Source organism: Pollicipes pollicipes, unplaced genomic scaffold, assembly GCF_011947565.3.
Source record: "Pollicipes pollicipes isolate AB1234 unplaced genomic scaffold, Ppol_2.1 Scaffold_4002;HRSCAF=4701_pilon_pilon_pilon, whole genome shotgun sequence".
In the NCBI taxonomy this organism is placed as follows: domain Eukaryota; kingdom Metazoa; phylum Arthropoda; class Thecostraca; order Pollicipedomorpha; family Pollicipedidae; genus Pollicipes; species Pollicipes pollicipes.
In genome coordinates, this window is record NW_023596420.1 from 43,820,203 (window position 1) to 43,875,565 (window position 55,363).

General features: G+C 53.6%; 3 protein-coding genes across 3 annotated transcripts in view; 2 read left to right on the top strand and 1 right to left on the bottom strand.

Annotated features, from left to right (window-relative positions):
- Positions 1-6,177: 6,177 nt before the first annotated feature.
- On the top strand, positions 6,178-29,775 carry LOC119093128 (protein stum homolog; the record flags this gene model as incomplete). The annotated part of the gene is given in 4 exon segments (XM_037216030.1): positions 6,178-6,326; positions 10,945-11,095; positions 23,765-23,938; positions 28,353-29,775. Coding segments are annotated over 4 exon segments (524 nt in total), but the record flags the coding sequence as incomplete, so codon positions are not given.
- A 4,121-nt stretch (positions 29,776-33,896) lies between these two features.
- On the bottom strand, positions 33,897-41,738 carry LOC119093129 (cytoplasmic dynein 2 light intermediate chain 1). The gene is made up of 10 exons (XM_037216031.1): positions 41,652-41,738; positions 41,179-41,271; positions 40,818-40,935; positions 40,413-40,514; positions 39,585-39,749; positions 38,768-38,878; positions 37,571-37,797; positions 36,222-36,357; positions 35,373-35,468; positions 33,897-34,037 (listed from the first exon to the last, which is right to left on the bottom strand). Exons 3-10 carry the CDS (start codon positions 40,905-40,907, stop codon positions 33,978-33,980), a joined length of 987 nt encoding a protein of 328 aa, XP_037071926.1. The 5' UTR covers positions 40,908-40,935; positions 41,179-41,271; positions 41,652-41,738; the 3' UTR covers positions 33,897-33,977.
- An 11,701-nt stretch (positions 41,739-53,439) lies between these two features.
- The window catches only part of LOC119094540 (cytoplasmic dynein 2 light intermediate chain 1), a 5,095-nt gene continuing 3,171 nt past the window's right edge, over positions 53,440-55,363 (top strand). Inside the window, exon 1 of the mRNA XM_037217600.1 lies at positions 53,440-53,473. Coding sequence (XP_037073495.1) covers positions 53,440-53,473 — 34 coding nt within the window. The remainder of the gene's footprint in view (positions 53,474-55,363) is intronic.

Genomic DNA, 55,363 nt, shown 5'->3' on the forward strand with positions numbered 1-55,363 from the left:
CACACACACACACACACACACACACACACCACACACCACACACCACGCACGCACGCACGCACCACGCACGCACGCAACACCACGCACGCACGCACCACGCACGCACGCACACGCACGCACGCACGCACGCACGCACGCACCCACACACACACACACACACCTATATATATATTATATATATATATATATATATATATAATCGAACAGAACCGATCCCGCGCACTCTAAAGCCGCCAGGCACCGCTCGACAAGCTCGGCTTCAGTGCATCGGATAGCTTTGTCTCCAAGTTTTATTGGCCAGCCAGGGCTAAGGAGGTGTTGTGCTCGCGCCGTGGGGTGCTGCGACTCAGCCGGGCCTGGTGACGCGTCAACCCCTGGCCTGGAGCCAAACGGTTTGGCACGCCGGTCGAGCCAAACAATGCGCGCGTTCTGCGACTCGATGCACGCACCCAGTTCCACTGGACGCCCATCTGAAGCATCGCCGCCTAGACCACACCGGCAGACGCCGATGATATAGTTGTTTTCAGAAGCAACTGGCTGGACGAATTCGTTGGCATTCCAATTTATCAATCTGTCTGACGCTGATTGGTGCGGCTGGATTGGCTAGGTGGTCCCGGGACGCAGGCGCATCGACCGCGCGCCTGCCCTGTGCTCCGTTCTGGACGAGGTCCGGTCACGCCTGCCGCGTGGGCTCGCCAGGTGAGAGGCCGGCGGGCCCCGCGGCGTCGCCGGTATGCGACTTGCAGTGGAGCGGCAGCGGACGGTGCGACAGCTTCGGGCTGACGGCCGAGTCACGGACTGTCACCGACTGTCGACCCGGCCTGGCCGACAGGAGACTGCTACGGAGCCCTCTTCGGCGGCCTGGCTCAACGGCGGGACCTCAGAGCCGCCGGGTCGCCGCTGAAGCAGCGTCGAAGCTTCCCTCTGTCCGGCACGGTGCTGCAGTCAGCAGGTGTCCGGCGTAACCCCTCAGTGCTCGCCCCGCCCAGCAGGGGCACCGGTCCGACACCGCCACCCCCTTCCTCCAACAGGCCGGCAGTAATCGCCGTGCCGACAGCGTCGTTAAACGTCGGTTCTGAGCGACGACGGCGTCACTTGCACAGACCCGGCACCTGCAGCCCTGCCCGGGCGCGGCTGTAGAGCGGCCCGGAGCGGCGCCGCGGCGTCATCCCCGCAGGCGAGCCCGGCCCTCCGCAGCTGCCGCCGCGCCCGCACTCCTCCCCCGGGCCAACCGGGCGCGACGGCCCGACTAACTGGTCGCTGTCACGGATTTGCCGAGGTCGATTGCGCCGCGGCTCGGCCATCCTGCCAGGCTCGTCAGATCTCGGTCCGCACGCGCAGCTGGGTCATCCAGCGCGGTCGGGTCCAGTCTGGTCTGGTCTGGTACGGCCCGGTCTGGTCTGCTCCAGGCAGGTCCGGTCCGGTCCGGTCCGGGTCGGGTCCGGTCTGCTCCGGTTCGGTCCGGTCCTGTCTGGTCTGCTCCGGTCCGGTCCGGTCCGGTCCGGTCCAGGTCCGGTCTTCTACGCACCAGTTCAGCGCAGAGCGGTTTCCAGTCCGCCCCCGGCCGGCCTAGCCGGCGCTCAATCCGATCTAATCTTATCCAGTCTGGCTCAGGATGACTCAGCCCCCGACTCCCCGATATAACATGACAACCACGCGTCCCCGATGACTCAGTCCCCGGCTCCACGATATAACATGACGACCACGCGTCCCTGATGACTCAGTCCCCGACTCCACGATATAACATGACGGCCACGCGTCCCCGACTCCACGAAATAACATGACGACCACGCGTCCCTGATGACTCAGTCCCAAAGCAAAAACACCACAGGGAATATGACCGGACGGTGCACTGAACGTGAATATGCCGCTCCAGCCCAAGTGGCTCGCGCTGCTCAGTTCAAACTTCTGTAAGGTCAATCGTTACGGCCGAGGGGCTGCATTATGAATGGTCGAGGCTACCGCACGCGGCGAATCGGTCAGCGATGGAAATCGATGGCGGTCAGATTGCGGGTCCAGTAGCTCACCGCTCACGGTTCCCACACCGGTTCCCTCATGGATCCCTGGTGGCGGGCGCCGTACGTCCCGAACACGGCATGCTCTCGTGATGTCCTGGGGTGGAATGGTCACTGGTCACCGCCTTCTGGCCACCGGTGCACTCTCTCGATGTCCTCGGGCGGAAAAGTCAGCACCTTCTAGTCACCATTGTCTGGCCATTGGCCTGCGCCATGGACGTGGCGTGCTCTTCGGATGTCCTGGGGCGTACCACCCTCTGTACGTGAGCCACGCGCGTGGCGCGCTATTCGGACGTCCTAATGGAAAGATCACTAGTCACCACCCTTAAGACTCCGGTGTGCCCGCCGCAGGCCACTAGTCACCACCCTCTTGACTCCTCCGGTGTGCCTGCCGTAGGCCACTAGTCACCCCCCTTTGGACTCTGGTGTGCCTGCCGTAGGCCACTAGTTACCACCCGCTGGACTCCTCCGGCGTGCCTGCCGTAGGCCACTAATCACCACCCTTTGGACTCCTCCGGTGTGTCTGCTGTAGGTCACCATTCACCCCTCTCTGGACTTTGGGGTGCCTACCGCTCAGCCATCCACCCGGTGGATCTCGCACTCCGAATTGTTCGGAGTTCCCCACGGGGCTGATGCAGCGCAGAACAATGTGTTTGCCTTCCCTTTTCGTCTGCGGAAGGGTCGCAAACACGCACTGATATTTCTACAAGGACATCGACTCAATGACAAAGTGTTGAGCCCAGGCGCTTGTCATGCAATTTTCATCCGTAATAAAAGTACACAAATCGGATCTGAAGTAAAATGATAAAAAATCGGGCCTCATGCAACATGATAAAGAAATCAGACCTCATGCAAAATAGTTGTGTCGTGAGTCGAACAAAACCAGACATTTCATTATTCATGTCCGGACTGGCTGGCACCCTTTGCTTTATTCTTATTCTCTTTTCTATGCCTGCCTGCCTGCCTCTTTTATTTTCTATTTTCTATCACATGCTTCTTTATTTTTTACCTCAGAGGCCATTCACCTGAGATCTCAGGTGAGGCGAGCTAGAGCAACGAGAAACGGCGCAGGATATCTTTCGTCAGCCTGTATCAGACATGTGAAATAGAGCAGTGATGAATCCGATCTTTAACATATCGAATAAAATTGTGTCACAACGGCCAGCTAAACTTTTTTAGATGCTTCCCGTTTTCCCAAGAACTTAGCAGGATATGACAATGCAACAACAGAGTGGAATGACTTTTGGAAAAAGTTATCAGATTCGTATTAATGGACAACGAGGGTGTACTTCACTGCACTGTATTTCATACCGGCACATCTGCCCACACTGGTGGCTGTAAACGCACCACCGCCTTGATCAAAATGAGACGATGATTTAGAAGGGCGGGGGAAGGTATTTGTAGGATGCAAGAGTGAACAGGCCAGGCACTTGGGAAGAAATTGGTATGGGAGAGAATGGATCTAGGGCTCGTCAATCATAAAAGGCGTCAGCACCACAGGCCGCAATATAGTGAGGGTCTAAATGAGTGAAAACAAATGAAGCATGACCATTGATAAATGACGGCGAATCGATCCTCGTTTCTAACTTTCGCTCTCGAATTTGCTCTAAAGGTTTCTTCACGCATTTAAACGGCATATAACGTAAGCTCGCTTCAACACCCACAGACCGTTATTCGGAGTCTGTTGGTTTTGTGTGGTAGAGAATTACGCTTCACCACGTTCACACTTAATTCTTTTTCAGGGATATTTACAACAAACAGTTTATAGTTCTGACGCACACAGTTCAAGACACCATTTTTATCACGTATCAACGTTCTGATGAGATGTTCAGCGGAATGGTGCAATTGGAAAACGTGCAATGGTGCAATTGGTCACGTATTTAGATCCAAACTTTGTGATGAATTTCTTTAATCTCTTCTTCCGACATGTTCACTGAATATCAGAATCGCCGCTTAAAAAATACTCCGAGCTGTCTTATTTCTCGAAATCACCTTGTGACGACGCAATCATTAAAGCAAAGACACTTCGCCACTCTCACTGTGTATTAGTCGAAATGCAGTGTTCTGAAAAACTTCACGCCAACGGCACAAAAGCCGCGCCGTCGGGCCAGCTCCAGCCGGCCGAGCTGTCGCCAACGACTGCACGGACGGAGTAGATGTGACGCTTCATGTGAAGCCGGACAAGTCAGGGATCATAACGCAAAGGCCAGTCCGTTTATATTAAGAACTAAGCAAGCCAGGCAATGGGGAAAGCAACGTCAGAAGGGCCTTTCAAAGCTGCAAGGTACATGTCACTAAGTCCTAAATCCCATCACCTTCGAAGGTCAACTCTGGTCACGAAGGCGAAGTTGGACCACGGTTTATCTGGGATGATCTGGTCTTGATAAGCTACCAAATCTCTCGTAATGCACTTTAGAGCAGTTTAGCTGAGACAAAATAATATAAGAAGCTTCTATATAGTGTTTTTCTTGTGAGAAATAAAAACTTGAAAATATCCCTCTGAGCAAATTGGCATCGAAATGACCTAAAAAGGTGATAAGTAATGGACTGTGCGGGGCAGAAACCTACAATTTGTGTGCAAAACGATGAAAATTAGGCAAATTTCAGCACCATGTTGCAAGCTTTCAGAAGCTGTCCCGGACCATCTGGTGCTTCTTTAGCACCGCACTCGTAGGACGAGGGTTGAGGGCAAGGAAGAGAGATCTGATGCGCCCATGGCCGTTCCAGGCCACAAATTGCATGCTGTAGCGAAAACCCTATGCAGTGTCGCAGTTTTTCATTGTTAAGCTGACCCGACACTGTTGTTGGGTCGGACGGGGATCACGGTCTTGAGCACGCTGTACAGCTGCACAGTCGCGACTTCTGTGAGAGTAATTAAACTGGTTAGACAGGTATAATGTTAAAAGGGATGCTTTACATTTAAAGATATTGAAGCAAGCATCAGATATGATGGGACAGGCTCACTTATAACCATGAGTGTACTTTTTAAGTGGAAAAACTGTTCTAGACAGCACGATTCCCTCATTAGCAAATTTGCTCCTCAATGCGTCATGGTTTGATTACGTCATCGTATCCTCCACAACATTGATTGAGAGCCAATTGACGGCAATTATATCTCGAAATTGCTCCCACAAACACCAGATCGGAACGCTTTGATAATTATGGTTTTATTGGCCTTGATGGCCGCATACCTTATAGAATGCCAGAATTTCAATGGCTCTATGACGTAATGAATGCCAAGGTGACTTTTAAATACTCTTCCCGATATACTTTCCCCATTTTCACGGCCGTGTAGCTCAGAAGGAAAAAAGCTACAGGGGATTAGGTCTCAAGGGGGGCAGAATTGTATGCAGCACCGAAAGGTCTCCCGGATGATTATTTTAGCTCAAAACTACACAGTAAATGTGGAACGCTCCCTGTAACGCTGTTGTGAGCTTTAATTGTGTTTGTACATTTGCATACGTCATTCAATCCAACAGGATCAATGTGTGTCGTGCTCGACCAACCGCAGCACGACAGTTAGCACCTCCGCCCAGACTATCTGTGCTCCGATCTGGGGCTTCAATTCCGGTCCCACCTGGGTCAGATCCGATCAGACGTAGATAGTGGTGGAATTCCGTTTCTCCCAGCCGCCGGTCTGGTCCTGACCCCGCCTCGCGTGAGGCTGGCACCTGTTCGCGGCCGGCTGCTGTTGTTGGCCGGCCGGTGCGTGTCCCAGTCGGGCCTCGGCGCCGCCCTGCTCAGCCAGTCGCTCATGTCGGCGGGTGACAGGACACGCCTGAACGGGAGGGGAGGGCGGTAGGCTGCGTTCGGCGGAGCCAGGCCAGGCGGCGCGTCATTCGTTCCCTCGGCACCGTCCAGTGAGCGCGCCCGTCTGTCCGGTGTACCTCGGCGCGCGCGCGGTCCCTCGGCGCCGTCCAGTGAGCGCGTCCGTCTGTCCGGCGGGCCCCGGCGGACCGGCCGTTTGTCAGCCACGCCCCGCCGCCGGCTCCGGCGGTATCGACGCCGGCGGCCGCCAGGTGTCGGCGCCGGCCGCCGACAGTCGGCCGACCGCGACCGAGGCAGGCCCGCCGGCGGCGCCCGCTCCGTCGCCCGCCAGACCGCCTGCGGCAGCACCGCTGCGCCATGGAGACCGTGCCCTCGCTGACGTTCACGCCGCCAGACGAGACCGAGTCCGGGCCGTCGCCCAAGACGCAGCGCAAGACGTCACACGACCGGCGCGGGTCGCAGAACCTGCTGCAGTCGGCCGGCATCGGCATCGAGAAGCGACGCCGCTCCAGCACCGGCCAGTACCGTATCGAGAACAACCAGGTGAGGACGGTGCTCATGTGTCATTGCCGCATCGGGAACAGCCGGGTGAGAATGTCGCTCATATGTCGTTACCGCATCGAGAATAACCAGGTGAAAATAGTTTTCGCATATCAACTACATCGAGAACAGCCAGGTGAGAAGGCGACGTTGTTCAGGCACCGTCCAGAACTACAATGAGAACTACCATGTGCGAGACTCATTTCACAAGAGTGGCAAACAATGCATTAGTGCAAGTGTCTCACAACGCATGGACGCGTGTTTTGCAGCACTTACACGTGCGCAATAAAAATTGGGGTAATTAGAATAAGAGCCTCGGCAGGGCTGCACTTAGGGTGATTCCCTCGCGTATTAATCGAAGGAAATGTGGGCGAAAGTCCCATGCTTTCCCATAAGGGAGTCGCGTATGGCAGAGCTCGCGTTCTCCAGTTACGCCGGAATCTGCGCATAGCTACATTTGTGCATTTGCGGCGCTATTTTACTTTGCTATGGTCTGTTTTAGTAGACCAGCATTGCTGTTGACTTGACACCGAGCCTTCTAAATCAATTTACGGAACTATGGCCACTCAGTACGATCTGTTACGTTGTTTACTATTCACATGCTTGTGGCGTGTTGTAATGCACAAGACGGAAACAAGAAGGGCGCAATGATTGTGCGGCGTGGCAGGAAATCTGGAAATTGAATGCGTTGAAGTTGAATGAAATTGCGAGTGAAGTTGAAGTTGAAGCAGCGGATTTTAAGGCATACCGACGCAAGCCGAGCTATGGTGCATCTGGGGATGATGTGATGTGGTGCAGACCACCATCACCACTGCACCGATTCCTCCCCGCTGCCTGCTGCATGCACCAGCCTGTGGCCATGGCTGGTTTGAGATGCTCCATATGGCAGTGAGTGGCTGTTTATAATATGCCGACGAATTCAAACGCAATGCGCCATGGACTGCACGCTCAAGAGGCAGCGCCTTACCATGGGTAGCTCAACATTCGTGAGCCCTGTCTCAACTGGCCAGCAGAGCGTGACCTTTGTCGCGTTCCGATGCTGCAGATATCCTTGGTGACGCGGAGCTGTTACCCCATAACCAAGGCTGAGAGGACAGCAGAGTGCGTGGGGATAACTGTCGGGCCCTGACTGACGCAGGGACATCAAGCTGCTGGGGCCTGGCTGACGCAGGGACATTAAACTGCTGGGCCCTGACTGACGCAGGGACATCAAGCTGCTGGGGCCTGGCTGACGCAGGGACATAAAACTGCTGGGGCCTGGCTGACGCAGGGACATCAAACTGCCGGGGCCTGGCTGACACAGGGACATCAAACTGCTGGGGCCTGGCTGACGCAGGGACATCAAACTCGCCGCGCCACTGTCGAGCAACTGCAAAACGCTGCCCGTGAAAGAATGGACACGTATGACCACTATGTCCCACTTAACACGGTAAATATGGGGCCGCTGGAGCCCGCCGACGCCCGAAACACGCGGCCGTCGGAGAAAGCTGCCACGACAAACATCAAGCTGTTCGTGCCGCCAGCTGACACGGCGAAAGCCAGGCTGTTGCAGCCAGGTGATACATCGGACGTAAGGTTATGCTTGGGACCGTCTGACACAGTGGACGTCATGGACGTGGACACAGTGAACACAGTGGACACACGGACCGGCTAACGCAGTGGACATGGGACCGGTTGTGAAGCGGGCTGGCACCGTGAACGCAAAAGGTCTCTCTGAGTTGCGTGACTGGCCACGGACACGAGATCATCTAGCGATGCGTCCGCACTTTAAGCTTGCTGTGTGGGACGCGGCCACGCCTCCCCGGTAAATGGTAAGGGCCGATGCCGGTTCGATGTCAGCCTTGATGTGGTTTAAATGTGCTGCGAAGCTGTTTTGTGTGGGCAGAACGCAAACTGACCCGAGCGAGACAGAAGTCACTGGAGCCTGGACTCCGTCAACCTCAGTAGTGTTGACGTCAATGGGTTCAGTGGTGTTGACGTCAATGGGTTCAGGGCCATTGATGGCAAGCCCTGTCCACGCCAGCTCGCAGCATTTGCGCCGTACCCATATCCGTTGGCTGACAGTGATGCTTTGCAGGCTGGTAACGTTAGTCTTGAGTGGGCTGGTCTCGCCTTTAGAGCAAGCTGTGCAGCCACGCGAGAGCATGTGTTTTTTCGCGTGTTAAGAAGGGTAAATTTGGATGAGTGCTGTTGGCTTATTGTTTTTGAATGGAATGCTTTACATGTGAAGATAGTGAAGCAGGCATCCGATATGGTAAAACAAACTCACTTATGCTATTGGCATACCTGTTAGAGAGAAAATACTTATCGACTGGCAGTATTTGAGTGACGTTATTGTGACGTCATGAATGTCAAGGTGACTGAAATACTCTTGCCGACATGCCTTTCACCATTTCCGCAGGCGTCTAGCGCAGAAACGGAGGGGGGAGGGAGTGGAGGCTAAGACATTAAGAAGAGCAGGATTGTGAATCACACGAACATGTCTTCAATATGCCTATTTCAGTTCAAAACCCCATGTTAATATGGGACACTCCCTTCGGTATGGTAACATTCACTGTCCGTAGCTGGAAAAAAAAAACGCGGCATAACGCGAATCCGGCCTGCAGCGAACCGACGCTGTTGAAGGCGTGTCTCCTAGCCATGACCATTGCTCTGAGTCGAGCCAGACCAGCCCCAGCGCCGTCGTTGCCTGAACGTCCGTGGATCGCCGAGAACGGTCGCGCTGGCCGATCCTCGATCGCGCTCGACAAGAGGAACGCCACGACGACACGATGTGCACCCGTTGTAGGGCTGGACATCGACCGATGCCTCTTTGCCGGGGCTGGTGGGTGTTCGTGGATAGGGGGGAGGGCAGCTGTCGATCGCAGTCAGCGTCTGGTACCTCGCTGCCTGTCAGTCCCAGGCCGCGGCCGTCGTGCTGCCGCCGCCGCTGGACGGATCGGGGACATTAGCTCAGCTCGCCCGGCCGGGGAGCCGGTGGCGCGTGCATATCCGAGTTGGCCGGGCTCGGCTCGAGCCTCAGGAGTGCGGAGAACATGGCAGTAGGTCAGAGCTGAACGATACCGCCGCTCCTGCTGGGACATGGCGAGCAGGCGGCTGCCAGAGATAGCCCGTCACAGGCACACAGTGCGAATCGATCCTCTCCGGCTTCAACGATGGACTGCTCATAGCACGTACCGAGTGGGCCAAAAAAGGTGTGAGCCGGTTGTTGAGAAAATCGTTTGGGTCCATTGACTGGTTCAGAAGCAATCGTTACAACACAGACTGAAACGGGAAGGACGGTGAGATCACTCGCAGAGCGAGATTCGTTATAGTTTGGGCCTCGCCGTGCCATATCTGCGAACGGGCCTAGAACGACCCCTTTGATGCGGCAGGCAACTCCTTGTTAAGGGTATGGGACTGTGCCAGCTCAGCGAGAAGAAATGTGCGCTGTTCTGGGGAGAGACGTGGGTGGACGAAGACTTCTCATTCTGTTACAAGGCAACATCAAGGCCGCCACATCCTGCTTTTGTTGCCTTCTTTATCTCCAAATTGTTTATGCCGGAGAGCGTGTTTATTGCTCGTCGTAGGACACCCGATGAAGCTAGCTCAACATTCGCTCTCCGCGTGCAACATTTTCGTGTTGGGTAAACACATCGCGCCCACCGGACTACTGCTGGGATCTCCAACAGCAACACGGCCGAGGGTGCGGTTTTGGCCGCTGCCCCTGGCCGCGGCGCCGCTCCAGGCCGCGCGCGGCGACTGCGTCCACGGGCGTTGCCAGCCGGACGCTCCTGCTGGAAGGCACGCTGGACGACTGCCAGCGGGGGTACGACGAGCGCGCGCCGGAGTCGGCCGCGGAGATCGAGGCGAGCGCGCCTGGCGATCTTGCAGCGGCGCGCCCCGCCTGCCGGAACGGAGCGATAAATATATACGCAGTGAGATCATACCGATACGTGCTGAACTGGATGGCGTCCGTGGGGCGCCGAGAGGTGGCGCTGCCCAGCCTGCGTGACAGCGATGTACTGTTCGAGCCCAAGGGCGAGCTACGTCCGAGGCACACGCCCGCCACTCGCCGCCTGCGTATTCCGGGCGTTGCCGCCCGGATGGGGGGGGGGGGGGACGCACATGCCGCAGGCCCAGCCTGTATTGTCTTCGGTAGCCTCGCTGCCAACCCCATTGTCCTCGGTAGCCTCGCTGCGCAGCCTATATTGTCCTCGGTAGTCTCGCTGCAGGCCTAGCCTGTATTGTCTTCGGTAGCCTTGCTACAGACGCAGCCTGTATTGTCCTCGGAAGCCTCACTGTGTGCAGCCTGTACTGTCTCCGGCAGCCTCGCTGTGCACAGTCTATACTGTCTTCGGTAGCATTGCTGCAGGCTCAGTCCGTATTGTCTTCCGTAGCCTCGCTGCAGGCTCAGTCTGTATTGTCTTTGACAGCCCCGCTGTGCACAGTCTGTATTGTCTTAGGTATCCTCGTTGCGGGCCCAGCCTGCATCATCTTCAGTAGCCTCGCTGTGCACAGTCTGTATTGTCTTCGGCAGCGTCGCTGTGCGCGGTCTGTGTTGTCTCCGGCAGCCTCGCTGTGTGCAGCTTTTGATGACGCGCGTCCGGCTCTTCTGTACCACGTCCGGCACTTTTTGCAGGTTGTTTACGAGACCGACAATGGAGAGACGGAGCGAATGGAGATCGTCAAAATACACGAGAAGCACGGCAGCTTTCGCAAGGCCATCCCCTATATGCCTATGCCGGTGGCCATAACGCTTTGCGTGTTGAACGTGATAGCACCCAGCATCGGTAAGTACCGAATTCTCCCCCCCCCCCCCACCCCCCACCCTCACAGCCTGTGAGCGAGCGTATCATGGAGGGAGGGAGAGAGCTAAGGAGGAGTGAGGGGCAATAAACATGATGTGTTTGGCCTGACAGCGAGCTGAGTGAGGTGAACGAGGCACGTGTGCCGTTTGGCAGGGACGTTCTTTCGCCGCAGTGCAGTACAAGTGCACGCACTTACACAGGTGTTTCGTGCAGAGCACGTAGACAGATGTTTGCAGACAATTTCACCACATCTCGTGACATGCGTGAGCAACGAAGGGCGAGCGTCTTTGACACGTCAACGGATGAACCAAAGTATCGCCTCAGCTTAATATAACATTTGATACGATATACGAGGCTATGCTTTATGAAAAACTCGAATGATTTCATTCTGTCGAGTAGCCAGTTGTAAGTGGTCGTTCTGAGAACTCAACTATAGTTCGTCACATTCATTATTCATGGGACGCTTTGTGCGTCGTACGACGAGCGGGGCCATAGCCGTTGCGAGAGCGGTCTGGCGCTTCCACGTACATGATGCGGAAAACTGGGCTGATGAAGCGAGACACCTTTAGCATCCGATACCAATAGGCTCGGCCATTGCCATGGGAAGTTTACCTTTCATGGCATTCAATAAGACAGTTCTAATAACCTCATTCCTGGTAGGATAACCAGGAGAATGTAGAGATAGACGCATGTAGTAATATTGATTAATGACAAATGTATTCAAAAGTACATCTATCTCTCCATTATCCTGGTTATTCCACAACGAACAAGGCAAGCAGTGCTGTCTTATCTATATGCATAACGTTGCTCGCAGATGCACTTAACTTGCGTAATTTCATGATATTCAATATGTAGAGGTCCCATGAGGCACAAATTGCTACGTTGCGAAGAATATTGCTTGAACATCAGCCGACTGTGAATATTGTGGAGCATGTCAATTTAGGCCGACGAAATCGATGAATTGGCTCTGGTCTGGGGATTGGTAGCATAAGAAAAGTACAACAAATATATAAATAGTTTTTTTACGGAATGTTGATCACGTACCCAATTCCGTATTACACGTACTACGTATCTTTGCAATTTGCATGACCCGTTCCCTCTCAATTAAGCCACAGCGTCTTGAATGGGCAGTTGGTTCTGGAGAAGGTGGCATTGGTCTGATGCTGCTTTGAACAGCAGGGGGCCACTTCATTAGTGTTACGGCAAGAATTCCTACTGGCAGGAGTTCTACATCAGTTATACACGACATTACTTCCACCGCAAAAACTAATACAGACTTTGCTTATACGTGACATTACTTCTACTGCAGACTTATACGTGGCATGAGTGCTACACGACAAAACTTATGCTTCAAAAACTTGTGCACGCCATCACATCTACTGCGAAAACTTTTGCAGTCTTTACGTATACACGACATTGCTTTTAATGCAAACACTCATACACGACGTGGGTGCCGCGCGACAAACTTATGATGCAAAAGCATATGCCAGTCATTTCTTCGACAGTAGAGACTTATGCAGTGATTAGTTATATAGATTACTCCATCTTACTACGAGTAAACGGTGACATAAGTGCTACACAATACAACTTGAAAAATAGTGAAAAACTGTGAATAGTGATACAGGCCATAACCCACAAATAACAACCGTCAGCACTCCAAACCGCAGGTTAAGCCTCACTAAAATCCTTCAGGCGACGACCTCATTGCAGCACTTGGCTGGGCGAAATCCGACTGCATGTGCCCACTCCATGGTGTGAACACATTATTATCGTAAATATTGCAATAGACATAACTACAGAGGTAACAGTTCTTGTTTTTCAATAGTTCGACATTTTTGCAGCTGAAAACGTATGGTGCACTGTCATAATGTTGAATGAAATTGGGTTCAAGCGGGAAAAATGGCTCGATCTACCCAAAAATGCAAAACATGGCGTTTGCCCCGAATGTGACGCACCTTCCTCTCAGAGTTGAGGGGCCGATTGAGTCGCCGACGGGAAACGAAACTACACTTCTGGCTTGGCATTCACTGGAACACGACATTATTTCTAGTTTGCGCCCGTCATTAGCATTTTGCCACCCAAACCGCAGTCTTTGTCCAAACGCCTACACCGCAGATCTAAAGAAAACACGTGATATAATAATTGTTTCGTATCAGCACCACATACATTTCATTGTAGTAGCCCAGTTGGAGTTCCCTCCTGATCTGTGAATGACTTCTACACCCCTGCTAGGTGTCCACGAATTTGACACTTCACAGCAATCATTAGAAGAAGAGGTAATTAGCGTTTACGTAAAAGCTATACAAAATTCTGTATTCAAAGTCATGACAATTTTACATTCTTAAAGCACTATTCTTTAGTGTGCTACTTATGTTGCGTACAGTTGTTGTGCATTGGAATCATCGGACTGCATGAGCAGCAGAGGCAATGACGAATGCAAGTTTTTGAAGCACAAGTTTTGTCATGTAACGCTTATGCCGCTTAGAAGTCTTCGAAATCGGAGTTCAGTCCCGTATAGGAAATGGTAATGTAAGTTTCTGCTGTAATATTAATCAAGAGCATTCGTTTTTGAAGCATGCGTTCTGTCGTGTAGCACTAATGTCGCGTGTACATTTTGTGGTAGAAGTAATGTCATGTATAAGTAATGACCGCATAAATGCTTGCTGTAGAAGATATGACGAACATGAGTTTTTGCAGCAGTCACGTCGCACTAACGTCATGTGTAATATTGGCAGCAGAAGTAATGTCGTAGCAATCCTATCGGTGGGAGCTTTTGTTGCAGCACCAGTGTCGCGTAACCTTTGCCATTACGAGCGTCCGTTTATTTTCCGTCAGGCTGTTAATCTCGCATCGCCGTCGTGCCAGGTCATTGAGACCTGTCCGATTTTGACCCATGTTCAGCTTTTTTTCGCAATTTGATTATTGAATTTCCATGGTAATCAAATGGATGTTATCGGTCGTGATGACATTGCCACACTGCAGAACTGGCCCGTCTGATCGAACAGCTTGCACGCATATGCCTTGCAGCTAAACAGCACACCTTTAAAAGATTACGCTTCCTGTTGCGGAAGTCTACATGGATCCTCATCTGCAATCAGTGGTTGCAATCAAAATTAGCCTCTAGCCTCAAGAAGCCTTAGCCTCCAGAAGGGGTCACCGCCTGGCCGGGCCGAACCTCGTCGAACCTCTCCAGTTGGAAATGGCATTAATGGGTGAAGTTGCGGACAGAGTAAGCCTGTGACTCGAACTGTGAGAGAGCTTTTAGCTTCAGTAAGGTCCGGCCCGACCCCGAAGTTCGCTGATCGTAGCTTCACGGAATGTCCAGCAACAAGAAGTGCATTATTTTAAGTGCTGTATAAAACTGTTGGGCATCCGTTAACAAACTATATAATCAAGTGCTTTTTTCATGTAGTATTGTGGCGATGTGCTTCAAAATTAAGCTACGTTAGCCTGTGAACAGCGCGTTCAGTTACCAAGCAGTAGAAGTAACCGATGGCTTGTTTTGCTGTTCATCACCGATGACTTGTTCATCACCGATCGCTTGTTTCTCTACGGTTCCACGACATAAGTGCCACAGCAAAAGCTCCTGTCGACGGGGGCGCTACGACTTGATGTCTACTGCCAATATTTTGACGCATTTCTGCCACGCGACAAAACCTATGCTGCAAAAATTAGTACCTGCCATTACTTCTGCTGCAAACACAGTTATTACTTAAACCCATTACTTCTGCCGCAAAAACTCATCACGTGACATTAGTGGTACATGACAAAATGTATACTTCAAAAACTTATACCCGCCGTTATCTGTGCTGCAAAAAAGTACGGAGCCATTCCTTATACACCACATTACTTCTACTGCAAGCGCTTCTACGTGACCTTAGCGCTATACAGCAAAACTTGTACTTCGACAATGCATAATTGTCATATCTTTTGCTGCAAAAATTTGCACAGTCTACTTATGACTGACATTACTCCTACTAATAATGCTGACCGTGGAGTGCAAAATGCCCGTACGCCTAGCAGGGATGCAGGAAAAAATTACAGCTTAGGAGGGAACGTCAACTGGGCGGTGCTAAATAACATGCTCGTGGCGCTGATGCGAAAGTTATCTATGTATTATGCTAAGTACTTTGGTCGATTTCTAGGCTTGGCGGATGAGCAAAGGCTGTATTTGTGGCGGCAAAATGTAAGTGACGGATACATTTTTTTAATAGAAGTAACATCACGTTTCAGTGAGCACCAGACCAGGACTGTTGCTTCATATTCAGTCGGTCACCCAATCCGCTCCCTTTATGTGATAGCAAGGTTTGTCATATTCGGGGCAAGCGCCGTGTTTCATGTGTTTCGGGCAGGTTTGGCCGTTTTTCTCTGCTTAGCCCGCGAGCTTGTTTTGCAACAATGCGACAGCACACCACACATTTTCAATAAAAAAGCGTCGCGCAGACGTATTGTCGTCGCGGACTGTCCATCGCAACATTTACTGAAGCAATGATGTGTCAACATCAAGGGGTGGGCATCTGCAGTCTGATTTTGACCAGTGAAGTGCCCCCGTGCGTTCGTTTCCTCCAGGATTTTAGTGAGGTTTTACCTATGAGTTATGGTGTATGGGATGGAGTACCCGCGATGGTCATTTATGGGTTATGGCCTGTATCGTGTGACACAAATGTAACATATAAGTATTGGCCGAAGAAGTAAAATCGCTGACAAGGAAAGGATGTATACGGTTTTTACAGTAGCCATACATGTGTGATGAGATGGGCTGTTCTGTTGGTAGCACCGAAACTGTCTGCGTCTAGACTAGCTTTCAAGAAACAACAACGTTCAGGGCATCACAATGTTTGTACTTCCCCATGGCAGGCATCTAGGATCGGTCTTGTCGGCGATGGGTCACCCAACCTTTTATTCGAGGCATTATAGCTTTTATTTTTCGTAGGCGCCAAATACAAACGGATTATTGCAACGACTCCAACATTCGTTTTTCAACGGGCACCAAAATCAGGGGTACACAGCTTCTGTGCCTTCCACTATGACGAAATCCCAAGTCGGATCTCTCATCGAAGAGATACCCGATGCCTTCATCTCGGTCATCACGACCTGTATTTTGAAAAGGCATCTATTTATAAGGAGGCACCACGAGGCCCTCCAAGCCCTTTGATTTCAAGTGGCGTCAAATTCCAGAGGACACCTGCCCCATTTTTTCACGAGGAACAAAGGACGCCACTATTGGTGGGACAGTGACACGTAACCTGCCTTAGGTTTCTAGGTCTCGGGGTCCCGAGTAGCCCTTTGGGCCCAAAGGAACGACAATCAAGAGTCCGATCGAAGGGTCCGAAGAGCAGGCCGGGAGGATGAAGGGACTTCAGCCAGTCGGCAATACCGAACACTCTATCTCGCGCCGAGATAGATAGTCGAATCTCGCGCCGGCTCTGCCCCATGAAGTCTCTTTCCCAAGCGGGGCAGGGCTGGGTCTGCAAATGTTAATCTGAAAGATCACGCATTGGTACGGCCCTTGTGCTGACGAGGGGTCATAGTGTCCAACAAGGGGCCCCCGTGTCGGCAACAAGCCCAAAGTCGGCCATGGGCACATTTGCTGAACAGGCACAGTAGCGGGATCTCGAATGTCAAAAGGCCTGCTGCATTGGTCAGGACCCTCCTGACAATGACAGGAGACATGGGAAATGATAACGCAACAATTTGTACTCACAATGAGACAGTAACCTGCGCCAGTCAGAGGTCGCGGAACCGAACGAGGAACCCTTCGCACAGCTTCAGACAGGAGACCGGAGCCAACAAGCTGAACTGGTGTCTGGCTGGGACCAGTGCATGGCGTATCTGTCTGAGGGCCTCCGGATTGACCAGGGCACCATGGTCTCCGTATCGCCAGAAGAGCAGTCGCTAGTCGCCCCGGGCTGGAACAAAAGGGTCGTTCAGCCTCTGGCCAGCGTAATTCATCTTTACGATTTTGCGGTAGACTCTCGGAACGGAATCAGCAGTGACAGCATCATGAGCAGCCGAGATTACGCCACCGCCTGGATGAGTCCGTGGTGCTGTACATGCTAAAACAATACGGCAATGTGTAGACAATTGTGTACGAAACACAAACGGTTCAAATGCAAGACGATTTTGCGTGCAGGATACGCATTGTACCAAATGTTCTGGCTTTGAACATCTACAACTCATATCGCTTATGCATCGCTCGCGTCACATTCCTCGCTAAAAATGTAAGAAACTTGCGTACTCTTTCAAGACACCCAAAGCATCAGAACAAGGTTTGAATATCTCCATACTAAGGACCCAGAGCATGTTACTCATATTTCAGGGAACTGGCCGTACATTTTACTTCAAGAAAGAATGTCGAGTCTGCGAATTCTAATAGTTTTGCCGCTTCCTGCTTCTACCATCAACATTTAAATATTCGCGTCATGACATGCCACTCGAGTGGCATTGCGAGCTGCCCAACGTGCATAAGTTAATGCTTTTGCGTTGGACCATTCGCTTTGGGGCTTGATTCGCAGAAGTGCCCGCCCTTTCTGTCAGGATAAGAGGCAGACGCCGTCATGTAGACTTAGAAACCTTGTAAAATCCAATAATCCACACACATTCACTGCGAGTTCAGCGACTTACAAAATATAATTTTCCGTGGATTTCATTTTACATGCTATTGGATTTTATGCAATGTAAGTGCCTGTCTTCAATGCCATATTGTGAGTCCTTACAAAATATTTAATCATTATTTCAAATGTTATGATGCACGATTTTAATCTATATTATATAATTATATATATATATATATATATATATTATACTGATTCTTTCAAAAAACTGATGGGATGTCGGGAACCGAGTTTTACGTCGTGAAGGCCGAGCAGAGTATAGTGGTGGCCCAGCCCAGCGTTGGGGGGAGGGGGAGCAGCCCGACATTGGGAGGGGGCAGCCCGACATTGGGGGGGGGGGCAGCCCGACATTGGGTGGGGGAGGGGAACAGCCCGACATTGGGGGCCCAGCTCAACATAGGGGGCCATGCCCCCCCCCCCCCAAAGCGATACAAAGCTCCACCCTCGGTACTCGCTATAGTAATCATTGGAGATCAAAGGTAAAAGCACCTGTTTTGTGACCATTTACGATAGTTCCTGCCTAGAGAAGGCGATTTATGTACATCGCTCTTTTGTGACGTAGGGTACCTGCATCTACCTGTATAACGACTCCAATAAGCATGAGTAGCCGGATGGGGTAGGCAGCCTGTAGATAAGGTCACTTAAACCCAACGAACGCGGCTGCAACACCATAGATATGTATCTACCAAGGCACATAACGCCCTGCAACTTCACGTTTTATCGGTTTCACCTGTGACTGGCCAAATTCCAGCGGCAGAAGCCGGCGCAGCCGAGACGCTGCCTCACCATATGAGCAAGAGTTTGGAGCAGCATCACTTCTTGCAAACATTGGATTGCATAATAACAGAAACATATCAGGGCGACGGACGAGGTAATAGTAGCGCGAAATTTTACACAATTTGTTTTCGATGACTGCTTGCCAAAGCGTCATGAATTAGCAATGAACTTAATCAGAGCTCGTAGTGGGCATCATCGTAGGACGTCATCGCTGTTGGTTATTGGCGAACGTGAGGCAGCAGGTGAACCATACACTGATGTGCTTAAGGTGATTCACTAATTTCATAGCATAGCACAATTTTAATGGATCTGCAAATAACGCATGGCGGGTGCTGTGCAATGCTGTCAAAGTGCAAGTTGATAACCACACAACCTGATTTGCATTTTACGGAGTAGCCTTCAGAGCGTTGCCCTAACTGGCCCGGCTTACCCTAGTTTGTTATGTTTGCCTGTGAGTCTATATCCTTTTACAGCTGATGCCCCTCTTTCGATTGCACGCGTCTGCTAGTAATTTAACGTGTGCTGCTATATCTGTACGAACCATGGGCTTTTCAACGTATTGATAAAACCCATCGGTACGAGTTATCGGGAGTGCCTGCATTAGCTTACTTTGAGGCACCACCTACATAGTATTGAGTGATCACCAGGGGCGCGGGAATGGTTTCAAAGCTGCGGGGGGGGGGGGGGAGGAAGAAAAGCGGTTTGTCAAGCCTTTTGTCCCATTTTTTCCTCGCAGAAGTTCGGCCATTTAGGTGAAGAAGTGATCTTTTGTGAGGCATTTATTTGGTTTTAGAAATCAACGAACCCTCATACGCACTACAGTACAGCACACCATAACATCCATGTCCCCAAAGCCAATGCCGTCAGCTTTCGTGATCACGATACCTGAGAAAGAAAATAATGATGCCGGAAACACCAGACATTTTAAAGAGTTACAGAGCGTTAGAGATCCCCCTCCCCCCCCTCCCCCCCCAGCTGTCGATGCGGCGAAAAGTCGCCACCAAAAACGGAAACTACCGTTTGTGGCCACAGCGAGCAGAACCTAAGCTCAGCCCTATCCCAGATTCACATGACTGCACCACTGCTTTAGAGGAGTTCAGGGTATATCCAGAAAAGACATGATAAGATGTGGTATGCTTTCTTTTGATGTGGCAGTAATCAGTGATGTATTAGAGGCCCTCCACGCGTTGGTTATGGTAGTAAAATAATCTTCGTATTATGGAACCTAATAAGCATACTGGTCGTTGAAGGAGACAAAGCAGAGGCTCGTCACACATACAGACTGATGGTTGGTCAGCTCGTATCGCTGTTTGCAAGACATCGCTGCGATTGGCGCCCAGTACCTACATGCGTCATTGCAAATTCACATTTATGAACAGCTAAGCTCCATACTCAGGTAAACACAACATTGCTGCATGAGCTGCATGAAATAGTATAAGCTCATAGTTCCTAAGCCTGTGATGCACCTACGTAGTCTGGAAGGCTTGTGTAATAAGTATGCAAAACAAGGTTATCTTGGTCATCTTTCTTACCATGCGAAGATGAAAATGACGACAGGGGAGCAGGGTCCGGTGGAGTGACGTTCGGTGCTTCATCGGAGGATGGGACGGGTAGCGATGACAGTGCGGGTGGTACTGGAACATCCGCTAGATGTAGCAGACACGTCCTGCCTGAGAAGTCAAGGCACTTAGTGAGTTAAGTGTTTCAGTTGCAGATTTAAATAAGCTGAAATGTTCCACAATTGCCCATACAGATAGTTCCGTTGGTTAGAGCGCCTGCAATCCGATTAACCCGCGGCATGGTGGGTTCGAGTCGCTTTAGGCGCCCACGATTTATATCTGAATGGGATAGCCCACGGTCGGTGGAAGCGGCTTGGAGTCCGGCGGTGTCGCAGGGCAGGACGGACCGTGCCGTGCATCGTGGAACGTTAAGCCCTTGGTGCGAAATTCTGTCATTGATCTGGAATCCCCCGATTAGATGGTGGTGTCACGGCTCACGCCACGAGGACTGTTTAGCGTGGGCGCTGATCCCAGAAACCATCCAATCAAAAGGCCCGGACCAATCTTTAAGATATTGCAAATCACCGAGAGTCAAATCATATATAGATCTGATTTGAACAGCTACGCTGCAATTCCAGTCTGCCTCGGTATTGCCTTATACAGTTAGTCCAAATATTTTTTTTCAGTGGGTTTCCTTTTTAAGCATTTCGCATCGTAAGTCATGTAGGCATGCTGCCAACACTGGGTCCTGGATTCTGCCAGATCCTGGGTCCCAGACCAGATCTGTCAGGATAGCAAACTAGCTGCTAAGGACTCCTCACCTCAGCAGCTATCTTTTGTAAATTGCCAGTTTTTCCCCCCAAAAAATGTCTTTCATTTTTGCTGAGAAGGTACAAAAAGACAAATTCCTAGCTGATCTATTGACGTGGTCCTTGCCCCGGTTCGTCGTTCTTCATAACGCGGTCTGAAGAGGAGAGCTCGTCGACGCCCCCCCCCCCGCGCCCCGGTCTGAAGAGGAGAGCTCGTCGACGCCCCCCCCCCCGCGCCTCTTGCCATTTCGAAGCTACGAAACATATGGCCTCGGATAAAACAAGCGGTGGATTGGTCTCAACGAGAGCACGCGATTGGTAATAAGCGTTGTGCTGCTGCCAATAAGTGACCCGACAAGGCAAGGCGAAATGGCAATGCTTTACAAAACAATTTAAGTTCAATTCAGTTTTACCCGGTAATCGAGCTACTTCACTTTTATGTGCCCATATTTACAAGCCATGTCACTTAGCAACGTGAAACTTAAACAGACGTCTTCCTTATGTAGTTCTAAACACAGTGATATGTAGTTGTGTGTGTTATGAGGACATGTTTATGATGAAGGGCTCCATAAATGTAACAGTGCAGGCACACCACACGTGGTCGGCGACTTCGTCGGCCGCCTCCCGTCGCCCGCACCAGCCGTGGATTGCAGTGCAGTGCTCCTAAAAAGCCGTCGCTACTCATAAGCCAGAAACGCTAGAGACATTTTTTTAGTAGCAAAACATGCGCGATAAATCCTCCAGAGGCTAACAAAATTTAGGCGCGATTGCACGGTGTGTCGAAAAGATATGATCAGAAAATCTTAGGGGGTTTCGTCAACCTTAACCCTACCAGGCGAGGGGTCAGCTGCTAACTGCTTACAAGTTGCTGATCAGCTGCATACCGCCCAGGGCTGGATAATAAGAAAATATTACAGTCAAATGTGCATCTACAAATGAGGTGGGTGCACATTGTCTTTTGCATGGAATCGTCAACATGTCATGAGCATTTGTTGCGTCAGGATATACGTCAGGATATATATACTTCATATATGTACTATTGTTACGTCAGGATATATATATATATATATATATATATATATATATATATATATATATATACTGGCTTATCTAAGGAAATGTTGACTTATACAGTGTTTTTTATCTGAGGTGGGCAACTGCTTAAAACTACAAGTACCACAGAGCATCAATTTCTCCAGACCAACTGCCCCTGGCCATGCCACTGATGCCTGCCATACCTACCCTTCCCGTCCCAGCCTGCAGCGTGAGGAAGCACTGAGCAGATCTGGTTAGTTTGGTGATGCCAGAAATGTGCCTGCAGGTACAGTTGTCAGTGCAATTTCATCTCATGCATGTTTCAAAGAAAACAGTCACAGAGCGAGCTAGAATTATTGTAAATGTAGTAACAATGAGTGAGGACCCAGCAAGGCGAGCCGGGCGGATTATCCAGTATTATGTTCTTGATGACCACTGTATCATAGGTGCTGAATATAATTTCATGCCTACCCTCACCAGAACACTATGACCGTCAATATTGATGGTTGGTAGTACAGATTCAAAGGTACTCATGGAAGAGGGCCAGCAAATAGATGGTGCAGCATGGCACACACCTAGAAATCGCAGTTTTAAACCGTTACAGTCAAACCAACACTTTTCCAGAAGACAGCTGGTGTATCAGCCTGTCAGGCAATGGACACCACACCTCACGCATTGTCCTGTTAAAATATATGTACCAAGGCATCGAACAGACCGAACACGGCACCTTTTGCCCCGACAGATCTCGGGTGAACTTCATGTCAAATAAGATGTTAGTAGCTGGCGCTTGCGAATCTGCTCTTGAAGAATCTAGGCACTGTCGGTTGTTCTGGCATTTCATTTTGAAACATACTGGTGGAGATGTTAATATCTGCCACTCATAACGGGACTGGCAACCGCGGTAAAGCATTTATTCATCGCCATGAAATGCATCATTTGACATTGAAATCAAAAACAGCCAAACGCTGCCAAGTTTGTGTCCAGTCTACAAAAACATGGAAGATTCGCGAAGGAAAAGAACCGAAGGCAGGCAACGAACGAGGCTTTGTTTGAATGTTGCGAAGGAAGAGCATAACCGGCTCGCATTTTTCTGAGGATTCCGTTGACATCAATAGCTAATTTTGTCATATAAAAACCTTATGATCAGTGATATCAGGGATCAACTGCTGCAGAAAACGCTCCCTAGCCCTGTCAAATTGGGGGGGGGGGGGGTTGGTGTCGCCTCCCGCCCCAATCCAAAAGCTAGGGGAGGGGGGGGGGGAGCAAGCGCCCGTCCTGCCGCCTCCCCTGCTCCCACGCTTATGATGATAACTGTCCGTGTGCTATTACTTCGCTCGTCCCCAATTGCGCAACGGGTCTCACTGATCGGTTCAACGCTCATCAACTGAACGGTTCAAGTAACCTCGCTGGGCTCGTAATATTAAGAAATTGTAACAAAATCGGTTCTTTGTCGTATTGCCATTATGGGTTCTGACTTCTGAGTTCTTATGCTGGCGGTAACTGACCTTCAGTGCACCAGGAGGTACCGCGTAGAGGACGCTATCAAGCACACATCGGTTATATATATATATATATATATATATATATATATATATATATATATCAATATAGCCAATGTGTGCGTACCAGGCTCACAAGCACATACCAAGTACCAAGCACGCCGTTTAACCAATACCTCCTGGTATGATGAAGGCTGATAACTGTCGGCACAAGAACTTTAAACTGACAATGTCGATACACCAGCAGTTCAAAGTCTTGCTGGTTCATATCAAGCTCACCATATTATCTAAGACACCGAGCTGGATCATCATGTGGAAGTTCACTGAAGTCGGTCAGCGGCCGCCGGCTGACTCGGCCTCGGAAAGTACCGGCCGCTGGTGTCGTCCGACTGCATGTGCGTCCCCCGTCTGTCGGCAGGCACATTCCTGTCGGGCCTGATGTGCTTCTGCTTCGGCCCGAGCGAGTACCCGAGCCGCGGCCAGACGCTGGCCTGGTCCACGCTGGCCGGCCTGCTGCAGCTCATCACGCTGCCCATCATAGTCGGCTGGATCTGGAGCATCATGTGGGGCGTCGCCTTCGTCCAGGACTCCAGTGAGTGCCCTCACGCAGGTCACACCTGCTCCGAGCGCTCTTGCGTGCGCGCGTGCGCGTACGCAAGAGCTCTTACGTCGCGCTCTTACGTTGGTCCGCTCGTGCGTGTCCCCGTGTGTGCGTGCTCCTGTGTGTACGTATGTAAATGATGGCGTGTTCGGCTTGCGTCGCCTTTTTTCTTTGGATGTGATGAACACACATTGTTGGAACTCTCGTGCCCATACAAAAGTATTGTGTGCAGAAACGGAAAACTTGGTTTCACCTCGTTTGACCCAACCTGACAGGTCATACAGAAGAGATGACATGATTCCAAAAGCGATTTAAAGCTGCAGATCACATGGCTGCAGGTCCCCTTGTTTACTAATTTTTGCCTGATCACATCAGGCGATGAATCAGCATGGGAGGCATACAGCCTGCACCCTCCAAGGGGCAAAATATGTCCTGCCATCAAGGTTTCCGGTGTAATCAGCAGTCTTTTCGGGCCCTGAAGTGGCACGGGGGAACTTCAAGACATAGCTTTTTATAGATAAGACAGTAGTAATGGCGTTATTCCTCGTAGAAAAGCCAGGAGGTGGAGACCTGGATGCGTTAATATTTGGGCAGCATGCCTTTATCGAAACGAATATCAGTAGTCAAAATCATAATTCACTATCAGTATTCGCTATCACCACTGACATTCGTTTGGATGAAGATATGTTGCCGAAATATCAACGCATCTATCTCTCCGTTCTCCTGGTTTTTCCGCGAGGAATATGGCTACTACCACTGCCTCAAATATTTGCGTAACGCTCCTCGCAAATGCACTTGACAGCTGACATCACTTCTTGAGTAACAGGACCGATTCTCCAGCCATGGTCAGAGACCGGCCTGCGTTATGCTCTACTGTGGCAGAATAAAAAATAATAAAAAATAGCTCGGATCGGTTCTGGAAGTGGTCAGATCTGTGTTCCGTTCAATTTGGCCAAGATCCCAGCTGAAAGTGTTGGAGATCATGTACGTCACCGCTACTCTCGCGTCGATGTATTTCAGCAGCAACCGTAATTGCGCCGTTTCTCAATTACTTCTGGGATTCCCTGGACAGCATTGGGGATGGGAAGCGCGTATGCTTCTTTTAGACATTTTCACTGCGTCGTCAGTGATGGCTGCCAGTCTGAACGCTCCAGCTGATAATCAGTCAGGAAATGTGCTCTTGATTCACTCGACTGCCAGGGCTTGACAGTAATGCAGGGCCTCAGGGTGGAAATTGTCGGACGGCAGAAATTCCGAGAGTGATTCGGTGTGAGCGATTGGTACAGGAACAGAACTTGAATGGCGTTGAAAGTTGAAACAAGCTAAGACGGATGAGTCGCCTTTTGTTCTGAGGGGTTTGAAAATATACCATGGATATTAGAATGCTCGGTGACCATAAGTTTGCCGGAGGTTAATTACGATGCATTGAGGCGGCCGGGGGCGAGCACACCACAGAATTCAGTCATTCAAGTGCGTGTCTACTAAGAAATATGCAATGTCAGAATAGGCATGGTGTAGGTGACAGCTACCACATTGTTTCTGTTTGATGTCGAATAGACCACAGCTGCGATTTTTTTTCCTGTGATTTCTTCAAACCCCGCATGCTGGCTCCGTCAGTTCCTTAGTTAAAAACACGGCCCTGCGCGATGCGGCTAGTGAAACGGGTATTGGTTTTAAAAACATGGACACGGAGCTCCATATATATATATATATATATATATATATATATATATATATATATATCTGTGGAGCTTTGGAGCTATATATATATGGGGCTCCATATATATATATATATATATATATATATATATATATATATATATATATATATATATATATATATGGAGCTCCGTGTCCATGTTTTTAAAACCCTTTCTTATAACCCTGACCCCTAGAAATTACAATGGATGCGTATAATTTGTTGCATTCCCCACTTTCAACCGCTCCCGTTTTTTTCACTCGCGTGGGTTTGAATATTGAATGCACCTACCGGTGCATTACCTCAAAAGTGTAGACAGCCTCACCTGGCCTGAGAACTTCAGGGGCATTCACTCAACGTCAAGAAACCGCATTTGATGATGGCAGGCAAGGCCAATCAGACAAGGCTAATAGTGGTCTCACGCCCAAATGCTGGCAAGTTTGCTGAGGCCACTGCCGTGGGTGGTGTTTTGATCTCGCTTCCTTGCTGAGTTTTGCTTTATTCCGGTGGGATGATGAGGCGCCGATTTTGCTGGTTCCCCTGACGTCTCTCCAGACTTGGCTTTGGCTACTCTTCGGGCTAATTCCAGTATAAATCTTTGCGTTTGCCGAATTTCTGGGTATGTTCTACGCTAGATCCTTCTTTTGGGGATATTCCAGGCTGGGTCTTGACCCTCGTTAGGACCCTGGATCTATTTCAGGAGTAACCATGACTTGTTGAATAGTGCGGCACTGTTCCAGGCTGCATCTTGGCCCCTGCCGGATCACTCAGCATTGTGTCGGACTGAACCATACTCTTGCTGGATATATCGGTTATTATCGTGTTGGATCCCAGCTCCAGCTGGATCCACTGGCTTGATTCATATTGGTTCGTGGATTCATCTTGGCTGGACAACTCGGTGCCCGTTGCCGAGGATACCTTTTGGGAACCAGGCGCATGTTTTGTGCAGGTACCTTATAAAGTCTCACGGCTCTGCCTGCGTTTGCAAGTTGTCCAATGAAGCTGCGCTTGACTGCAGCCCTTTGCGAGATGCTGGCTGGTGAAACGTCACTTAAAGGGAATTTTTCGCATTTGAAGACATTGACGCGAACATCAGATTTGTTGAAACAAGCTCACTTATAACTATTGCTATACTTTTTAAGTGGAAAGGACTGCTTCAGACAGCACAATTTTCTATTTATTTAGCATGCCCCTCATTGCGTCATGGTTTGATTATGTCATCTTGCCATGCACAACATTGATTGAGAACCAATTGACGGCTGTTTTATCTGGAAATCACGCTCACGAACAACAGGTACGAACGCATCAACAATTTTATCGGGGCCTTTGAAATACTCTCCTCGATATGTCTTTTCCCATTTTGGCGGTCTTGTAGCTCAGAAACTGGATTGTGACCAGCAACAAAAGTCTCCAAGATGGCCATTTCACCTATAAACGTGGAACATTTCCTTTAATTAGTGTTCCACATTGATGTGGGGTTTGAACTGACACAGGCATGTTGACAATCATTCGGTGCAGTTCACAGCCCTGTCCTTCTCAAGACATAAACCCCTCTAGTTTCTGAGCCAAAAGCCCGCGGAGATGTGCAGAATATTTCCTGTCGACTTTTTTAAGGTCATCCAGGTATCCATAACGCGGTAGTAATGCCATCCAAATTTTGCCATTTTATTGCCCATGCGGCGATCAAAGCCAATAAAATGCGATTGTCCTGTTCTTTATATCTGGCATTCGTTAACAGGATTTCTAAAGTAACTGCTGTCAGCTGGCCATCAGTCATTGTTGTGCTAAATGCGTGACACACTCAAAGAATGAATAACTATCTATAATACTATTGTGCCCACTTACTTATATTTTCTTATATTATATTTTCTTACTTACTTACTTTGCTTTATTACTATAAGTATTTAAAGTGGAAGAGACTGCTCAAGACAACACAATTTTCTGTTTAGTAAACATGCTCCTCAACGCACCATTGTTTGATTACGTCATCGTACATTGCACAACATTGGATGTAAGCCAATTGCTGGCTGTTGTATATGGAAATCGTGCTCACGAGAGCCCGATATTAACGATTCGATAATTACATTTTTGACCCTGATCGCCGCATAGCCAATGGAATGATAGGATTTGAATAATGTTATGTTGGCGTCGACACCTGGGTTACCTCGAAATACTTTGCATGACATAGTCTTTACATCTTCGCAGGCGTGTAAACTCGAGGTTTTGAGGCTTTAAGAAGGGTAGGGTCGTGAAGTGCACCGAATTATTTTCAAGATAGCTATTTCGGTCAGTTTTTCAGCCCCACACGGAAGTGGAACACTCCCTTTAATCGCAAGCGTCGCCGCCTTGTTCGCAGCGCACTGACATCTCGGATGATTGCCGCGCAATTGTTTCACAATTTGAACGTGGGTGATAAGAGGAGGGCTTTGTTGTTGTGCTTCTAGCTTTTGTTGCGTCACTGATTATATTTTGACGCTGATCCCGCATAAAACCCGCTCATACCTGTTAGACTGGGAACCGTCATGGTTATAACTCACGTTCGGGTGTGTTTTCTGTGTTGTGGTCTGACCGCGGCTGGGCGTGTCGGCGTGATGTACCTCGTGAGAGGACATGTGCACTGAACTAGACCCTACAACGGAGAGAATAAACTGTCCATGCGTATCAGCTCGAGTGTTCCATCTGTTAATCACATCTTGCTGATTTCAGTGGCCAAGTCCATAAAAGACCACGACGACCAGAGGTCGGATCAGGTGTGAGTGACCGGGCGCCGGGCACCACCTGCGTTGAGCCCGACCGGCAGTGGGTGGGCCGGGGTTGTCCACCAGCGGCGCCCCGCCGGGCGGCAGGCGGCGCGTCTCGCTCGCGCGGCCTCTCGTCTCTCCCGAAGCCGTCGCTGCGGCCGGCCGATTGTCCGCCAAGGTCTCGTGGCGGCCGTGTTCCGGCGCACCCCGGCCGCTCGGGCCCGGCCCGCTCGCGGCCGCGGCCGGCTGGCGAGGCGGCGGTGAAGCGCACAGCCGGCAACGTAACTGGTGACGTCACTGTTGATGCCATGGCTGGTGAGGCGGCGGTGAAGCGCACAACCGGCAATGTAACTGGTGACGTCACTGGTGATGTCACGGCAGGGAGGCGCGCTGGTGTGGAAGTGGCGATGTGGCGGCGCTTGACGGCAGTGATTGGACTGATGACGCGGCGTTGGATCGATGCACTGGTGTGACGGGATAACGCAACGGCAGTGTGGTGCAATGACGTCATTACGTGACTGGCTCGCTGCATCGATGGCGGAAAACGGTGGCTCAGCTGACTGTTGCGGCTATGTGACCGGATGGCACGACGCCTGTTAAGCGCGCTGCTGTGACCGACAGACGTTTGTCCTGTTCGAGCCCACGCCAGCTGCGTGAGGGCGTCTTGCTGATAAAGGTCTGACCTCCGACCCACGGGAGGGTCATCGGAGACCGCCAGCCGTCAAAAGGCGAGCGTGTCGGCGGGGTTCAACGGGCGCTGGCCGCCGTTTGCCGTGCCCCCGGTCCCGCTGTTTGCTTGAGTCGCACTGAGCGTGCCCACAGCCCGGCCTCTGACAAGTCGTGCCTTTCGTGGCTTGGCTTGCACATGGCGCCTTCAGAATCTGCTGTGATATCGGCGCGGGCTACCCGGAACCCCCCGATTTCTCTAAAACATCCGTCTTTCGTTTACCCCAACCCCAATGAACCCAGTTTTTCGGGTGTCCGACACTGCCCTGGACCGCACGTGTCATTTTTTCCAGTTTACGTATAGCGACACACACTCCGGTGTTCAACGCATACGACAATCGCCTGCATATCTGAAATACTCCGACTGCCGAGGCTGCATACCTGAGCACGCGTGTTTTCAACTGCCGGGCTTTGAGTCGCTTTGTCGGTGAATTAGTCATGAAGGCATCACGACCGGCGTACGAATGTGACGCATGCATAGATGAGGCATGTGAATGTTAGCTGTTTATACGTGTACGAACGGCGGTGTGAACGGGTGTCAAGCTTTGTGCACACTGACTTGACCAGCGGCATCCGAGCGGCATATCCTTGTGTTCATTGTTTGTCTCCCCATCATTGTGTTGACGCATTTCATCGTGGCTTAATACAACTTGCAAACGATCGGTGGCGTTTGGCGGCCGCGGCCGCTGCGCTGGGTCGGAGCCAGCGCCGACAGATGGCTGCCGCAGCTGAAACAGCGGCCGCTGTTGGTCATCCGCGAGTAATGGGACCACTGAGGTAAAATATACGCCCTCTAGGACAAATCGGGAGCACCATGCCAAAATACTGATAATTTCCCTGCCTTACGCGCAAGAGTAATTGCATTCAGGCCGAGACGTTCTGATTGAAGAGGGAGTTATTATTTGACGGTTGCATGCCACTGATACCCCAATGTGAGCTCCAGATGCAATATCCTGCTCTAAAGCCTCAATACCATCCCCCCGAAATGGCCCATTTTGCATTCCCGTGCATTCTCCTCAGAAGCCGGGCCGAGCAGCGGTGCTGCCAGGGGCGGCTGTCCGAGCCGGCGTCTGGCCTGGCACCGGCGCGACGGCGGCGCCGAAGCCCCAGGCGGCCCCAGACACGGCGGTCGTGTTTACACAGGGCGACGGCCAGCGGCCGCAGTGTCCGCTCCACAGCCGGTAGCAGCCATCCGCCCCGGCGGCTTTCGTTGCGGCCCGTGACGCTGTCCGTTTCCATGCCAACCTGTTGTGAAGTCCGCTTCCATTGGCAGCCGCCGGGGTTTAAGTTTTCAGCGGCGTGACAGAGGCATTTCGTAAGCGCCACGGTACATATTTGCTCTCGGCTTTATCTCTGCTTTCACGCGAGGCATCAACGGCATGTGTGGGACTTTCCAGGTTGTCAAATAAAATGAAACAATGCACGGAGTTGACGCCAGTCATACCACGCAAGTTCAATAGCACCAGTCTAAGGGGAGTGATGCCTTAAGTTCATTATTTTGCCATCGCATTCAAGCCACACATTTCGCTGGAAATGACGCAGGTGCAGCACCCGGGCATCGCTAAAAATGTACAACCGTCGTTTACTGGCTCGCTGATAGGGAATGTTTCACATTTAAAGATATTGGAGTAAGCGTCAAATATGATGAAACAAGCTAACTTATAACTGTCGGCATAGTCTAAGTGCAGAAGACTGCTCTAGACAGCACAAATATCTGTTTAGAAAATGTGCTCCTCTATGCGTCATGGTTTGATTGCGTCATTGTACCTTGCACAGCATCGATTGAGCGCCAATTGACGGCCGTTCTGTCCGGGAATCGCGTTCACGAACGTGAAATATTGACGCCTCGACAATCACATTTTTTAGCCTTGGTCACCGAATGGCTTATGGAATGGCAGGATTTGAATAACGTCCTTATGATGTCACGAATGCCAAGGTGACTTTGAAATGCTCTCCCGATACACTTCTCCTCATTTTCGCGGCCGTATAGCTCAGAAGCTAGAGGGGCTTAGGTCTTAAGAAAGGCAAGATTGTGAACAGCACCGAAAAGTCTTCAAGATGGCTACTTCAGTTCAAAACCCCATATCAACGTGGAACACTCCCTTTAACAGCGACTTCAGTTGGACGCCACAGTTGAAGGTGGGCTTAGTCTGCCAGGCATAGCTGATTAAAGAAGAACTAGCTGATAGAACCAGTAGCGCAGGCACAAGGGGGCAGGCACAGGGGCACGTCCCCCCTAGATTCCGAGAGGCCCTTCGGGCCCATCCGGATCTGCGATTAAGGCCCCGGAAGGCCAGCTGGAGGTCGTGTTCACGGGCCCCGGCCTGCGAAGGCTGGCCCTCAAATGACAGTTGAAAGGGCCCTTCGCGCCGGTCGGAAACCCCTCACTCGATATGGATCTGTATGTCGGTCAGGCCTTCTCCTCAAACGAAGCCCATGCCCGAAGCCCGGTCACAGACGGTAGAAAAAGTATAAATAGGCCTTATTAACTTGCAGTCCATTACCAGCGATTTCTTTAGGGGGGGGGGGGGGGGGGATTCACTATCAAAGGGTTTTTTGTCAAACCCTGCGCCCCAACCTCGCCAAGGCTCTGGCTGCACGCCTGAGAAGCACACAAAGCTGCAATGCCTCGAGCTCGTCCGCAACGCACATGTATCAAGCCATCATGGACACCGGGACAGAGCTGAAACTGAACATCAAACACAATAAATTTCTAAGTGTATTTCACTCGATCGATTTGTGCCAAACTCACATCGCACAAGTACGCAGCCCCATACAAGTGACGAAATTCGAGCTCCATGGAGCAGTGGTCGTAACGTAACGTGCAATTGCGGGCGAGGAACGCACTGAGAGGACCGACTGCTTGTCACAAACAGTCTCAGTCTTATTCGTTGCAAAGCCAGAGTGTAGTCGAGGGGAACAAATTACATTAGTGCACCACACAGGCTGCAATCAAGGCTAGCCGACACAATCAAGACTACTATCGCCACAGCATCACACGCAGCACAGCTGCCACGGAACCAGGCTCAGGGGCGTAATGACTAAACAGCGGCCCCATCCGGTGACAAGTCCACCCAACGCGCGGGCATGTTCGTAACAGGTCAGGGTAAGAAGATGTGTGCATTGCAAATATAGTTGGACTAGCTGCTGACCTAGAGTCTATGACGTCATGAATGTCACGGTGACTGGGAACCCTCCCCCCCCCCCCCCCACACACACACATTTAGCTTTCCCAATTTTCGTGGGCGTGTGGCTCAAAAACTAGAGGGCTCGGGTTTTAAGAAGGGCAGGGTTGTGTACCGCACCGAAAGGCCTTCAAGATGCCTATTCCAGTTCTAAACCCCATCAAACTGTGGAACATTCCTTTAAAAAAAAACTAACAATTCCAGTGCCCTGACACGATATCTTGAACTCTCCCACTCACAAAGTAAGTGGAGAGGGAAACAGCCCCGTCACGGCCCCACGCGGCGCAAGTCTTTCCGCCAGAGTGCACGTCCAAAGCGCTCTTTACAGAGAGTCCCCCTCGCTACGGCGCTATTGCACTGCGCCCATATAATACATTGTATCTCTTGACCTGAATGATGTCCATCGATCCAATCAGCTCAAGTGGTCGACGTTTGCCTGCATTTTAGGCACAATCACTGTGACTGTCTGCTTACTTTGCTTGTCTACTGTGGCAATGCCATGTTATCCAGACTCGACGATGAGAAGCAGCTGTGTTCCATTTCATGAGCGCGTGTGTAACGAGTGCCATTGCTGGCGTGGTGCACAGCCCAGCCAAGGCAGAAAAGTGGTATAAAAAACGCAAAACGTGACCGGCTGATGGATATAAACAAGCCTCGTAGACAAAAAATCTCACGATGCGGCCAACTTGCTTGGTGCGCTCACTACAGCAAAAGGCCAATACTCATGCGCGCAACAAAGTGCAACAATTAAGCTTAGTTAGCTTAGATCATGTCAACCATGCGAGGTACAGTGACCAATGAGATCAACAGCAACCAGCGCCGCCGGCCGCAGTTCTGTCCACGTGCGTATCGACATGTCAGTATGCATTCCTCCCAATCACCGGTCAGGCTAGGTCATATGCGACTCAGTCCCAAGCTCTGGTCCGCCAATAACCGCCCTCCACCAAACAGCAGAGCATTGTCCCCACCCACTGTGCACAAGCTGCTGAGAAACGCGTGCGCGATGAGAACGTTTTGACTAGACCTGAAATGCTGACAGCCTGCAGCCCGCACCAGCCTCAGCCCACCAACAAACCCTGGCCCGCCGACAGCAACCAAATAGCAAAGGAGCGCCCCATCTACCGGTCGCCTGCTGCTGAGAAACACACCGACAACGCGTATACCTTGACTAGACTTGAAAGGTAGACAGGCTTCCGGCAGAGCGGGCAGCCGCGAGCAATTAGCCCGCGCGCCCAAGCCCTCAACTCAGCCGGGCCTGGCCCTTAATGGACATCGCCCCGCCGGGTCGCGTGTGGTTCTGCACGGGCCTTAGCTATGGGCGCGTCGCAACCTGTCACCGGCGTGATTACATGTAGCCGCGCACCGGCAACTAGTGCCGCTGCCCATGGTCAAACGCGAGGCGGTCAATGTGCCGGGCACGGTCACAAGCCTGTCCGTGCAAAGTGAGTCGGGGTGGCGGCAAGCAGGTCATATCCGCTGACCGGGGCCACAGCGCAGCAGCTAACACTGACAATGGCGCCATCGCAGACAACTGAAGACAAATGCGGAGATACCAGTGCAATAAAGAAGTCGGAGCGCTAGGGCCGCCCGTGGACGGTCCTGGCGCCAAGTGCAGGGCAGACGGCGCGGCGTCGGCTCTGGACGGATCGAGTCCCTGTTGCGGCCCATCCGGTGCTGCCTCACAGCTCTTCACCCCAGCGTCTGCGGCGCTCCAGCTCCCGGCGCAGCCGCTCCAGCTCCTGGTGAGGTCAGGTCAGGTCAGGTCACACAGGGTCACCAGAGCAGACCAGGTCGGATCAGACCAGATCAGATCAGGTCAGATCAGGTCAGAGCAGACAGAGCAGACCAGGTCGGATCATCCAAGCCATCAGAGAGCTTAGGTTACTCAACATCGTCAGCGGGGGTTACAGCAGGGTCACCTGAGGTCATCCGAACAGGCCAGGTCAAGGCCAACCAATGATAGCGGAGGGTAGGCCAGAGCCACCAAAGGTCATAGGAGGAGGCCAGGCCTGGCTCACCCGAAGTTACCAGGGGAGGTCATGTCAGGGTGGCCCAAGACAATCAGAGAAGGCTAGGTCAGGGCCGTCCCGCGCTGCCAAACGAGACGCAATCAGGGTTACCCGAGACCCTCGGGGGAGGGGGAGGGGGATGAATACGGCTACCAGACACTATCAGAGAAGGGGAGATCAGGATCACAGGAACCCACCAAAGGTTCGGATCAGGGTCCGGGAAACAGGTCAAGGTCGCCAGGCCAGGTCACGACCGTCACACGAGGCCGTCGCAGGCCGGATCGGAGTCATCAGAAGACGCCAGGTCAAGGCCGCCAGAGTCCCTTTAATGAGGCTATGTCGGGCAAAACAAGGCCTCCAGGACGCATAACCTCTGCTTGCATGCAGTCTGTCTGGTGGCCATCATTAGCAGATCTAAGATTAATCTGGAAATGTGATCACATGAACATCTTATATAATAACGTTCACATATATGGAAAATACGAGTTGGTGTCCATTATGAGCCGCATGCAGCATCACCACAGGCGCAGGGAGCACGGTCACCATTTGCCAAAGCAATCACCCGTAAGCAACACATGAGGACATGCGATGCCGATCGTCGGAGTCGATATCACTCTGCCATTCAGCAGAGACCGTTGTGAACGCCAACGACGACGTCGATGATGATGATGACTTGGGCTGAAGGGCGTTTCAAGCCCTCAGAGCCATAGAATCTAAGTGCGCAGACACAGCTCGATGCTGATGTCCCATTCGGTTGCCGCGGACACGGCTGCGGCGGCTCTTGGAACGCGTCTCCATGGCAACGGCGCAAAAGCAATACAACCGGTATGCCCGCAGTGGACGGCCCAGGCAGTGCAGTCAATGCCTCCAGCTGCGGCCCCGCACGGTTGACCTCCAGTCAATTTATCCACACGGTGCCAAGGATTAACCTCATCTTGCACCAGCTGAAGACCGGTACCGTTCTGCGTTCTTCCCCCTCCCCCGCCCCGCTCCCATCCCTCCGCGCGGCAGCGGTGAATGGCAGGGCAATCTCGCTCGGGGTGCCTCCTGCCGCTGGCCGCATACCTGATCCTTCTGCGCCCTCAGCTGATCGATCTCGCTCTCGCGGAAGTTGAGGTCCTTGGCTGGATCCTCCGGCAGCACATTGGAGCTGTTGGCATCCTGCCGGACCACGCGGGCTGGTCATCACAATGTCGACACGAGTTCGGCTCCGCTGTCTGGCAGCTCCACAGGTCAGATAAGCATGCGCTGTGCGAGGAAAACTGATCAGGACGCAGGCGAGGGGTGAGGCGACCGGACAACGTTGTGCCTTCTCATCATACTCGGCAGCAGCCAAGAACACTGAGTGAGGACAAAAGTAATTGCATTTTACTTTCAAGCGCGTCTACAATGCGCGATTTAACCCCTGGGTGCGCTCATAACGTTCACATTTTCCGCTCCCCGAGCACAGGACCGCTATCCGCAGGTTACTCGGCTACCGTTCGCCAGCCCCGACCTGACCTAACGCCCGACCGGGCCGGACACTCAACGAGGCAGCGAACGTCCGCGCACGCGCGGGAGGGCGCAGGTGGTACCGGCTGTACCACAACTGTGTCAGTCATGCACAGTGTAAACTAAGGCAGTGGAAGCAACAATCAAATCTGTTGCACGGGACAATGCACAGCGAACGACAGCGAAATGGGCAGTAACGTTGGGACAGCGGTTGTAGGATGAGCTGGGCGGACGCCGGCCCACCAGCCGGTGCGAAGTTTGTGGCCGCATATGGGACCACCTACGTGCAGGTAGCGTCTTTTCGAGTAACAACGGCTGACTTATGACGTCAGGGGTCTGCGCTAAGGCTTTGTGGTTTTCCTTTCTCCTCGGAGAGGCATGACAAGCTGGCGGCCGCGCTGCTTCCCGTCCGTTCGGGCGCACCTGCGGGTACTGAGCGACGAACGCGTTCTTGACGGCGCTTTGGCTGGCGTCGGCGCCGACGCCCAGTATGCCGGCTAGCGAGTCGGCGCCGGCGGGAACCAGCAGCGGCTTGTTGTAGTCCTGCGCCAGCTGGCCGCTGCAGCAACGGAGGCGACCGCCATGTCACCGGACACAGACCGGCCACCGGTCCGTCAGCGCCACCACACACCGGCACTACACGGAGATGGCCGAGGTGTGTGGGGACAGAGGGGGCGCCGCAGCATCACTACACGCCGGCACGACACGGAGGTGGCCGGGGGTTGTGGGGACAGAGCGGGGCCGGAGCGCCACCGCACGTCGGTACCGCACAACCCGTAGCGGTAGCGGCGGCGCCGACATCGAGGCACGGCGGGCTCGCATCATGGCACGGGGCAGACGATACCACGTACATACAAACACTCGCAGTGCGGCAGCGTAAAGGCGCGGCAGGCCCGGCCGAAATCACTGGTACCACTGTGGCACGGACGGCCCTAGCCCCAGGTGACCGCAGGGGGAGAACGGCAACACACACACACACCACACACACACACACACACACACACACACACACACACACACACACACACACAGCCACCACACGACACACACACACACACGCACACGCACACACGCACACGCACACGCACACGCACACGCACACGCACCCGCACACGCACACGCACACGCCACACGCACACGCACACGCACCACGCACGCATGCACGCACGCACACGCACGCAAGCACACACACAAACATACACACACACGCAGTCAGGGGGGGGGGGGCACCAGGCAGGGAGGCACCAAGGGACGGCCAACCACTGTTAGACAGGGAGGGCACTCCAACGGGTCGGAGTATTTCGAGCTCACATCCCGCATGTGTCGTCGTCGTCACTGAGGCTTTACGACGCACTCAGCTGCTATCGCTACATGACGTCGCCTGCCTCTCAAATGGCAGGAAGGGTGGGCACCGCTATCCGGTATAGCTCGCAGCCGTCCACAAACAGACAGATGAAAGCTTGCGCACGCAGACGCGACCAGAACACAGGATCCGCGAGTCTGCGGCGACAGCTGGACGCGCGCGCAGGAGCGCGGCGGCGGCAAACTGCCGCGGGAAACACGGGCTCTCGCGAGCCACGACGCTGCCGCACATGCGCAGGTGCATTGCCGCGGTCGCATGGCGTCGTGATGCCAGAAACAACGAAGTGGGCAAAAAGAGTTACCACCGGGCTGAGCAACTGACATGGCGCCTAACCGACAACACCGGCTATGTCTTCCTAACGTGCTGACGGCGTGGCGCAGCAGCATGCGTCACGTCACGCCGCTCTCACCTGGTGACGCCTCCGAAAGCGTACTGGCCAATCAGCTCCTTGGCCTTCTTGACCAGGGCCGAGTCGGTGCTGGAGAAGAACTGCAGCGACGCCCCGTTGACGTGGGCCACGTAGCGAAGCGTGCGGCAAACCAGCTTCTTCTTCTCCGGGTCCCAGTCTTGGAATGCGTCGTAGTGGCTCCCGAAGATGATCAGCGGCACCGGGAACGGCCGCATCTGGGCGTAGTCCTGTCGACCGGCGAACGAAGCCGTCTCAGCTCGCCCGACCAGCCCAGACTGCACGGCTGGATCATGTGGCGCGGCAGGGCGCGCATCAGCTCCCATTCAGTTTAACTCGGCTTTGCTGTTTTTTCGGGAGATGCACTGGTCCCGGTAGCACTTTCGCATCTGCTGTTTACCACTACCTCCTACCCAGTACAGCCCTGGTGGCAGTCGAGCAGTCACCACCGGACCAATCGGCCGGCCGATCTCGGCGGACTGCCCGGCCAGCCGCTGTGAGTGTCACTGACAGCCGCAGCAGCGCAGGAGGCGGCCGGGGCAGGTCCGACCGTGTATCTCACATCCGTGGCAAATGGTCCCCCATCAGCTGCGGCAGCAGCAACAATAAGCACGCATCGCGATGACTACAAAACACGGCACGGTTAATGTGTGACAACAGAAAACCGAGTCGCCCCTATTTTTCCATGCGTTTCAGCCGAATGGGGATGTTTGCATCACTTGCCTACCGCGTTTCGAGCCAGCTCCAACGTATCACGTATCAGGACATATTGTCAATTCAAAGGACGCCAGCGGCTTAAAAACCAGCTGTCATATTAAATCCACCTGGTGGTCAGAGGGACCAGTAAGCTAGTTGTCACCCTCAAATGGTGGTCTGGGGGGGGGGGGGGGGGGCAGCAGGCCAGTAGCCACCCTCACCTGATGGTAAGGGGAGGGGAAGGCACCAGTAGGTCACCGGTCACCCCTCACCTGGTGGTCCAGGAGGCAACAGCAGGCCAGTGGTCGACCTCACCTAATGGTCAAAGGTGGGGGAGGCACCAGTACGCCATTGGTTACCCCTCCCCTGGTGGTCTGGGAGGCAACAGTGAGTCACTGGTCACCCCTCACCTGGTGGTCCGGGAGGCAACAGTAAGCCAGTGGTCGCCCTCACCTGATGGTCAAAGGAAGGGGAGGCACCAGAAGGCGATTGGTCACCCCTCACCTGGTGGTCCGGTGGAACCCGTAGGTCTGTGGCGCGTTTCAGTCGTTCTTTCAGCTTCATTTCTCGGCCCACTCCGCTGCCGATCTCCGTGTCCAGGTTCTCCCGCAGCACCTGAAGCCAACACAGCAGGCCGTACTACGTGACTATTCCACGCACGACAACACGCGCTAGCGTTATGTGCGGCCTTCGCTGCAACAAACATCAGGGACATGTATGTTCCTGTTCCCTATAACGGTTGCGAGCATCCAACGATCCACAACTTTCCGAGCAGAAATGCATGTGTTGCATGTGTCGAGCCACCGTGTGCACGCCATCCAGTCTGACTGAGCTCCACCAGGGGCGCTGGTGCAGCCGAATACGAGGCGCTGCCCACAGTACACTTGTGATGGGATGAAGCAGCCGAGCGACAAAAAAGAGCACATGAAGAGTTCGCGTGGACAGGGGTCGAACTTGGTCGTCCTTCGCTGCTCAGCAAAGGCAGACACACCTGGAGTGTCCAGCACGCACATCCTGCGAGGTTGGCAACATCGAAGGCCCTCGCAGCTGGAGGCACCGCGACCGACCCAGCGTTTACCGGTGCCGCGTGTGGCGCGGCAATGCTAGCGCAGTATCGCTGCGTCAGCCACGGGTCAGTCCCGTCGATCGGATGTGACTATGTGCACGATACATAACCATTCTTAAATCCCGCAGAGGAGCAACGGAATAAATCTTCACCTCTGCTTATTGCACACCGCTTCGTCGTTACGTATTCATGTTGAGCACCCAGCTTAATCAAAACCCAGTGTGCTGGTGCGGCCGGCACGGTCACTACCCCCACCTGAAGCATGGTCTCCAGCGTGAACCACATGCTCTGTGGCTTGTTGAGGTCGATCACCAGGAAGATGGCGACAGTGGGCAGCCTCTCGGCCTCCAGCGGCGTCTCCAGCAGCGGCGTGTAAGTGGTGCCGCCGCCCAGCTCCCAGATGTGGCACACGTCCTTCAGCTGCCGTCGCCGCACCGGAAACACCGCCGGTCGTCACGCGCGGACACTGGGGACGCTCCCCCGCAAGGACAGCCGCACAGGACACCGCGCAGGTGTCACTGATACGCGCTGAAGATGACCCGCTAACGCTAGAGCTAGCACGCCGCACTGCCGTGCACCGTGCCTGACCGCTGTGAGAACAGCGCGGGTTAGCATGCTGCCCCAGCGGGAATACGTATTGTACGGATTGTCATCGCTAGACTAGGCGCAGGGACGGAACGTAACCGAACGCGCACTTCAAATACGGCTGTGATGTCCAACTACGGAGGTTATGCGGAGGCTTCTGAACCCCTCATGCGACATCCCGTATTTGTCAGCTGTAATCATAGCGCGACCACAAAACCGTCCACACCCTGCAACGCAGTAGATGCCTAAAATTCATCCCCAAAATCACAAAATGTGGGCTCAAAATACGAAGAAAACATTCAGCTTGTTTACGCATTGTACAGTGCATACGCAAGCACGACGCTTACGAACAGAGGAAGGTTTCGATACAAATATGCTGGAACACCAACTTAATTTCCTTCTTTGCAGTGCTTGTTTGGGGAACAAAGACGTACAGATAACGGCATGTAAAGATAAGACATGAAAGCGAGTGGCACGCGGTGCGGGTTGATTACATACCACGCTTTTGCCTGCCTTGCGACCATATGAGTACTCCAATCCCAGCGTCTTCTTTGGCGCTTCCTCGCGATCCAGAAACTTGTGAATTATGCTCGACTTTCCCTGAATCACACAGCAAACGGGTTCGTCAGGGGCACAACTCCGTGGAGGATATAATGCTCAGCAGACAAAATAATCGCTCAAGCTCCCGCAGTCAACGAAATGCTTTCATAAGCTGTTGTTTTCTGCGGCGCGTCACACCACTCTTATGGAAAACGTCCTGCTGCCCACAGGCCTACTGGCCAAGCCAGCCACTCACAACAAACCTCCCCGCCGCTCTCCGGGTCCGGAGCGCGGCGGCGAGGCATGACTCGGGCTCAGCGACGGACTGCATGATAGTCACACCCCGCTCTCCAGACCACTGACCGCCTGCTTGCCGCCGACGAAGAGCAGCGTGGTCTCGACGCTCTGCGCCTCAGAGAGCTGGAAGCCGCGCAGGATGCGAGCCTGGTTCATCTTCTCGGCGATCACCCAGATATTCTCGCTGCCGACAGAACAGCGTCACCAGTCGGCTGAGACGGCTCGGCCGTGCCGACCGTCGAGAGGTGGAAGTCGGGCTTCGACCGCACGAACTGTGCCACAGTCATCCGGCAATTACGCCCCCAAACAATATCCAGAAAAATGCGTCCACACAGATTGCCACAGCGTTTCCCACGTTGACGTCGAAAACTGTTTTTGGCAGGACCCATCCTCTGAAACAGACATAATCTATGTAACCGTGGTTTACCCTTGAAACTCGAACTCCTCCTCCGGCGCTTCTTTAAGTGGCTTCTCCAGGTCTTCAGGTTTGATGCTCTGCCTTGGCAAAAGCTTTGGGTCGCTGTAACCACACAATATGTGTAAATATCAAGTAGTCCAAACAAAGACAGACAGAAGGTATTCGTCCACAGATCGAATACATGCTGCAGCTCTTAACCTAGATTATGTTTCCATTCTTTGTGTGCACGAGACAGCCATGCCATCTGTACCTAAGATTCCAGTGCAAGACATCAATCGTTAAAGACGACACCCGGAGAAACACGAACTATCCATTCACTATCCAAAAACTTTTCAGCTATTACAGCTACATGACTGACAGACACATTGCGGTTGAAGCGAACAATTTAATAGCCACTCCTTGCATAGTAATCCTTCCCCCAAAATCGCGATTCTGCACGATCTATCTGCCTCCCGCTGGGGCTGGAGCCGAGCGTCTCTCACCCGGCCGGCGTGACGGCGCGTGAGCTGGCCGCGCCGGTGTGGCCGTCGCCGACGCCCTCCGGTGGCTCCGAGCCCGGCCGTGAGCCGGCCGCCGAGGCCGACCGGGAGCCGGCCAGCGAGAACGGCGGCCGGCTGGTGGCCGGCCGGGACGGCGGTGCCGGGCCCTCGGCCGCCGGCGTGGCCCGGCCCTCGCCCGCTGGGACGGCCGGCGTGGCCCGACCATTGCCCGCTGGGACGGCCGGCGTGGCCCGGCCTTCGCCCGCCAGGACGGCCGGCGTGGCCCGGCCCTCGCCCGCTAGGACGGCCGGCGTGGCCCGGCCCTCGCCCGCCAGGACGGCCGGCGTGGCCCGTCCAGTCAGGCCGGCCCGCGCGCCGGCCACCGTCCCCGGCCGGCTGCCGACGGCCGAGTCCGCCCGGTCGCTCAAGCCGCTGTCACCGTCGATCAGAGGCGCTGGGCTGGCGCCACCGTCAACAACGAAGGGATTGTCGCCATCCGGGCTGGCGCCGGCGTCGTCATGTTCGGCCATGTCCCCCATGCCACCGGGGTAGCCGGACGCGTCGATGTCCGAAGGGGCGGACGTGACGCCATCGTCGTCTAGAGGGTCGTCCGTGCCTCCAGCCAGGTCCAGAGAATCAGCCATGCCATTCCCTGCATCAGGGTAGTCAGCCAAGCCACTGTCTGGATCTGGTGAGCGTGGGATGTCTTCTAGGTTGTCAGCATCCATATTGTCACTTGCTCTGCTGAAATAATGTGTGGTGGTGAGTTTAAATACAAGTCAGTTCAGTTAGCTGGTTTCAGTTATATCTCCATAAGAAGCAACATCATTGTTTATGCCCAGAAAGGAGTGAGGAGCAAAGTTATGCCAAAGGGCATTAGATGTGGGAGAATCCATGGCTTTCAGGGTGACTCTTTCCTGCCAAAGTTTGTACATGTCATGCTGAATTTGGCATAACTGGAGTACTTGTCCTCATCATCTCACTTTCACAAAGCCTTTGGAGTGGCTATCATGTAACTACTGGTGAATGTTTCTCCCTATAAACTATGCAGTTTAGATGCTGATATTATATCAGGAGCTAACATCTATATGCACTGAATGTCATACTGCTCAGATGATGCATGCCAATTAGTGATGAAGATGCATCACATGTGGAAAAATAGGAAACTGATTATATTAATGATAAGACAAATAGCATACTCAATGTGCAAATGATAACCATTCAGTGTCTTTAAGTGGGATTCCAATAATCAAAGCATAGGTACAGCATAGCATATCTGAGCTCTATGTCATATTTTGATGATGCATGTATCCCATCTGTAGATAAAATATGTGCTGTGAGACTTATGAAATGAAGGCCATGGTATACACATGTGTGGTCTTATCATCTGCAGCCTTAAAATGAAGAACAAAAACCTCAGAGGCCTGCCCATCAATCACGCTGATATTTGGGAGAACAATGTCTGTTAGCTAAAATCCCATCCTACAAAGCTGCTTACAAAATTTGGGAGAGTATGGAAAAGATAAGGCAAGGTCAGATCATTAGAAATGTCATATTCATCTGCAAACTGTGCCACCAAGCATATCCTTCAGAGTATTGGCAACATTGCTACAAGATTCAGAGAATGCACATACAAATCCAGGAGCTCAAAGTTAGGTGCACCATAACCATCAGTTTCAGTGCAAAGTAAGCCAATGTTTCATTGTATTATGATGCAATAAATGTATTTCTAGCTAAAATAATCTGAACACACTTTTTCAGATAAATAGTTGAGCCCTGAGCACAATTTGACCCAGCCTCAGTTAAGGTGCAAAAATAAAAGGTTCAACACATTAGTGTTGCATAGTTGTTTGGCACAGTGGATGGTGCTTACACTGCACAAAATTTACACATTTTCCATCAGCCCTATAGTCCCTTAATGTCATGCCTGTCCCTGCTTTCAGCTTTGCTGCTAAACAAGACAAATGCTTAATCATAACCATCACCAGCGTAGGCATGGTGCCTATAAGGTATGTAACACCAGGTAATTTACAGCTACGAAAGTGAAGCACACTATAGCAAGCGGTACTCTTGAAGGGAATGTTTTCGTTCGTGGCAGGTATTTACGTTTTAGCAATGCGCATGCGAACAGCGTTCGCACGTAGTGTATACTCGATCGCGAGCGGAGGAAAGTGGCCAATTGGAGACAGGTTTATATTATCCGGCATGAACTTTCGAGTTTTTATTGGTTGTCTATGCAAAAGCGGCACACGAAGAAAAACAGATCGTGTTCACGAACACTTGGAAATGGACCAATAGCTGTCACTGATGCGCCGTAACCAGTGACTTGTTTTGTTGACCTAAATATTTGTGCTGAATTTACCCGAGGTATTTCGGAGTTGAAATTTTATTAAATAAATTGTACTGACTGTGTGAAACTGGATTGTAAAATGTATATTTAAACAAGCAATCTGCTTCTTTTTTAATTTCAACTTCATCTATCTGTTCACGTATTTGCTTTACTTCGCCAAGTCCTTTAGCCATCTCTACATGCGAGTGCATGAGACAGTAACGGTGCGGATGGGCGGCGGTCGAGTCGCGGTCGGTGCCTGGGAGGTGCTATGCATTAATTTGCATTGCGTTGAAGTGTGTGGGTGCAGCTCCATATAGATAACCAAGAATAGCCGATTTTTGGATCACATACGAAATCATGAGGTAAGTTCTAACAACAAAAGCTTTTTGCCGAGGGCGTAGTCGTCACATTTGCCGCGAGGCCTTTGTCGGCATGTTTAAATAACACCGCAGGCTAGATTTATCGCTATTATGGATGCATGTTGAATTGAATGATGGGAAGACATGGGCAGTTTTTTTTTTAGAGCGGCCCACTGCGTCAACCACCCATTGTCTGCTCTGAGGCATTGGACTTCGAGAAGTTGGTCAACAATTTTGAGCTTCCCCCGCATTTAAAGCTGCACTCTTGCTGTGGTTTACCAGTTTGCGGTCAGTTTGTAGCTTGCAGCTGTTTTTAATCGCGGTATGGACTAGTGCCTTTTATGTCCCTCTGGCCTTTGAAGGTAGGAAATGCATGGTACATCAGAATCTCATCCAGCAGTGTTCAAGATGTTGTCAGTTCAGCAAAAACTTGCAGGTGTATTACAGTAAGTGCATGCTTCATCATACCCTGCTCTGGTTTCCCCTGTTGAACTCAGTGTTGTGTAGCTAGGCCTATCTTTGAAGGTAAAAAATTAGTTTGATTTGCACTAATAAACACTTCCCAATTGGTATGCTTTTGGATGGACCATTGAGCCCCCCAAAGTCCAATTTGGCCTCTCCTGCAATGGTGAGTTCAGCCCCTTAAGTTCCTGGGGTCCAGTATCTGACATTTGGATTTGACACTTGGGGAGGTGGGGAGAAGGAATAGCAAATTGCAAAGTCCCTGCTAGGAGTGAGAACAAATTTGCTAATGCAAATTTGCACTGTGGACATTAATGGTACTGTAGGACATTCTTTAACAATCGATGACAGTAAATACCATGCACTAGATGGTCCCTATTATTGCCAGAGACCATTGCAGATTGGCTGCTTGCAATTTGTAAATTTTCTTGCCTCCCAAGTGTTTGCTTCCTAGGCATATGATCACACCTACTATACTTTTTGAAGCTATAGAGCTGATAAAAGCTGTTAACATTGGCAATTTTATCCTAGATGTGTGAGTCTCAATTGAGACTGGATAAATGTTGTGGTGCTGTGTGTGGATGATGCCAAATGACTGATAGAAAATGTGGTGCACCTGTTGGATAATTCCCCGGGTCACATCATGACAAAATTTATGATTGAATATAATGTATGCCACTATTAATATAAAGGATTATCTGGCACATACCAATAAGTGCTGCTACCTCCCAGCCAAGGTACAGTCTTTCTGATCTAAGATACATGCTGGGGCAATGTGATACCTACTTGGGCTTTTACTGGCCTATATATTTTTAATTTGGGACCAGGGGTGTAGTTTCCTATTCATTTGGATGAGACTTAAGCCCCTCCTCCCAACTTTCAGAAGTTAGTCAAATTCAGGGAGAGAATGGTTTGCACTGCTCATTGGGGTTTAATGATTTGCTCTGGTCACCAAGACTGGTCTACCAGACTGGTCTGGTAAGACTGCTGTGTGGTTGGGGCCCAGAAGTCAATACAGCAGGGGTGGAAGATTTGTTTCCACGTCTTAGCGCGAGCCAGCACTATGTAGTTGGCATTGCTGCATCTGCTCACTGGTATTGAGTCTGATACAATGTTTTTCTATGAGCTGTGATGTTGAGCTGAATTGATAGTCTATCTACATTCTCAACCAATCCTACCACCACCTCCTGACATGGCTCTAGCACCTGGCTGCACCAAATGAACTAAACAACCCTCAGAAGGGCTACAGAAATGACCAACACAGAAGAGCAGTCTCCAGTGACAGATCCACTGGCCGTTATTTACCGGAATACAAGATGAAAAGCTGTGCCCAACAGAGGATGATAAACTCTACTTTACTTTACTTTACACTCACACTATAATTGGGTGGTGACAATGCAGATCCAAAGAAAAAAGTGCATGCTTTTGCTTAATGCCACTTTTGTGTGTTTTCATCACATATTCAGCTCAGGTCTATGAATGGAGAATATGCCTTCCCTCAAATTCTGAATCCTCCCCAAGAGCTGGAGACTTCAGAGATGCCATTCCATTGATTCTGTGTGCCCAAGTGAGTGCTTAGGATGGTGTTTGATGTCACTTTTATACCCTATATAAAAGCTACACTTGTATGGCTTTGAATGGAAATCACATAAAGATAACATCAGAAAGACATCAAAACTTATTTGTATCCAAAACAATATTAATTCACACTGTATATGTATGTAAATATATTTGCGTAACATCGCGTATTCGCAGTCAGTTCGGCGTGCAATCCAAAACAGTCGAATCATCACGTTTACGAGATATTCGCTATTCTCTTCGTTTTCCCCAGCTATCCACCCCTCCATGAGAGACGGCTGTTGTTTGGAGTGCCGCGCTCCGGATCGGACGTCTGAGCGGAGATTTATGGAAAGATTATATGTGATATGATAAGAAGATTCGGCTGAAACCCCCGGCGGCATGCCTCATTTAGTCTTGAGTGGCACGCGACACTGTCGGAGTTCTGGGGATGGCTTATATCCACCTTGCGTTGCATACGGCACACAATTCTTTGCATTTTTTCTAGCATATATTGGTGGAGAACAAATTGTCATGGGGTCAAAAACACCAAGAAACACCCAAACATAAGACACTGCTGGGGTCTAAGCACAAACAGGACATTGCGAGTGAGAGCTCAAGTTTGTATTGCGGACTGCCATGTAATGCATTTCGGTGCGGCTGACACGGCTCGCCAAGCTTTAAGAGGGCTGGGTTTGTACCATGTTTGCTGGAGCATTTTTTGTTTTTGCTGTATTCTGCATGTCTTAATTGCATGATTCTCATGTTTGTTCTCCTGACTCTAGTCTATGCTGGTGTTATTGCTCTAGTATATGCTGTGACTCTAGTATATGCTGAGTGTTTTGTCATTATTCTTGGATGTTTTGAGCTCTTTAGACTGGAGAGAGCTGCGTTCACTGCACGGCTGCCATATGCTGCCACATTGTGTTACCAGAAAATTGGAACAAACTGGTTGAATATTGGCACCCAAAAACCTAACACGTACAAACCTCTACATTCGGAAGAACCTTTCAGATATGCAGGGCCGGACATAAATATTCGATGAAACAGTTGCAGAGGCCGGATGGCACCATCAGAGTAGACCGACAAGCAGTAGCCGTCCGCCAATGATTGCCAAAGCAACAACTAGGCATTTCGAACGTACCTAACATGAGTGCTGCGTTGCAGCCTGAAGCCCGCCTTGGAGCTAACTGCCAGAGGTTTCCGTGGCAGCCTTTAATAGTCGCGCACATCAGCTCACTATGCGAAATCAAAACACTACAAACAGCGTCTAAAGCCACATAACATCAATCCCTACCTTGATTACCGAAACCATGTTTCGCCCATCGAGGCCCAACAAAATGATAGTGATGCCCGACGACAGCATCGTCCGCCGAGACAGAGGGAGAAAACGTACGCGAGCAGAGGTGTGTAGCTTCCTCTTCAGCTAGGGGAGACACTAGCTCCCTAACGTTGAGATGGTTAGTGTATGATGGTCAGTATTTTACGGCAAAGCTTGGCTATTTTCTCCTTCCAGCTCCCCAAACCGGTTTTTTAGCGAAGAGTGGTAAGTTTTTATGGCCAAGTTTGGCTATTTTCTCTGCCCAGCTCTCCAAACCGGCTTCGCGACACTTCACCCCCGTAATGAGGCTTACTGGCTGTGACTGTGACCGTGACTGTGACTAATGACTGTAATGGTGTCGCTTGACATCACCCTGGCAGGAAAGGCGGACTTTGCGGGGAGTCGAGCCCCGTACTTTTGGACTTCTGGTTTCCTGAAGGCTGACACCATGAACGTCATATAACTCACAGCTGTTTTTGTCGGCTGCAGCTGCTCGTGAAGTTGCCACTGGGCCTGTTCTGCTCTGTAGCCTACTGCCCCAAAGCTTCTCGCAGCATTTGTCATAAGCTCCATTGTGTTGCTGTCTGAAGCCCGCCGAGTGTAGCCCATCAAACACTATCATCAAGCCCATAGTTGTGCGCTATCGCAAAGCCCACTAGGACGTGCCATTCCGAACCCACCATCGCATGCTGTCGCGAAGCCTGCCGTCGTGGGTCACTGCAAAGCCGGCGCGGCGAAGCCGGGCGCCGTGCGTGTCCATGAAGCCGTGCGCGGACGCACGTCCGGCGCCGGCGGAAGTGAGCTCCGCAGGCCAGCTGAGCGCCACCTGACGACGCCGGCGCTTCCTCCGGCCTCGGCCGCGGACCGGACCCGGACCCGGGCCGGACTGGCCGCCGGACGTCCGCCCGTGCTCTGCCGACCCGCCGCGCGGGGGCGCGGGGCGCGCTCAGAAGGCGCCGGCCGAGCGGGACGGCGGCGACTCGCTGCGTTGCCGCGGTGCAGTGGCGCGCAATAGGCAAGATGACGCTCGGTCGGTGCTGTTAGCAGCGTTGTGACTTGAATGTTAGATGAATGCTTCGCTATGTATTTCCTGGGCATGTGGTCTGCAGGTGGGAACTGTGGCCTCAGCACTGCAGCTTGGAAACTTGCAAAAGGTCCGGGCATGCCTCCAAACGTTTGAATCATAATCGGGTGTGCTTTTAAAGCTTGATCTGTGTACGTCGCAGTTGTGATTCTGACGATGTGGGTATTGCGAGTGGTCGTTCTCGATTAGCGGTTTTGGAATGCTTCGCGCCGAATCCCCGAAGTTCATCATCCCAAAGTGTTGGGACTTGAGACATCGCCGCGCTGCAGTAACGGTCCTTGCGTTGGGAGCGTTCACACGGCTGTCTTTTTACAAACCCATCAGGATCGACCGAAGATAATTTCGTTGCCGTTTTTGTAAAAATGAGCTATCTTTCAAATCTTAATCCCACGCCTTCCGCGGTGTGCCCGATCCTTTCCAGCACTGGGCATGGCGCTGCTACAGCTGCCCCCCCCCCCCCCCTCCGCCCCCCGTCCCCGTCATGCACTGGAGTGGCCGGACAGCTGGGCCGCGTCCGCCGTCGGTCTCCAGCTGTGGTCGTAGATACAGCAGGCCGGGCCACAGCAGCCGGCCACTGAACCAGGGCTCATCGACCACGCCGGCGAACCCGCTGCGGGAGCGGCTCGCCGGCGGCCGGACCCGCCGCCCGCCCGGCGCCGCCTGCGGGTGCTGTCCGGCGAACGAGACTTGGTGCGATTTCTCTCGGCGGAGCCGATGCCCATGCTGTTGCCCCAGAGGAGCGGCTTCAGACGGCGAGCGGGCCGGTCGCGGGCCCGGCTCGCGGCGTGCGGCCGCTGCTCCGACCGCCGCTCATGGCCGCCGTTCAGGCCGCTGCTCCGGCCGCCGCTCCGGCCGCCGCTCCGGCTCGGCCGCTGCTCCGGCCGCCGCTCCGGCCGCCGCTCAGCCGCTGCTCAGGCCGCTGCTCAGGCCGCCGCTCCGGCCGCCGCCCAGGCCGCTGCTCAGGCCGCTGCTCAGGCCGCTGCTCAGGCCTCTGCTCAGGCCGCTGTTTAGGCCGCTGTTCAGGCTCGCTGTTCAGGCCGCTGTTCCGGCCGCTGCTCCGGCCGCTGAGAGCGACGTGACCGGTGTTCGCCGCTGGGAAGACAGACGGGCGCGGTCGGCGCGGGCCGCCGCGGCGGCGCCGCCGACTTTGTGACGTCAGGGCCGCCGTATCGGCGGGCTGGCTGCGCCCCACCTGCTGGCGGCCGTGCCGCGGCCCTGCTGTCGAACCGGGCACGCGCCGGCCGGCGGGGCAGCAGCCGTGTGGGGAGCGCGTGGACCGCGGGCGGGCCAGGGGAACGGCCCGGTGCGGTGAGCTCAATACCCCGCCCGAGCGCAGGACCGTCACATGGTCCGCTTAGGAACGACGCTGCCACTGAGCACCGGCCGAGCGAGGCGCCCTGTGCCGCGGCATACCGGCCATGACTCGATGTGGGGAGCGTTAGGCTACGGACACTGGGCAGTGCCGTGTCATGGTGTAACTGTGGGCAGGCCTGCGACAGCTGGCTGGCCTGGCAGGGGGTAGCCCGGGTCAACGTCCCGTACGGGGTGTTGTGAAACATCCCCATAGCCACGCCACGAACAAACAGAGCCATCTCTAGACCATCGACGGCTGGCGGCGGTGTCGTTGATCGCCGTATTATTCGGGTGTAACCGATCACGTGCCGCGTCGTCCGGAGCTGTGACCAGCGTGGGGCGGCGCCGCCTCCTCAGCCACGGCCCGGACAGCGGCCCGCAGCGGTGCCGCCGGCCGTCCCGGTGACCACACCCGTATCGATCGGTGCTCCCACGCCGGGCGGCGGGCCATTGCACTGCACCGAGGGCGCGAGAGCAGCCGAGGCGCCGTCACCCGTGGCGTGTCCCCAGGCGCGTCCCGAGGCGGCGGAAGCACCGTCAATGGGCCAAGAACGGCCAACCGGGCGTTCTCTGTTCCCTGTGTTCTGTCATTCGCAGGTGGGATTACGGGGGCGTTCGCGCGGCACCGGAAAGTTCCTCCTGGGGCCTTGCAATTTCCGTCCTTGCACTCCTATCGGCTCACGATCTCGACCAGTCGTCAGTGCTCACGCGGCAACTGGGCCGACCCGTGACGTGGAAGCGGCAGCGCGCCGCCGATCGGAAACACGTGGGCCGCCGCACCGGCCGTGTTATGGCGTGCGTGTTATTGATGGCGGCAGGCGCACTAAATAAGACCCGCTCGTTTGGCTCCTCTCGTGCTCCGTCAGTGTCGGCTGCGCCGTTGTGCATCGGCTGGCCCCGGCTTTGCGGTTCTTTGCGGCCTGCGCGACACGAACACGCTGCACGGGCGGCCCCGTCTTTGTTTCGCCACCGCGTGATCGCGTTTCCCCGGGCCGCGTCGTCCACCAGTCGCGCTCTCCGTGCTCTGAATGCTGAGAAGCGTCCGGGCCTCTGGGGAACTGTCGCGGGTTGCGTCAGCCGCGGACAGGATGCACGCCGCGGTTTGCACGCGGTCCGGACTCCGACCGCGCCGCCGCCGGCTGCGTCGGTGAGCGACGCTGCGGCTGAGGAGCGGCCGCGCTGGGAACCCGACGCTGGATGCCGCTGCCCACCGAACCCGCCGCCGAATGGTCCGCGGGAGACGGTGACGTGCGCGAGAGCCGTCGGCGGCAGACGAGCGGGCTCCGCTTCCCACGGCGGCCGGATGAACCGTGAACGGTGCCGACTGCGGGCAGACGGGCAGTTAGCGTGTGCGGGCGGGCCGACGCCCGAACGGTGCCGTCTGCGGGCCGGCCGCCGCCGCCGTGAGTCACGGGGCTGCCGGCTGGCCGGGCGGCCGGCCGGTGACGCGGCCCGGCTTCCGTCGGTCGGCGTCCCCGCTGTCAGGCGGCGCCGGCCCGGCCAGCCGGACACGATGGATGGCGGCGGGGGACGGGGCGAGCGCCGCGCGGCCGGCACCTGGCGGACCGGCCGCCGGCCGGCTGGCATGTCAGGCAGCCACTTGGCCCAGCGCTCTGTCATAACCGAGCGCTCGGGATTCCCTCAAAACGCGTGTGGGTCATCTGCGCACCGCCGCCTGTCGAGAAGCAGGCGATCTGCCGCGTCTTTGAGGACGCGTTCACCACCCGTCAGCAGCCGGGGCGTGTGGCGGCGGCGCGGGCGGAGCACGCAGCCGGGCGGAGGCGGCCCGACCGGCCATCGATCGGTCACGCGCCGGAGTGGGGCGCGGTCAGCGGGTGGCGCACGCCGCCCGCCGCCCGGTCACCGCTCCGCGCGCCGCCGGCCCGGCCCATGCACGGCTCAGCTGGGCGGCACCGAGGCCGCTGGGGCCGGGCGCCGGTCCCGCGGCAACCACTCCGCCAAGACAGATCTCGGCCAGTGTGCACATCGTCGAGCACGATGGTGGCATTGGCTCCGGGTGTGTCCCGAAATACACACACAGCGCCGGAGTCGCTCGGTGAAGAGTCTCGGCGCGCCGGTATTCCTGTATTATTGAGCCGGCTTTGCTCGCTGCGCTGCTGGATTGCCTCCTCGTCTTTCTCCAGTGCGGACCGCTGCGTCGTCGGCTGTGGCGGGCTGGCGTCCGTCCCAAACACGCCGCTGTGTACGGGCCTGTGTGCTCGCTGTTGCGTCTCTTCCCGCCACTGTAAACGACGTTCGTCGGATTGTAAACGGCCGGCGCTATTTCTGTCGCCGACGCGGGGGTGGGGCCGGTGTCTCGTCTCCGTTATCACGCCGCCCGACCTGGTGGCGCCCTCACCTGGTGGGGCAACGCCCCGGCCGGTCGACTGAGCTGCAGACTGGCGTCCGTAAGGGACAACTGACGTCAATAATCGGCTGACGTTACCAGAGACCAGTTGATGTCACTAGGGACCGACTGATGCCCACTAGGACGGACTTACGACTGACGGCCTGGGAGATAAACTGGCGTCCCCCGTGATTGACTGACGTCCCCTGGAACCAGCTGACGTACCCGGGGGACCAGCTGACGTCTCCGGGATCAACTAACGCCCCCGGGGACCAACTGGCATCCCCTGGGATCGACTGACGTCCCCCGGGACCCGCTGACGTCCCCCGGGACCCGCTGACGTCCCCCGGGACCCGCTGACGTCCCCCGGGACCCGCTGACGTCCCCCAGGATGGACTGATATGGGCCAAGACCCACTGACGTCTATAGCAAGGGCTAACGTCAGAGATCACAGATCAACTTCTACTCAACTCCGGAGAACAGGGATCAGCTTCTACTCAACTCCGGAAAACAGAGATCAACTTATATTTCCAAGAATCAGCTGGCGGCTCCGTTAGGCTCAGGTTATGTCAGGCCGAGGCTCGGACATCGTACGGATGTCATCGCGGTGTTCCAGTTAATGCCGCTAGCGTCTGACGAGCACCCCCTGGGACCTATCACTGTCTTCCCCAGGATCCAGCTGGCGTCCCACCGAGGGCTGCGTTTGGTCAGCTGACGTTGGCAGCGGGGGAGCCGAATTGGCCCGACTGACGGCCCGAACACGCTCCGGCCGCGTGAGGCCACGCGCCACCAGTCATGGGCCTGCCGAACCCCCTGGCGCTCCCTCCCCGCAGGGCTGCCTCCCCTTCGGCACCGCATGCCAGCGGCCGGCGTCAGTCGTGTCGGCAATGTTTTGTCCCGATCGGATGCATGGACGGCACGCGTCTGAAGCGGCCAGGGTCATGGAGAGGACCACTTACTGCAGCCGGCCGTGGAAATGGAAAAGTCGCCCGGCATCCGTGTGGTACGGGGTAATGATATCATTCTTGCGACCTGAGCTGTAGTTGCCGAAGACAGGGACAAACTCGGCTTTATCAAAAATGTTTCAAGTCCTGTCTCGTCTAATAATTCACGATCATAGGCACTTTGAATTCACTCTGTGTAATTATCGTGGTAGTCAGAACTACTTGTTCTGCCACGCTCATTTAATTAATTAGCCGAATCGAGCACTTCCCAAGCCACGTGCGATGGTGAGGGTGATAACTCAAGCATTGTGGCATAATTTGGACACCAGCTGTGGAATGTTACGAACTACCACTTTGAAACATTGTAGACTATCGTTGACTGGAAATAACTCGTGTTGATTATGTTGACTTGATTGATTGACTATGATTCTTTTGACTTGATGACGTATCAATGACTTGTGTTGATTAGGAATCGTCCTTCGGTTGCCCCAGTTTATGCCTGCATCAAACGTCGGCCTCGTCTGTGTTAGCAATCTGTGATTACGCCTGAAAACCCGCATCCGTCCTACAGTTAACGCTTCAGTGACGTTCAAGTATGCTTTGGCTCAGTACGTCACGGGTGTCTGGGCTATCCGGGGTTCCGGTTCGTCGCTACCCGCAAACTTCCAGTGGTTCGGCTTTAACAATGAAGGCCGCTTGATTGCCTTTCAGTGAGGCTCACAGCTCCTGGATGAACTGGCCCACGTTAGTGGTAGGTTGCCGTTTTGCGTATCCCTAACGCCGCAGATCGTAGGAGCGTACCAGACGGCCGGCTGGGTCGGAGGTGGGCACGGTTTGACCTTCGGAGAGTGCGGTCTGACCTGCGGATGGCCCGGTCTGACCTGCGTGGGGCACGGTCTGACCTGCGGAGGGCGCGATCTGACCTGCGGAGGGCCCAGTCTGACCTGCGGAGGGCGCCGATCTGACCTGCGGAGGGCCCGGTCTGACATGCGGAGGGCCCGGTCTGACCTGCGGGGGCCCGATCTGACCTGCGGAGGGCCCGGTCTGACCTGCGTAGGGCCCGGTCTGACATGCGGACGGCCCGGTCTGACCTGCGGGGGCCCGATCGGACCTTTGGAGAGCGCGGTCTGACTTGCGTAGGGCGCGGTCCGACCTGCGGAGGGCGCGGTCTGACATGCGGAGGGGCATCAGTCAGTGGCGCGCCGCCTGCCGTGCCGGTCTCCGTCTCCGGCGCGTGGCGGGGTGACGGTCGGGGGGCGCCTCTCGGTCTGGCGCCTGCCAGCGGCCGGTTCCCCCGCCGGAGGGGACGCCGCCCGAGCCGCGTCACTCGGCCGGCGCCAATCGATGGTGGCGGGTCGCCCCTCTCCCGGAGGGGCCTCCTGGACCCCGCCAAGGCCAGCGGGGGAGCGAGGCAGGCGGCGCCGAAATCGATCGACAACGCTCCTTCACGCCGCCCCCGCTCCCCTGCCGCCGCGCCGCCGGATGACTGGTGGCACCAGGTAGACGGGCATGGCGGCCCTTGAACAACACTGCAGGGCGGCTGCAGCCACAGCTGGCACGATCACGGCGGCTCTATCTGTCAAAGGACAGCTGGCTGCCCCAGCGCTGTCCCGGTGGGACATCACTGGGGCAGCGGTCCTCGTCCTCAGCAGGATGGCTGTGGTCACGGCCGTACTAGCACAGCGGTCCCCGTGCTGCGCAGGATGCCTTGCGACCTCGAGTGTATCTACTGACAAAGCTGTCCCGGACCGCTGCAGGACGGGCTAGAGTGGTTCTACCGGGTGAAAATGTCCCTGTCCACCAAATCGGAACGCCTGTTACCCAGATGCCCTGGCGATCCCGTGTACCGACGTGGCCGTCCCCTGCACCGCTACCGGCGTTGTCCAGTCCAGCTCAGGCGCGCCGTCTGTGCGCCGTCTCCGTGCTCACAGTCGGGGCGTCGCCGTGAGCTGTCGG

Excerpts from the sequence above, each read along its gene's own strand:
- LOC119093129 (XM_037216031.1), bottom strand. The coding sequence starts at position 40,907 with ATGAACCAGGCTCGCATCCTGCGCGGCTTCCAGCTCTCTGAGGCGCAG. Across the intron at positions 36,358-37,570 it reads GCTTTCGGAGGCGTCACCAG|CGGCCAGCTGGCGCAGGACT; the intron begins GTGAGAGCGGCG and ends CCGTTGCTGCAG. Across the intron at positions 35,469-36,221 it reads TCGTCGCTCAGTACCCGCAG|GATGCCAACAGCTCCAATGT; the intron begins GTGCGCCCGAAC and ends GTGGTCCGGCAG.